General features: G+C 43.9%; 9 protein-coding genes across 13 annotated transcripts in view; all 9 read left to right on the top strand.

Moving 5' to 3' along the window:
- The first annotated feature begins 4,544 nt into the window (after nt 1-4,544).
- hoxa11a (homeobox A11a) lies at nt 4,545-7,232 on the top strand. Its single transcript, XM_037474503.2, has 2 exons — nt 4,545-5,303; nt 6,046-7,232. The coding sequence occupies exons 1-2, from the start codon at nt 4,628-4,630 to the stop codon at nt 6,276-6,278; spliced, it is 909 nt and encodes a 302-aa protein (XP_037330400.2). The 5' UTR covers nt 4,545-4,627; the 3' UTR covers nt 6,279-7,232.
- Nucleotides 7,233-11,286: 4,054 nt separating this feature from the next.
- LOC119219329 (homeobox protein Hox-A10) lies at nt 11,287-14,127 on the top strand. The gene is made up of 2 exons (XM_037474484.2): nt 11,287-12,462; nt 13,195-14,127. The coding sequence occupies exons 1-2, from the start codon at nt 11,604-11,606 to the stop codon at nt 13,467-13,469; spliced, it is 1,134 nt and encodes a 377-aa protein (XP_037330381.2). The 5' UTR covers nt 11,287-11,603; the 3' UTR covers nt 13,470-14,127.
- An 810-nt stretch (nt 14,128-14,937) lies between these two features.
- On the top strand, nt 14,938-20,130 carry hoxa9a (homeobox A9a). Its single transcript, XM_037474510.2, has 2 exons — nt 14,938-18,140; nt 18,515-20,130. Exons 1-2 carry the CDS (start codon nt 17,591-17,593, stop codon nt 18,757-18,759), a joined length of 795 nt encoding a protein of 264 aa, XP_037330407.1. The 5' UTR covers nt 14,938-17,590; the 3' UTR covers nt 18,760-20,130.
- A 2,268-nt stretch (nt 20,131-22,398) lies between these two features.
- On the top strand, nt 22,399-24,969 carry LOC119219352 (homeobox protein Hox-A7-like). Its single transcript, XM_037474520.2, has 2 exons — nt 22,399-22,866; nt 23,715-24,969. Exons 1-2 carry the CDS (start codon nt 22,503-22,505, stop codon nt 24,026-24,028), a joined length of 678 nt encoding a protein of 225 aa, XP_037330417.1. The 5' UTR covers nt 22,399-22,502; the 3' UTR covers nt 24,029-24,969.
- Nucleotides 24,970-25,482: 513 nt separating this feature from the next.
- On the top strand, nt 25,483-43,902 carry hoxa4a (homeobox A4a). 3 transcript variants are annotated; one of them, XM_062558389.1, is made up of 5 exons: nt 25,483-25,812; nt 31,802-31,897; nt 37,020-37,156; nt 38,609-38,957; nt 39,486-43,902. In XM_062558389.1, the coding sequence occupies exons 3-5, from the start codon at nt 37,142-37,144 to the stop codon at nt 39,812-39,814; spliced, it is 693 nt and encodes a 230-aa protein (XP_062414373.1). In that variant the 5' UTR covers nt 25,483-25,812; nt 31,802-31,897; nt 37,020-37,141; the 3' UTR covers nt 39,815-43,902. The 3 variants fall into 3 exon arrangements, with proteins under 3 accessions (XP_062414373.1, XP_062414374.1, XP_062414372.1); XM_062558390.1 differs by having other exon boundaries at nt 25,484-25,812; nt 38,612-38,957; XM_062558388.1 differs by having other exon boundaries at nt 25,485-25,812; nt 37,020-38,957.
- hoxa5a (homeobox A5a) lies at nt 28,796-31,274 on the top strand. The gene is made up of 2 exons (XM_037474508.2): nt 28,796-29,533; nt 30,104-31,274. The coding sequence occupies exons 1-2, from the start codon at nt 28,951-28,953 to the stop codon at nt 30,352-30,354; spliced, it is 834 nt and encodes a 277-aa protein (XP_037330405.2). The 5' UTR covers nt 28,796-28,950; the 3' UTR covers nt 30,355-31,274.
- Nucleotides 43,903-44,053: 151 nt separating the features above from the next.
- Nucleotides 44,054-56,298, top strand: hoxa3a (homeobox A3a). Of its 3 annotated transcripts, XM_037474478.2 has the most exons (4): nt 44,054-45,117; nt 46,428-46,488; nt 50,273-50,849; nt 53,017-56,298. In XM_037474478.2, exons 3-4 carry the CDS (start codon nt 50,390-50,392, stop codon nt 53,808-53,810), a joined length of 1,254 nt encoding a protein of 417 aa, XP_037330375.2. In that variant the 5' UTR covers nt 44,054-45,117; nt 46,428-46,488; nt 50,273-50,389; the 3' UTR covers nt 53,811-56,298. The 3 variants fall into 3 exon arrangements, with proteins under 3 accessions (XP_037330375.2, XP_037330377.2, XP_062414371.1); XM_037474480.2 differs by lacking the exons at nt 44,054-45,117; nt 46,428-46,488 and adding an exon at nt 48,197-48,306; XM_062558387.1 differs by lacking the exons at nt 44,054-45,117; nt 46,428-46,488 and having other exon boundaries at nt 49,957-50,849.
- A 142-nt stretch (nt 56,299-56,440) lies between these two features.
- On the top strand, nt 56,441-60,057 carry LOC119219331 (homeobox protein Hox-A2a). The gene is made up of 2 exons (XM_037474488.2): nt 56,441-58,418; nt 59,011-60,057. The coding sequence occupies exons 1-2, from the start codon at nt 58,052-58,054 to the stop codon at nt 59,733-59,735; spliced, it is 1,092 nt and encodes a 363-aa protein (XP_037330385.2). The 5' UTR covers nt 56,441-58,051; the 3' UTR covers nt 59,736-60,057.
- Nucleotides 60,058-63,534: 3,477 nt separating this feature from the next.
- The window catches only part of hoxa1a (homeobox A1a), a 1,331-nt gene continuing 652 nt past the window's right edge, over nt 63,535-64,213 (top strand). Inside the window, exon 1 of the mRNA XM_037474541.1 lies at nt 63,535-64,147. Within this exon, the coding sequence (XP_037330438.1) occupies nt 63,541-64,147 (607 nt within the window). The 5' untranslated portion in view covers nt 63,535-63,540. The remainder of the gene's footprint in view (nt 64,148-64,213) is intronic.

Below are 64,213 nucleotides of genomic sequence, written 5' to 3'. Positions count from 1 at the left end.
ATGGGTTCAACAAAAAACTACTTCAGCCACTGCAACAATTATATTTTTGATTGCATTTTTTTAAATAATTTTAAAAGATGAAAACCAAACAAACATCCTGAGAATACACGTTGTATTACATCTTCAAATAGTAAGGGAGACCTACACCATTCAAATAATGTTGTTCACCAGCGTCAGAATCTTGTTTTATTAGTATTATCATTTTTTTTATTCAACTCATTAAAATGTACTTTTACAGCATGTGCACGACATTCAAAAACTTGACCTGGACCTTCACTTAATAAAAAACAGAAACAGAAATGATGCTCTGAATGTGTGGTTTGTTCAGCTATCGACTAATGTGCAACCAAAATGAGGAATTACTTTCCATATTGCGACTTCCTATTTTCAAAATAAGATAAAACCCTATCAATGCACTGTCCTTTTATTCTGTGCACCCCCTCCCCCCCTTCACCCCCCCCCCCCCTCACCCTTCCCCCTTGTGTAAATTTCGTTTCGTATCCCCCACTGAAGTGCAGTTTTGTCCTTTTGTCCACGCAGGCCTATACTGGAGCCTGGTTTCCCAGGAGACCCTGTGCGGGCGAATCCAGCAGCGCGGAGTCTCCGGCGCGCAGTCAGAGGCGCTCTCGTTGACCGTGGAGTTGGTCTGTGTGGTCCGCCCGGATCCCCCCGTGCCGCCGCCATCCCATCGCCACGTCTTCGTCACCTGTGGATACGTCAGCAGTCGTTCGCCGAATCAGGTTGAATTTTTTTACAAATGCCTTATATACGTTTCCTCCTCGTTCACTTGTACGCAACCAAGTGCGGTGATTGTTTCATGCTTCAGTTTGATTGTTTTATCATCAGCCCCCCCCCCCCCTCCTCTACTCCTGAGTCATGTAGCTGAACCAAGAACAATTCAAGGTGGCAAACGACTCTAGAACAATCCCACGTTGTGGAAAAACTAAGATAGCTTGTAATAACATGTATTAATGAGTGTCTTGTTTCATTTGTGCCAGCATTGCTCCGCGTGCACGTCACCAACGGTGTGTTTAGGTCTAATTGCGATCGTTGGATGTTTTCGTCTGCTCCTCAAAACTTTAGTTTGTCCCACTGCGTCCTTTCCGTCTCCTGTTCAGCCCGACGGACTGTGCTCTCGTTTAGAATAAAGAATATATCCAAAACATGCTTCGAGGCGCAGGTGTACAGTGGCCCATTTTTTTCCGACCATAAAATGAAAACAAAAACGAGGCCTCTTTTAACTTCACTTCAAGGCTTAAACTACGGGAGGTTTCTTTGCAGGGTGCTCAGTGCGCCTATTGAGCCTGCTTTACAGCCCGAGGGCCTACCTGACGTGGCGTTAAACTGTACTTTCAGACCCCCCCCCCCCCTTGATTGTTTACTTGTTGTCTAACACGGTTTTATGGCACACGGCTCGCTCTGCGTGTTTCATTCTCTGCCTTAAACCCAATCAGTGCGCTTCTATTTTCTTAAGCATAGACGTCTCACTTCATTTAAAGTTGAATGCGTTGTAGTACAATCGGTGAAAATATATAACAAAGTTGTTTGATAGTGTTGTTAGTGTTTGATTTAATCCCAATGGCAAGCGTGTCTATTTATAAGGGCATGTGGGCCACCGTAGGAAAACAGCAGGGAACAGTGAAGGAGTGAAGCTCTTCTCTTGACTTAAATGTCTGTGAGTAAATACTGTTTTTTTTTTCTTTTTTCATATTCATTCAGTTCATTCATGTTTATCGTAGCCGGTGTGTTTGGTTTTTCCATCCAAATCCCAAACTCGGCGCAGGATCGCAGGTTCCTATTATCGAGTACTCTGCACTTAAAGCTTGCGTAAACAGAAGCAATTAAAGGAACTCCATCCAGGGCACAGTGGGCCCTTTGCTCTGTGTGAAGGACCCTCTCCCTCCCCCGAACTTGAAGTCGACCGTGCAGACAAAGCTTTGGCTTTGAGAGCTTTTACGCAGCGCCACAGTGCAGCTTTGATGACACAAAAAAAAAACAACGTCAAAGGAGATGGCCAGAGGGTCAACGCAAACACAACATACATTTAACATTCAATTAGCTTGTTTTTTTTTAATACTTGTCATTATTCTTGAACTAATTATTTCCCTTTGTTTATTCAGATGTTGTGAAATAGGAGCATTTATCGTCAGTGTGATTCTTACCTTTACACGTTTACAGACAGGATTTGTCGTTGAAAATCTTCAGCTGCTGACTTTGAGCCCGCGTTGGCGGCGACTTCCTATCACACTTGGACTGTTTTTTTGTGGTGTCTGTCTGGCCAGGGAGGAGGAGGAGGAGGAGGAGGAGGAGGAGGAGGAAGAGGAGGGGGGGAAGCGGTAGAATACTATAGCAGCTATAAAAACGCAGGTCTGTCCAGAGCTGGCTTTGGTTTTTCTGGGCATCCTGTGCTCAATTACAGCTTAAAAGCTTCAGCACAAGTCATAGAATTTGTCTGGGTTGACGGAGAGGCGGAGCGTGTGGTCGCAAAAAACACTCGAGTTGTTTGTGCCACAGCAATTTATCAAATGGCGTTGCTTGTAAACAGGACAGTGACTGCATGCTGGTTTCGGCCTATTTGGAATAGGCCGACGTCTTAGTTGGTGATATTTTAAGGTTGTGTTTCACATGCCACCATGGAACCCCCATCAGATGTGCACACCCGGGCTGTGGGGCCAGGCCAGCCGCGGCGGCCTTAATCCGAGCTCACGTCTCTCATTCACAGCACATTAGAGTCAAGTTGCAGCCTCCCCAAGAAAAGCTGCAGGGTGGCCTGAGAGCACACACACACACACACACACACACACACACACACACACACACACAGGGAATGTGCCATGGGACCAAAAACTGTTTACCAAATCAAATAGAATAGAGACATATTTATTTTAAAAAAAAGATACTGGGAAATTGTTATTTTAATTCGCTTTAGCTTCAGTGAAAAGAAGAACTTTAACACAGAATGATTTGCAGATGCTCTATGACAAGAATTCTAATGTGTCTGGACTGTTGGTCTATATGCACCAATGGTAAAATAAAAAACCATGAAGCTTTAACCTTATCAATAACAAACGTAATCACTATTTTTTTCAGTTTAATTAAATACATTTTGAGCTACAACTGTGAAATACTACTGCCGGTATTTAGAAATTCTGTAACATTATCCATTAAGAAACGTGTACTTCTTATATTTTGTGCGTGTGGTGAGCAAATGGGTTCTTCATGGCGAACAATAGCAAGAAATAAGGATGTGATATACCAATATAATATTATTATTGATCAAAATCAAAGTGTTTCGTATCATATGTCTGAATATGGTTACACAACACACGGTTGATAAAATATTAGCACAAAAACGTAAATAAATAGTTGTGCGTAAAAGTCGAGAGGGCTCGAGTTGCGACTTTCAGATCCGTTAAATATGAAACAAAACAGAGGACAAGAACAATTATGAAACTCGATTATATGTACTATTTTAGATTTTACGGTTAAAGCGGACTGTTTCAATGTTAAATCATGAACATCTTCCTCAGTGAAAACTTCACTTTACTGTTGATTTCCCCGCGTAAATACAAAATACAATTATTAACAGTACAATTTACGTATGACTCTAAACGCTACAATACCCAAATGTATTATTGGCATGTTGCTACTTAGAACCAATTCATTGACGGGGATAGCTGAAGTTTATATTCTGAGGTCCTCTCTATCCGTCCAAATATTATTATTATTATTCTGTCCCGTATTCGCTTTATTTATTCAACAATTCAGTTTGGTCTTATAGGCTAATGTTACTAACGCAAGGCTGTAGTCTGTTGAAACATTAGCCGCTACTTTGAACATGACCCTGATAACAAAATGCCCACTGGGCCAAATGCTACGTTGTAAAACCACCAAATGATGATGACTAAGAGGTTTCTAAAAGCAGATTTTACAGATAAGCTGGTTGTCTCCTTCCTCCAATTCAGGTCAATGTCGTCAATGGACAGTATTTCTGGTCCAGTCCTGTTATTGTAGGGTTATGACTTGTTGTCAGAATAATTGCATTGTTCCCGCGTTGTGTAATTCAGAAAATAAGGAAAGGGAGAAAAAATCAAATTACGCACAACATTTTTCAAAGGCACGTATAGTGTGGAAAGCACCGCACATCTGGGAAATTAATAATTACGTTTGGGTTAACTTCGAGCTTTTCAAATCCGCATTCAATTGTAGTTGTGTATTCCTCTATAACTTCGTTGCATGTTAAGGAATTCATCCTTAGGGCAACATTTTAATAAAAAAATGCCAAGTATTTAGGACTCATAATCAAATCCATTGCACACACTTTCCCTTCACACACGCAAACACACACACACACGCACACACGCGCACACACACACACACACACGCACACACGCATGCACGCACGTATACGCAGCCTGAAAATCTGTCAATTTCTGCCGTCTGGTCACGTGACCTCCTCCTCCGTAGAGTGGATGGAGATGGTTCTCCACGTCAGCCTACGTCTCCAAATGTCTGCTTAGCGAACCTGCTTCAAAGAGGCAAGAGGCACGGCACCTCAGAGCCATGTTCAGGGCGGTTTTAGAGGAATCCAACCACAACATAGAGTTATAGAAGAAGGTGAACTACGATGATGGATTTTGACGAAAGGGTCCCCGTCGGATCGAACATGTATTTGCCCAGCTGCACGTATTACGTGTCGGCGGGGGCAGATTTCTCCGGTCTTCCCTCGTTTCTGTCCCAGAGTCCGTCCACCCGTCCCATGACCTACTCTTACTCCTCTAACCTGCCGCAGGTCCAACCCGTCCGAGAGGTGACGTTCAGGGACTATGCGGCCATTGAGGCGTCCGGTAAATGGCCGCACCGGGGCAACTTGCCCCACGGCTACCCCGCCACGGAGGACATGGTGCACCGGGACTGTCTTTCGGCTCAAACGTCCGTCGTAGGGGACATGTTTGGTAAAAATAGCCCCACCGCCGCCGCCGCCGCGTACCACCACCACCACCACCATCACCACCACGCGAGCGCCGGCTCCTCTGCAAACACTTTCTACGGTAACGTGGGCAGGAACGGCGTGCTGCCACAAGTCTTCGACCAGTTTTACGATTCCGCGTACGGCAACGCCTCGGAGAGCCCCTCCGGGACGCACGGCGGCTACTCGGGGGACAAGGCGACGAGCAAGCAGCCCAGCTCCACGCCGGAGGACGGAGCGTCGTGCGGGGACACCGAGGCGAAGGAGCAGCGAGACGAGGCGGGCAGCCCGCGGTTATCTTCCGGCAACAATGAGGAGAAATCCAGCGGCAGCAGTACGTATTAAAGTCAGCGCCTCGGTTATGAGAGAAAGTTTGCAATCTTGCACGCTGCTGTTAACATTTTTATATGCTGTTTTATAAGCATATAAGGTTTATAGATGTGCCCCCCCCCCAACCCCCACCCCCAACACAACTTTGTTATAAACTGCAGGATCACGTGTTTGGAATTGAAATTGGCCGTGAAAGAGACGAGGTCGTTTTTTTTGTTTTTGTAACACTCCCTGGCATTTTTTACGTTATCTTTGTAAATTGTAATACAACCCTGCGTTATTCTCACGTATTTTGAACGTTCTTGTTTCACGGTTTCTTAGCATTAACAAAGCACATTGCGTGTAATGCGGGCTGTGCGTCTGGTTTAGAGGTTTAGCGACGTGGGCTCTTGTGTTAAAGCCATCGTGCATTCCCAATTGTAGATTTGACCCCCTGGGTGTTCTATAAAAAAATACTATATGAAATGTAGAATTAAAACGCAAACTGCCTAAGGCAAGTGTCTCCTTCACTGCATGCTCTTGACACTGTTTAAAAGCGAGCTAATGGTTCTCTTTTAATTGTAGAGGTCAACGTGTATCGTCTAGCGAACGGTTTGGACTTTCCAGTGCAAGTTAAAATATGTGAAATTTGAAATGTTGAAATAGGAAATAAAGTACACTTCATGTAGGAAATTTGATCATAATCGGTTTGTGACATAGTAAGGACTAATTTGAAATGTTTTTTTGTTTTGTTTTTTGCATTCCAGATGGACAGAGAACCCGTAAGAAAAGGTGCCCTTATTCCAAATATCAGATCAGAGAACTTGAAAGAGAATTCTTTTTCAGTGTGTACATTAACAAGGAGAAACGCCTGCAACTGTCTCGGATGCTCAACCTCACCGACCGACAGGTGAAGATTTGGTTTCAGAACCGTCGCATGAAGGAGAAGAAACTCAACAGGGACAGATTACATTATTATACGTCCAATCCTCTGCTCTAGGGGTCAACGACGCCCCGTCACAGCATCCACGGTCCTCCCCCCGTGGGACCGACTGCGTTTACAGACAGACCGACTCTCCTGCTGGGCCCCCCCCCCCGATGCACATCGTGCGCACGTCGGCCAGCGACGGAAGCTATACACACTCATCGGTTCGTTTCAAGTTCGAGGACAAACCTCGTCGGAATCACGAGAGAAGGCAGTCCGTGGACTAAGATGTTGAGACTTTTTTTTCGGGGTGGGGTGGGGTGGGGGGGGGGGGGTGTGAATATGGATTGCGAGGGCGCCTTGTATTAATTGTGACTCACCGACGCCTTCTTTATTTTATCTCCACGCGAGCGAAGCCACTAATTTGACTGACCCAGTGTTTTTTGTAATCAAAAGATTTGTTTAACTTTCTTTTCTATCAGAAAAAAAAGGATTGGATTGAGGCCGATGGTATGTAATTAAATAACTGAAATTATATTGGTGTGACCAAACAATGACTTCGGGTGAGAATGTAACGTGTTTATGTTGTGTGTGCTTATTTATGTTGTAGCACTCGTTTACTCCCCCTTTAATAAAGCCGAACCAAGTCCATTACTACAAGGAGACTATTGTGATCCCGCGTGGAGTCCGAACTGACCTTTTGTCGCCTTTCGTAAATAACCCACAGGGCCATATACGCATGTTATACGTCGCGTATCCACAACACCCGAATCCACGTTGTCCTTTGGGGTTTTTGGAGACTATCAGTTGAGTATTGATAATGCAGGCCAAAACCAGAGAGATAAGCTTGTCCACTGGATCCGCGTGGAGTTGCACTGAGGTTCACGCCCAACATATCCACACACACGCAGCGGGCCTGTTTGGCCTTATAGTGATACGCATAGCAGAATATTTTTTTCATTACTTGTGATACTTTGGTATTTGCTGTCTGAAGAAGATACAAATTCACGTTTGACCGCTGGTCAGGGTCACCGCATTGAATCTATTGCTTGGTATGCGAAATGATGTATTATACTATATTTCCAAATAAAAAACAAATGAAAGATCATTGACAAAAATAATTCGGGCTAGAAATAATTATGGGTTGTCATTGTTGTTTTTTTCTAACACGACCAAAACATTTAAAGCAATGAAAAATCCACACATTCAACATGTCAATTATGAAATAAATCTCCAAACTGAACAGATCACAAACAGTACAAACTGTACGCATCAGTTTATCTTAGGCCTTTTGGTTAATAAAGTAACATTAAGTCATGAGGCTGATCATCTTTATTTGCTTTTCAAAACCCTTGAATGTTAAAAGGGTTCGATAGATCAAACATTTGCGTAAACTAAAGAAAAGTATATCTGCTGCTGTCAAACATTGCCCCAAGCAATTATTTTAATCCTGATTGGTCTCTCGATATTTTGACACATTTTGCAGCTCTTGCATTCCATCTAAAGGAAATATCTGTGATTGAACCTTTGCAGATCCACCTTTATTCGCGTCCACTACACTTGCAACTGCAAAACGTTCTGTATTTCATCACTTTTTACACTTTATTTTCTATTCTTTTCTTCTTTTTTTAATCTATCCTTCTTGCTCTTTTTAATGTGTGCGTGAAAGCTATCTTTACGCCAATTGGCTCTGAAAACACTGTTCCAACGGCAGTCTCCTCTGACGGGGGGTCACCATATTTGCTGTTGTTATCACTGTGTTTATGGGGGCTAGCTGCAGCGCATTGGCGTTCATATATGACAGTCAAAAGGGCCATAAACGCGGGGAGAGAGGCTGAAGTTTATGGTTGCCTCTCGCTGCCATAGTCCGGCCTTGCCTTGCGCATCCTTTACTGCGCGCTGGAATTCCTTCCCTAATTACGGGACATCCTCCCCGTTGCCGCAGCAACGGTGCCATAAAAGCTGTCTGAGTCTGGGACATTTGTACAACTGGAGTGCAGTGCAATAAACCGTCTGAGACCCAAGGTTATTAACTGTTTCCAAGGAGGCCAGAGCCACGAAGGAGAGGGGACGGATAGGAACGGGACGGGCTCGCCTCGCTCGTGGCAGCGACTTCATTTGAGAGGCTTTTGCTTCTCGTTCGGTTCGTCCACATCAGCATGGCACAAGGCTGCCGGGGGGAGGGAAAGGGGGGGGGCGGTCTGACCTCTGCCACCGGGCGGCGCTATTGGGACCAATGTCATGGCCGTGGATGTTTTCGTCTCCCAGCTCACCTCGAATGCGAGCAGGTAAAAAGGTGTCAACACTCGCCGAAGCCCGGATAGTAGAATCTCCGGAACGTCCAAATCGGACTCATGCATGCAACTCTTGTTTAGTTCAAGATAGGGTCCGTTTTGTGCTCTCTACATTTCTCATGCACAAGTACTCCTGGGGGCCCTAATAAGGCAACACATCTGTGCCAAGCCTTCATGCTGCATGTGCTATTCATTTTGCTGAGCTTGAGCCTTTTAATGGTTAAAGTACAGCATGGCCGGCGTGTACCTGGAGAGATCCCGTCTCTCCAACCTTCCAGTTCAACCACAAATGTTTTGGATTTGGGGAAAAATCTGCCTTAGACATAGTTAGCATGCTAACGAGACAGTTTGGAGCGGGTGCTGGATATAAAATAATGGTTTTATTTCTTTAGATGGTTCACGTGCAAACACAGCTTCGACTTAAAACACAGCAGCTGGGTCGTATGCCCGTTCCTCTTCAAAGGGACAACATTTGACATCTTTCCCAAACACATTATTGTCCGTACGTGCCAAGTGGATACGAGCTGCTATTAGAAAAGTTGATCTGTTTGCGATAGGGCAGCAACCGCGTCTCCCTTTTCCTTCCTGTCACAGATACAGAGCGGCACTCTGAGGAGATTTGGTGTCAGTCCGAGTGGCGAGTTACTATTTCTGGAGCCCGGAACGTGTGGCGCGAGTCCCCCTTTCCCCTTTGTCTCTCGTGAAAAGAAAAAAAATGCTTCCGCTGGATGTAATAAAACGCCGCGTTATTGTTCATAACGGCACTCGAGACGAACACGATACGACTCAAACGGCCTCTTTCGGCTACGATTATATGGGCCTGATCAAAGCTAGTGGTCAGGGTGAGCTGTTTTGGGGATGTAATCGCCGAGCAGCTGTGAAAATGAAGATTTAATAGCAACGATTAATAACTGTAACGTAACGATATCGATAGGCCTTAGATGCCAGTTTCACACGACGAAGTGTGTAAGCCCCAAACAATTTAATACGCACAGATAATTAATTCATGTATTTAGTTTCTTCACTGGCTCATATGCCCCTTAAGGAACACGCCACTGTGGGGAAGAGTACACAAACCTTATTTAGTCGGTCGGCTCTGTGGTGAATTATTTATTGAATGTATATATATATATAAAATGTATTTAATATGCTTGGTGTAGGGCCTTGGCCCCTAAGCCTCTTGCGCTGTAGAAAGGTATTCGCTATTCATTTAAACAACATGTCATTTGGAATTCGAAATGTATTGCTATCGTGGATCCTTGGGCGTAATTAAAAAGACTTTCAGTCATTCAAGCTATTTGAAATATTTGCATTGTGAGCGGCAGTGATTGACAAACATCCACACCGTCGACGCGCAAAACAATCCAAGCTCGCGTAAATACATGAAAGGTCAATGACGCAGCGGTTTGGAATCGTTAATGGGCTCAATTTATGAATTTCTCCCGAATTTCCTCAGTTCCGTACAACAGGCGGCAAAAAAACCCGGGAGGGCTTGCGGCCACCTGGGCCTGCTAATGGCAAAGCTGGCCGAGATTAGCTCCAACCTGGAGAGAGCATTAGAGTGCACATGGCCAAGGACACTGGAAAGAGAGTTTTATTGTGGGCCTTATTGCCCAGAATTGGACCAACAGGATGACAACCTTTAAGTCTGCTTTGCTTTGGTACATTGAGCCTGCTCTTTGCACAATGCGGCGCCATGATAAATACTTAGAAGTTTGGATTTAAAAAAAAGTTTTTCTTCGTATACTGCAGCATTTATCAGCATTTTCATGAAAACTCAAAATTTTCCAATACAATGTTAAAAAATAAAAAAATACCTTTTTTAAATGCGTAAAGACACGTTGGGTACATACTAGCTCATTTCAAAATCTTAATTAATCAAAAATATCTGGAACACAACAATTATTCATATAAATCATAACGTAATATAGATCGATAAATTATTAATTATGAATATAAAATATTTACATAAAGGGCCAGATGTGGAATAACATCTTTATCATGTAATTCACAACGAAGAAGAAAACCCAGACCTAAAAGGCTCTAATACAGGAAATTATTAACAACTGCAGTTATATTTTGGGAACTGAATGTGTAAAAGTTGCTGTAACAATTTGAACAATATAAGACAGATATTTATATGAAGGCTGTTTTTGTTAAGTCATCTTTATTTGCTTTTATTCAGGGGTTTGGTTGGCTATTATTTACGCACGGGGATAGGTGTTAATCACACTGAATTGGCCTTAATCAAGTTTTAAGTTATCCGATATCTTTCTTATATTAAAACGGACTATGTTTAAAGTAATAGTGAATGAGTCCTTCACTGTGCAGCAAAAAAAATAAAAATCTGAATCAACTTCATAGTTCAGGTATGGCTACACGTACACATACGTACACATACGTTTTTCTAGTCCCGCTGTACTGGCACATGAAATAGACATACAGAAAAATAACGTAATAATAAGCTTAACAATAGTGAACATAAACATGAAGAGACAGAAATGTTTTGTGTGACCATACAGGCTATTCCTGTAAGTTCCTGTAAGTATATCTCTCCAGACAACACATCTTACACAGCTCAGTATTTCTTTCAGCTAATGGACGCCACAAAATCATTATTTATTTATTGGGCTGGCCTTGTGTTTGTGGTTACATTTGAAATGAGTTTCTATTATTCTTATTTGAGGTTTTTTTTTTTTTTACAAACCTGATTAATCTGATTTGCACCTATTTAAATTGGTGGTAACGTTCGCTTTGAATGTGGGAAAGAGACAATCGGATCAGACATAACTTGTGGACAATGTATTTCGAAGCTAGTTCGACGACTTAAATAAATGAAATGTTGCTTTTCAAACGTATCATGCTGGACCTCGCCCCTCCTAAGGGGTAATAGTGGTGCATTAAGGCAAGGTAAGGGAGCACACTGAGTGCTCTGCTGCCTTTTTCCCCTCCGTCTCAGCTCCATGATGGATATGGCTCCGGCTGCATGCTGCGTAGACACGGAATGGGAGGGACTGCCCACCTTCGAGCATTTCCATTGGTTTTACAGTCCGCGCGGCTGAGAAGGGGGTGCCTCTGATCACATCCAGCATGTTTTGCACAAGAAATGTCAGCCAGAAAGGGCTATCTTCTTCCTTCGCCAAAATACACCACAATAATGTCATGTTCGGACAGTCCGTCAGGAAATGCGTTTTTAGTGGATTCTCTGATCAACGGTGGTCGCAACGAGAGCGGCGGAGGGCACTACGCTGGGAGTGCGGTGTGCCTGCCTCACGGCGCCGCTACGGAAGTGCCTTACGGACCACACAACTATGGATACTTTCCAGGTATGGGGAAGCGCGCCGAGGTGGGTTCCCAAAACGTGGTGTCCGCCTCTGGCGCGTACATGTCTAGCATGGAGATGTGGATTGACGCGCAGAGGTCATGTCGTATGGACCAAGAGCACCCGGCGGGACCTCAGGTCGCGCCCTGCTCGTTCCCGCAGAGTATTAAGCAGGAGAGCACATACTGCCTGTATGAGCAGCCGAAGTGCCCCAAAGCCTCAAACGGCGAAGATCTTACGTATTCGAGGTTAACAGCAGCCGGGCTTGGCGCGAGCTCTTGTACAGTCACCGATGGCGGCGGCAGGGGTTCAGTCCCTGTGCCGGGCTACTTCCGCTTGTCTCAGACGCACGCACATTCTCATAAACTTTACAACACCAACAACATCCCCCAGCCGAACCCTTCCCATTCTCAGTTTGGCCTACACCCCACTGCTCCTGCTCGCTTCCACACGCCGCCGACCACCCCAGCCCCGGCGCTGGACGGGAGGACCAGAGAGGAGCCCTTGTCTTCGGGAAACACCGACCAGCAGGCTCACGCTGCGCCGGGGACCGAGGAGGCACGCGAGTCCTCGGATGCAGACGTCTCTTCAGCTGACGAGACGGAGGAGCATGTCAAAGAGAGACAGACGAAGACAGCTAAAGGTAATCGCGTTTTTTTTAGGCGTGGACCTGTGCTGTTGTTTTGGTTGCATGTAGGTGTAGTGAGACTTTTTTAATGGCACCTGTGAAGTTCTATTTTGGTTAGACTTACAATGTCACAAGTCAAGACACGGGTATGGAAACGTTGCAGTTACACGGCGTGGTGTCCAAGGTTGTTTCTAAGTTGGTGGTTAGCTGGTGAGTTATAATGTATATGTGCATGAACAAGCCCCAGAGGATTATGCGTAAACATGAAAGACGTTAGCTACTGGAGGGCATGGCTATAGGTTTGAACAAATGAATCAACTCTGGGGTTTTATTTCAGTTAAAACGAATGAACACGTGATTAAATAAACCTAAAATATAATATATAACACATTATAGCTACCGGTACTTGTAGGCAGTGTTTTTAAGAGCGCCGCGTAAAATGCTCAGGCAAATAGGCCTACCTGCATAGGCCTTTTATATTTTTCTTTGCTATAATAATATTTTTTCACGGCTTGTGACACAAAAACAAGGTTGGTTTAAAACTTCCATGTGATATTTTCTAACTATTACTGAAATTTCAACTCGGAGACAAGTGCAAAGCAGTCGTTTACGCATAACACACACACACACACACACACACACACACACACACAACCGCACATTCGTGTAAACACGAACGTAATACACAGCACAAGCACGCTCCCCATGTTCCAATGTATCAAACCACGTGTCTTCCATTTTCTATAGGAGAAACAAAAAGTGAAAACACGGCCAACTGGCTGACAGCTAAAAGCGGCCGGAAGAAACGCTGTCCATACAGCAAGCATCAGACACTGGAGCTGGAGAAGGAGTTCCTCTTCAACATGTACCTGACCCGAGAGCGCCGCCTAGAGATCAGTAAAAGCGTCCACCTGACCGACCGGCAAGTTAAGATTTGGTTCCAGAACCGCAGGATGAAACTGAAGAAAATGACGCGAGAAAACCGGATCCGGGAGCTCACTTCCAACTACGGATTTTCATGATGAATTAGGTGATCACGTTGAAAAAAAGAAGATCACTGGTAAAAGCAATGCTCCTACTTCACCACTCTGTCCACATATTGATTCATTTCATTGGCGGACTTATTTCCAGACGCGCTTACAGATCGTAGATTCAGACAAATGTGGAAGAAAAGGGGGAAAAAAGTTATGAGTTCAATATGTTCGTTTTCTGATGCTGTGTTTTCATATTGTCCAAATGTTTCAGTCACTTCTGTCGTACGGTTGGATGGTGTCGTCAGTGGGGTTAAATTAACGCAATAAAAAAAAAAAACTTGGAAGGTGTCTTAAAATGACCACTCCCTTCCCAAATGCTCAAAAATAAAATATCTTATAATTTGAACAAATATGAATTTATTTTCTCTGAATTGGAACTGCATGATATAAAAGTTCTCCTTTAGAAAACACGTTTCACCCACTGGGATCCAACGTATCACCAAGGGAGGAATAATTCACCTTTGATTAAATGTACTCTTACCACAATATAGGCCTTTTCAATGTATGAACTAAATGTGTGAGTTGAATCTTTAATCAAGTGGAGGACGTTTACACGAAAACGGTGTGTCGTAGGAACGTTTTTGTTGTATATTTCTGTGTACATGACATTGTGTTTTTGTGTAGTGCTTAATAAATTATCAGCTCACATTGAGAAGTAGCTGCTTGTATATTTGTACTATGGGATTATATTCTTAAAGTGTACAGAATGAAAAAAATGAATGTGTCCATCTACGGAGAATCAAGTTTTTTTTTTTTTTTTTTTTTTTTGTAAACCGGCTCACAAATGTTCTCTAGCCCAAGGTACTGGGAATCGGAAATGATTAAGATATTAAGGTCGAAGCCGTCTAGCTGCATGCCCAGGCGGCTATTGTAGAGTTTTATGACTGGCTGCTATATGATGTTTCTCCCTCTCCTCTAAGAGCAGCTTCAGTCGTAAGAGAGCCTTCCACACGGAGAGGAGAGGAGGCCTGGCTCTCTGCTAGAAATCTGAACCGCACAGATACACTGTGGATACATAAAACCTCACCTCCTGCTTTAGTTTTTGCAATACTAGGATTTATATTTCGAGGATCGGGTAAGTCCATGCACCGTTTCTCTTTTTTTGGGGGGGGGGGGGGGGTTGCGCCTTGTTGCACTAGCTTCGCGTGTACAACACAGTTGTACTTTCTCCATACAGACGGATATTGGACACTTGCTGACGGGACCCGGTGACAACGCTGCGTTACGAGTCGGCTCATTGTGTTTCACTCGAGGCCCGGATTGACTGCCCGGTGGATTAGGTAGTTTCATGTTGTTGGGGTCCGTTTCTAACTCTGCAACACGAAACTGTCTTAACTGCCCCAGTTCCACACATCAGAACACAAAAACGGAAGCAAATCAGTGACATACAGATGATGGGATTTGGAGAGAATTGTGAATATGCGTTTGGGGGGGGGGGGGGGGGCACGTCATTTATAAACATAGCATGGTTTCCTGGCTATTGTTTTAGGCTGTATTCTTAAACGGTCTCCCTTCGTCTTCTCTGCTGGGTTTTCCGTCGTTAAAATGAACCGACGCGGGGAATATGCGCCGAATCGATACGCGATCAAAGCAGAGCCGCAGTACGCGTCGCGGATCTGGGATTAAGGGTTAAGCCGCGAGTGTTTTCCGTCAGCATGTGACGCAGACACGCCAGACAAGGCCTCGGTTACGACCACTGCAGTGGAGGGGAAGGGGAAGGTGAGTTGGGCAACAGCGACCTCCGTGGGCAATGGGACCGGATGCTTCCGCTGCGCAATAGTGGCCCAGACAAAAGGAGGGGAAGGGCTTTATGGCGAAATTTAGATCCGCCAGACAGGCTGTTATCTGCAGAGGCAAAAGAAGTGAATAGCCCCTGCGGTAAAGTGGGTGAAAAAAACACCCTGATTTAGGTTTACAGCCTGAGAGCCATTGGCAAAGTGCCGTCTTTTCCTGCTCTGAAGGTGTTTGTCTATTCGAACTTTTAGTGCACACTTTACCCCCTCGGCTTGTTTGATCTCCACTGGCCAAATACAGTGCAACTACCATCGGGGTGATAGCTTGAAACTAGAAAAACGCATTAGGAACCTCTTCCCGTTTCCTTTGCTTCTCGATAGTAAGAACGCAGTGCCGAGTCCTGTGCATTGAATTGCCTGTGGCCTTGTGGGGTGTTGGCCAAGCCCTTCGTTTATATGCTGGTAATAAATAAAAGCCGCAGTGTGATGTGTGAGAACTCAAGGTTTCTGTTTCGTAGACATGGTCTGCGATGGGGGATTTAGTGCCTTGGTTTATAAACTAATACGCATAGTAAAACAATCTGCATCGATGGTATCCATTCATTTTTGTCAGTGTTTGGTTGATTGTGATGCACTATTTTCAGGTAGCTTCCTGTGCAGTTTGATATATGGCTTTTTTTAGAAATGCAAAGTTAATATGCATGCATGTTTTTAATTGTGTTATGTCGATTTTTCAACCGGGTGGTGTCCTCACTAATAATTTATTTCACTTAAAATGCGTGCGTGCGTTTTTCACTCAACATCCGTACTGTTTTGTAAATGTGCTGTTGTCCTTCATGGTTTTGCCACTGCTCGAGCTATTTCAGTTTAAAAGGGGTAAACCACAAGTACGATTTTTACCTCTTTTTGATTGTGACGTTACACCGAGGCACCGGCTGCAAGCCGGCATTGCAGTTAATTTGTTGAGGGCGGTGATGATGGCATGGTACAGGCCTGCACAAGTGATAACGGCTGTGTGAATAATAAACGCTTTAAACTGCGGGTGAAACAACATGTAACACATATTCATTAAATATAAGGTATCACTAGTGTCACAGTTTTGTTTAGTTATTTTGAATCGTAGTATTTTTTGTTATTCTTTGCCATTTTGTGACAATTCAGACTCCCAACCATTGTTTCAGAATTAATAATAATGCAGTCATATGTTATATCAGGAAATGTTATTTTATTTAATACGTCAGGTAATGTATTTGCACCGTAATTATAGCCAATGCAATATTTCTGATTTACAACTTCAACGCACAAGACGAATTGCATGATTTTCCTTCCATTTGATCGAGAATTTAAAAATAAAATATTCTAGATTAGAAAAAAAGAATTATGCTCATTGATTTTCTTTTCCAACTATGAAATATGTTCATAGCCCTGCTTTATCTTCGTTAAAACTGCACGCTAGTATGCTGTAATGTGTATTATTACGCGTTAGAGCGGATACGCGAACAAAGCAATCACCTAAAAGCCAAATCCGAGAAATACGCATATTGAAAAATCAGACCATAAGTGCATACGTGCAACATACCTTCATGTTTTCAACAGATTAGCCTCGCAAACATATTCACTTTGCTAGATATATTAAAAAGAACATTTTGGGCTCCTGATGTTAAATATCAGCCCGATGCCTTTCACTGTGTTAGTCAGCAAAATAGTGTGCCGCTAAAAATAGAAAATACACGGAAAATGGAAGTACTTAATAGCAAATAAAGAAAAATGTAATTCGTTTGGTGGTCATTTGATATCTAGGATTTTTTTTTCCAAATCCGAGCTGAACATTTATGTAATGTGGTGGTTACAATGCGTTTTGGTGATCAGCAATGGTACGGTGCTTACGTGCCCTATAAAGAATCTCGTAACATAGGGGCCTCCAAAAGACCACTGCATCGTTTATGATATCCAAAGGTAATTCCACCATCAGCAGTTGCCCACACTGAAAAACACATTTCTCATTCGGTTATTTACATTTTCAGTCTCGCAGATAACGTTTCAAAATAACATTCTAATAATTCTTAGCTTTAAAACTAAAGGTTGTTACAAGAAAACCGGTGAGTATAATGACCAAAGGGATTGATTTATCCTTTATTGTTCAGCCTTTATGATCACGTGTGTCTGCTATCCAATGGCACGGCAGCCTGTCTCCCCATTACTAGCCCACTGTAGTTCTCTGTGGGGCCAAGTTGCTACTTGATTTCTCCACATTGTTATTTTGTGAGGCTGGGTTTACTGCGTGTGTATGTGTGTGTGGTGTGTGTGCGCGCGCGTTTTACTTTTGCATGAATCTGTTGTATGTCTGTGTACATGTGAGCGTCTAAATTGTCTGCCATGTCGACATCCGGAACATTGACCAGCTACTACGTCGATTCGCTTATTTTGCCCGAGAGCGAGGAGCTCTCCGTGCCGCGGTACACCTCCGGTCCCGGGCTGCAGCACCCCAGGCAGCCCGCCTCCATTAGCGACCACGGCGAGCTCGGAACCTGCACCTTTCCGTCCAAGCCTCCGGTTTTCGGGCCGTCGTGGAGTCACGTCCCCGCTCAGTTCCCAGGCGGCGTTTCTTCTGTGTACCACCATTATGGGCATCCCCAAGGCCCGGTCGGCGCAGACACGGACGGCCGCTACCAGTCGTGGCTGCTGGAGCCCATGTCCGGTTCCCTGCCCATGGCCGGTTTACCGACGACCCACCACTACGGAATCAAACCGGAGGGTCCGGGGACGCGAGCTGACGGCGCGCTGCCCGGCTCCCACACGGCGCTGCTGCTTTCCGATTACGCCAACGGGACCGTAGCCACGGCGTCCCCGGTGGAAAAGGACGCGCTGTCCAGTCACGGAGGGGATACGAGCGGAGAAAGCGAAGAGAAACCGGCGCTCGATCCAAGTAAGTCGCGGCGGACCCCTCCATGTTTATAGTCTATTTACACCATATAAAGCAGAAAGGACTGAGGTGCCGATGGGGGGTGCGCTTCTGAACAGATGCCATTCTGAACGTGCCATTTCCTTATGGGGACTGTTAATGGCCGAGCTCCCATTGCTATATAATATAACCATTTGCTCTTTAAAGTGAGCGTGATGTAGAGGAGAAATAGTGGTAGATTTTATTTGGATGCAGGATTTTCTTTTGATTAGAGGGAAACCATTTTTTAGGGGGGTAGGGGGGGGGGGCATTATGAGTACCGTTTGTTTTGGGGGGGTTTTGCCTTTGGTCACCCGGCACAGGCCGCTCATACCAATGTCGCACCCCACTCTTTCCAGATAACCCGGTGGCCAACTGGCTCCACGCGAGTGCCACGAGAAAAAAGCGCTGTCCGTACACCAAGCACCAGATCCTGGAGCTGGAGAAAGAGTTCCTCTTTAACACCTACCTGACGAGGGACCGTAGGTACGAGGTGGCGAGGCTGTTAAACCTCACCGAGAGACAGGTTAAAATCTGGTTCCAGAACCGCAGGATGAAGATGAAGAAGTTTAATAAAGACGGCGCACCGAAAGAGAGCGACTGAACCGCAGATTGACAGTACTTATAGCGAGCTGTGAGTGTGGAAGCTCTTAACCCTGCTGGACCTTGTTTTTAAACTCATTGTCTTATTGTTCTGTATAACAGAAGCTGTTAGGCTTGTTTGTCCTGTTAAAAAAAAAGAAGAAGAAGAAGAAAAAAAGCATGGGCTTCAGTTTGCACAATTTGAACGGTGCACACTCATTTTGTGTTTGTTATTTTCTCATGACTATTTTATTAATACCTCGTTAAAATGTATTAGTTGGCCTGGTCCCTGTGCTTGTTTGTGTAAGGATGTTTCTAGCTGTGTGTGCTCTTGTTTGTAGTTATACTTGTTGTCTATTTCAGAGTCCCCTCGGCGTATAGTTCGTAAAATGTATTCATTTTGCTGTTGTTTCTCCCTTACTGCTTAGAACTATGACTGATGACCATGAGTTTGAATCTAACGTTGGACCCGTATAGAGAACTGACTGATGGCATGTTGAAGTAGGTTCATAGACCTCATAAACCTCTTGGAAATGCTACAACACTAAATTAAAATATGTAATAGAAGCTATATAACACGACACGATTGACTACCTATGTCTTTCAACTACCTACCATAATAATGACGTTTTTTTTTCTTCGATTGCGGATTGGAGTAGATTTGCTTGCATTAGATGCTGAACTATGAATTTCAGGGAGTAACATTTTCAAAGTAATATTAGTTGTTGAGAGGGAAATAAAATAAAACACTGTAGGCTACATATTAAATACCTCACGGTCTGTCGGCCGTCTGACTTTTGGTTGATTAATGTAATTTGTACTTTATTTATTAAATAAAACAAATTATAGGCCTGTCTGTGAATGCATGCACATTCTTATTACATTTTGGCCTCTCGTCGAGATGATATTTTTATGCTACACTATAATCTCAATTTGCAAATTTACGCTACACAACAAAAAAGAATTGAAGCTGCTTCGTGCACTGCAAAATTATATGAAGGTTACTGCTGTCAAGTAGATGTCAACATAGCCCACCCCCTACCCCCACACGCGGAAACGCACATTCAAAAAAACAGACTAAACTATTACGAACACAAAATTAGTGGAAATTATCCACATTTAGCAGATTTTTGTAATTAACATCAAGCATTTTGATTAGAAGAAAACACCCAAATATACACCTAGACGAATATCTGTATATGTGTGTGTGTGTGTGTGTGTGTGTGTGTGTGTGTACGTGTGTATGTTTCGGTTTGGGGAAAGAGCTATGTCTTGGCAGAGGATGTTGTTAGCATGCAGCCATAAAAGACAATTACCGCTATAACCTTTTATGGGGTGCGAAGCGCTGCGAGGCGAGAGGACACACAACAACTAAAAAAAAAAAAAAAAGGACATCGAGGGCTTCAACAGCTGAAGCCCAAAATAATGCAACCGATGTATGGCTGCTCAGCTCAGATATGCAGAGAAGGCTCGACCGAAAGCTTCACCATTAGCGCCATTCCTTATCACTAAGATTAGGAGGGGGTTTTGCAGGGTTTTTTTTAATTTTGTTTTAATGTGCAAAATTACCCGAGTTATTCACCCACGAAGGTTTAAGAGAAGAGATCTGATTTTTAAGTAAGAGGTCTGCATTTGTGAGGTTTCTCAAAGCCGGCATGTGTAGGTGAAAGTATAAGGCACAAGAGCACAGCAAATCCACGAATACGTTTAAGATAAAACACGCCTTTGTCAGCAACACCCGGTTAAGTTTTGATTAATACCTTCAAATACACTGATGATCGTAGTTAGAGAGTAAGTCGGACTTTAGTCCAGCTGGAGTGCTGTTGTGACGCGTTAAGGGACCCAGATGGACCCAAACTTCAAAGACTCAACCAGAGACAGTGCAATAAAACGCCTGGTCTGCTATACTGTCTGGCATTCCAGTTTTAATGGCTTTATTGCCGTCCAGACACAATTAGGCCGTTTCCAGAATGGCACCCATTTGTTTTTCCTTCTCTTTCTGTGGGACTGCACCCTGGACAAAAGGCCGAGCGGAAATGATCAGCTTTATTGGACTTTCCCCAACGGGGACGCGCAGGACTCACGGTCATTTTGGAGCGATCCTTTGTGTTTCTACCTGGGAACCTTCCGCCCTCTGCTCCTTCGCCGGGCCCATCCTAAAGGAGAAAGAGCAATAAAGCCAGCGGCTAGCTTCAAACACAGTGGTTGGCCTGAAGGAGATGGGTTTTATTTTTTAATGCATCTGGACATATCTGTTAAAGTTCCAGAAAAAACGACGAATCCATTTTCAGCATGTTTTCCTTTAGTTTTGTGTTGCACTACATCCTGGATTGCAGCAGAAAGAGAAAAGGCGCCTGCGCACTTTGGTCTTTCCACCCTGCAGTGCTCATTAGTGACCAGAGGATGGCGACACTGTTCCACAATGTTCCCGGTGCTATTTCTGTTGCTCCTCAGTGAACCTGCACTAGGGAACACGCAGTCGTTACATGTTTTTTAATAGTCTAACAAAAATAATTTCACACCTTTTTTACAGTCTCGGTGCAGACATCGCTTTTTCCAGCCCGCGGCTCTGCATGAATGAAGGAGTTGGCACACTGTGACTGCTGGATTGAGTCTTCACAAAGTCGCGTTTATCTTTTTTTCTTTAATAGGGTACAGCTTTATAGACACAAGTTATTAATAGTTTAGTTGTAATGCTATAAACGATGATATAATTATTGACACTAGCATATGAGCAGATTCCTCATTGCATTTCTAACTGAATTTGAATTTCCTAACAAAAAAATGAATTTCCACCTTTAGGTTACGCAAAACATAATAAGATGCCATATTATAGTTTTCAATGTTCACAAAAATTCCAACGAATTTAAGGTGTAATGCTATTATTGTTTCTGCTATTGTTTTTTTCTTCAGTGTCATTGTGACTGAACGTGTTATTTTAAATGTTGGTGTTTATGGTAGCTAATTATTTAAGTAACAGTCTAATAACAGCAACACATCTTCATGGTGGATTGAGCAGTATTATAATTTCATACTTACAATAACAGTTGTGATGTTTGCACCACAAACATCCAGTGTCAATGCCCAAATTCAAAGCTATCGTGTTCCAATTTACTAGAAAATGGAATGTTTGTGTACATCATGGATTGTTTGCACTTGACATTTTAATCAATATGTTATATTTGACCCTTATATATTTTATATCAAACGTCTAACAAATGTTTTACATATACAACATCCTATTGTGTCGGAATAGTTCTTTGGCAGTTATACTATTTTAGCTAATGCTGTACTGTATATTAGTGTAGTTTATGAGAGTATGTAGATTATTTTTGTTACAAATAAGCAGGTTCCTTGTATGAAGGTATGAAATAAAAAACATACAAATAAAACATTTTTTTTAACCAGATTATTCATTTAGATTTAGTTAGTTATACTCAAATACATTATAAAACATGCCCTTATACAACCTAATTTCCCCCTATAACACTATTGCCAGAAATGATCTTTTATGTGTTTACACGTGTGCATGTAATTGTGTGTGAAGCGTTAATCCTGCTCTGCAGTCCTGCACCATAATGATATCCATGTCTACTTGCTGATTGGCTGAGAGCTGCCAGGCCCAAGTCACGTGTGTGAGTTCTTTGGTCCAGAGTGAAAATGGGGTTTGGTGTAAATCTAGGGTGTATTGCTGTCATATATCACGCAACCTCGTAAAAACGACACTGAGGATTCTGGGCCAACAAATCAGGGAGAAAAAAAAATATGAGTTCTTATTATGTGGATGGTCTTCTTAGCAAATATACGGCGGGTAGTTCCCTCTTCCCAAACGCACAGCGGGCGTCTTGCAGTGTTGGACCCAGTGGAGAGGACTATCCCTCGGCTCGGACCGCCGCGGCCATTGCGTTCTCGCCATCTCCAACTGCAGTGTACGGCGTCAATAATGCCGTGTACCAGAGCCGCCCCGCGTTCGCGGCATACGGCCCCGGGCAGGACGCGCGTCCACTTCGCTGCAGCCTGTTTGACCAGAGCCGCTTGTTCAGCGACAGCTGCTGCCATCCGGAGCCGGGACCCCTCACCTTGCCGCCGGACAAAGAATACCGGATGTACCCCTGGATGAGGGCATCAGGTATGGTACCGTCGCGTATGTTCTATTTTAAAGCCTGCGGGTCAATGCTTTTAAAAAATATTGGGATACTTACATTGGCCGTTAGTGGTTCAATTAATTTCGAGTAGCCATTGGTGTTGCAGGGAAAGAATCGTAAAACTTTTATTGCGCAACTAATGAGTTCTGCAGCCATAAATTCATTTGGCCGGCGCTTCTGTGTGTTCAGTACGTGGAGACCTTGCCGCTGGGGGGTTTCTCTGCACTCATATTACTCCTACAGCCTCTTCTCCCATTTGTGGTTGTAAAAAAAAAGACCTGTCTGTTGTGTAAATCAGTTCTCTTGCACTCTGCAGCTCCTTTCTTAATTGGGTCTGCACTGCAGAGGCTCTGGAATTTTCTGAAACTCGCTCTTATACAATGTTAGATCAATATGCACCAGCATTGTGGGCTACATAAAGAAGTCAAGTGGATTTAGAACGCAAGTCATTCGAAACATTGTCATTTGTTATCGTTTTGAAGGGAGGCGGTGATGTTTTGGGCTGTAACGGCTCCTTTGGTGCGGTGGGTATCACATTTAATAGGAAAGGCATGCAGCATCAAAGTAGGACTGCTATAAATAGATGCAGATAACTTTACAAACAAGTATTTCCCCTGTACTGTGAGGCGGTACGTGTGTTGAAAGGAGTGATGCAAAAAACATGTGCCAGAATGAGTTGCGCAATCACAAATAGATCAAACACTTTCAAAACGATGTAATCCTTTTTATTGCCAGAATACATTTCAACAGCATATTATTAGCTTATTTATGCTGTATCACCTTCCATCAGTGCAGGAAGAAGAAAAAAAGTAGCTCATCTTATCCTCCGCAGATCCAAACCGAAAGCGGGGGCGGCAGACCTACTCCCGGTACCAGACCCTGGAGCTGGAGAAGGAGTTCCACTTCAACCGGTACCTGACCCGACGGAGGAGGATCGAGATAGCCCATGCCCTCTGCCTCACAGAGAGACAGATCAAAATCTGGTTTCAGAATCGCAGGATGAAGTGGAAAAAAGATCAGAAGGAGGAATCGGCGTCCGCGGCCGGGGGAGAGCGTGGTGGTACCAGGGCGGTACCGGAGCCCAGAGGGCACGAGGAGGAAGACACCCGCAGCTCCGGCGTGGAGTCAGAAACTGCTGCAAAGTAACAAATGGAACGGAGAGAGCAACACATGGAAAACCGTTACATCTTGTATGTTTCTCTCATGTCTATAGTCCGTTTATGTCATTCATAAACTAAACGCTTTTTTGGGCTAATTAATACAATGCAACTGACCACAATAATGATTTTTTTTTGGTTAGTATTCAAATCCGAAACAGATTCAAAGTCTGTAAAAAAGAGCATTTAAATGTCCCATGTATTCTTATACATTTCCGTGTAATTTAGCTGATCAAAATCCTTATGATAGAACATTCCTTAACGAAAAACTACCTAATATTTGTATGCACATGCTAGTATTAAACGCTGACACCAATGAATTAATGTATAAATTGACTGTGAGTGCTATTGTACCTATTCGAGTGATCCTTCTCCACAGTTTTTCTAAAGGGAGCAAATCTGCTGAAAGGTGCCTTAGGCCAAAGGGAATATTTCGTTAAACGCCTCCAACTGTGATTTAGATGCTTCGTTTGATTTCCGTTAGTTAAAACAAAAAACACAACTGCGTAGAATGCTTATGTACCCCCTTTTTTTGCTGCATATTTACCCCATTCATAGCAGGATCAAAGGACACATTTCGTCGAGTGGTGACCTACCTCGTCACATTGCTTACAAACAGGAAAACGTAAATGCTCGGATATATTAGCCGTCTACTGTGAAGTGCTCTTGCCCTTTCTACCACGCATTTGTTACTTTCAACAATACGCCCACGCGTATTTATTTTTAACAGCATTATATTTTAAGCATAAAGTCATTCATTTTTGTTGTTGTAAAATGACTAGTCTATTCTAACCTAATTTGGACACATACTGTGATATATTTAGGTCAAGTGGCTACTTTTCCAATGTTACCTATAAGTAACATGTGACTAAATAAATAACCTCTGGGAATGTCTCAAGTCTGTGAATGAAAATATAATTAAATAAAAAATAGCTTGTTCTTGTCTATTCGTTTGTATGGAATATTTGGGAATTAAATCTTTTGTAACCACCTCGACAGCCACAGTGGAAATACGCACCGCTTGCGTCTTAACGTAACGCCTCCAGTACGCGGTGTCCTACGTAAACAACGTCACGTTGCACGAAAGGAAACGTGTTGCAGTTGTGTTAAGAGTGTTGGGTAAACACTTAAGTTGGGGAATGTGAGCTATGAGGATGCGAGATGGGGCAAGAAGGAAACTACTGTTGAACTCTGCATTCCCTCTGTCCTCGGTAAGATGGCGCCTGACGGTGACCTGCCCCCTTCCTTCTCTGTCTCCCCCCCCCCCCCCCTCCCCTTTCTCCCAATCTCTCTCTCTCTCCAGCGCCGGGTCATAAATCCTTTGTTGTTTATGAAAATTTACAACACAGCAATACAATTTAACGACCCGGCTCGTCTTCCTATTGGCCGCGTCTTGTCACGTGGCAGGGAGCCGTGAACATGAACTTTTTTTTTTATATAAAATTTCCAATAGCGGTATGGAGCAGCCTTTCATTTAACGGTCTTGAGCTTCCACGGGGCTGGTTTTCACCAGCGACCTTCCACGTCCTGACCTATCTTTTTATTTGGAGCTTTCTCTCCGTCAGGCAGGCTCTGTGAGAAGGAGCTCTCCCCGGGACATGACGGGATCGGTCGGGTCCCCTGCCGTCGGACTCGTGGCACGTTTGGAACGAGATGAGTGGATGGAGCCCCGGTGCGTCACTGACTCCCGGGAGCCCTACGGTGTGTTTTCCTGGGTGTCAACTATACTTCAATCCGTCAGTGCCAGTTGGCACCTGCAAGCACCTTCACGAGGTAAGACGACTGAAACGTGTCATTTTTACTTGTCTCTGTTCAATTTGCAATGCAAAGCTACCTAAGAAATAATAATAATTGGTGCTTAATTGAAATACTTAATCTCCCTTGTTTTCTATCGAAATATCTCGAGGAACTGGTTTAATGTTGCAATTATGTTAATCATGAATTGCAGATGCTCAGATGTACGTGTAAGAGATAGGGAACTAGTGTTGCTATAACGTTTATTTGAGGGCTTGCTTGATGTCAAGGTGGTGTTTGTTTGTTGTTAGATTTGAATGCGAATGGGTTTTCTGCTGCACAATTCATTGGGTGGAAGGTGGCCAAAGGATGCGCTCTTTACCGCCCTCCTGTGGAGGTACTGTGCCTGCAGTTCGGCCAGTTTCTGCTTTTGAAGGTCATGTGGTGCAGGATGTGGTGCAGGCTGGACTGAAAGAATTCTCCCCGTGTGCTTATATAATACGTTTATGTTGTTATAAATACTTCTGCGTGCAGTCCCGGACTCACAAAAAGAAACAACAGAACATTTGAAATTGTAAAGAACATATATTTATTTGTCATTTTTTTAATGACCTGTAACTGACATACACAATGTGCCTGCTTAAAGCCTTTGGAAAGGGAAAATATTTTTCAAATTTCTAAAAGACGATTTTCTAGTTAGCACAACGTGCACTTGACGAGCCCGGTTTTTAAGACGATTCGCTATTTCTAAAAAATATTCAATCAATCCCCTTTAAAAGATTAAAATGCATAAACGAAAGATGAGTTTGCACGATATCAAATGTGAATATATACCTAACTGCATGAGATGTAATGTCCATCTCCCTCCGCCTAAAAATACACATTTTATTTGGTCGAATCGCATGTGTGTGTGTGTGTGTGTGTGTGTGTGTGTGTGTGTGTGTGTTGATAAAGGTTGCTCTCGATCTCCACATGTTTCTTTTGGAAAATATGTCTTTGTTTGATTGTGATTTTGTTCTATTCTTAATTCTGCGGCAGTAATTTATCCAGAACAGGAGTACATAGGTCCGCTGGTGTGTGAGGGGGCCTGCAGAGTGCACTGCCCTCCTGTTTTTCTGCAGCTCCTCGCTCCCGGCCCGACATTGTTTAACACCGGTGCGAACTCCCTCTTTTCATCTCCTTTCTTCTGGACCTTATTTAGTTCATGGGTGTGTCCCTGGCTCGGCTTGGTGAAATCGTTGTCGTGGGAACTTTGTTGCTATTGGTCAGCCATAAATCAGCTGTTGGGAGCAGCACTGTCCAGCAAACACACACTCGCACTCTGACGTGTGAGTCCATTGGATGCGGGAGCCCGGGCATTCACATGGTGCCTTCTGAGGGTCCGTAGCCGCAAAGGGCGCATGTACCTGGAGCCTAATTCATAATCTATATTACACTGTTTTGTCAGTGACACATGATTGGGCTTGTGCAGGGTGAAGGGGCTGCTCTGGGGGTGGGGGGTGGGGGGGGGTATATATCTTTCGCGGGGAAGCAAAGGACAAGTCACTGCCTTCGGAGAGACGAAGGTACCATAAAAATTCCACAAGGAGAAAACCAAACGGAGAGCGCGGGGCGAGGCGCCTCTGGTCAGGCTTTGTGTCTGAGTCGGGCTCCGTGCGGGTCTGCTGTTGTGTATTCCTGCTCAGACGTAACAAAGACAACAGTAGACACATAAGAGCTACAATAATAGCCCGGGAGGGTTAAAGAGGGTTCTACCTAAATACCAAAAAAGGTTTATATAGATTTCAATCATGTTGATAATTGTACTCCCAGGTTACTACAGAGTGGGTCATCAGACGATTGCTTGAAAAAGATACTTCGATAATACATAGATATACTATAGTTTATATTTTGGGTAATTTAATTAACTGAAATTCATATATTCTATTTCTAGTGTGCAATACCAACCGTTTACAGTATGAAAAACGAATTAACATATATTTATTTATTTTTTACATTTGATACATTTATACTCTTCTTTCTTCTTTCCATAATCTTTTCGACTATTTCCGTTTTTAATTCATATTAAGTGTTTCTTTAAATTTACCAGTGACTACTGAATTGCTGCTTGTAGAGAAAATATTTAAAAAATAGAAAACGTGCACAATCTAAAAAACGCAATTTGATTAAATGTTGAGTGTTTACAGCTCGATATGAACAAAAGTTTTCCTGTAAACGACCACGCAATGAAGGCCGTGCAGTTCTCATAATACAATTCCAATGCGTGTTGTTCCGAATTTTCAACCAACCTAAAACAAACAGTAACGTGGTTTCACGTGTTCATATATAGCCGATATTTAAAGTAATTTATTCTTCAATGTGGCAGAAACACATAAAGGACGGCGCATGATTGGCGATCTCTGTGTTAATATCCAACAATGTAATGTTTGCTTTTTTCTTTTGCCAAAACATTTGTTCATTAGTTCCCCTCCACACACACATTAGTGGCTGTTCCTTTGTTTTACGGTTGTTGGGAAAAGTGTGAAAAAAGCGGCCCTGTTTTGAATGGGCTTTTATTCTATTAACTGCACAAATTGTAGCACTCATCGCCTATCATAACATGCAAAAGACATTGTGATCGAATTATTTCCGTACCCTATCTTCGCAGAGATTGCACTCTCAGCATGTCACTTGTTGTATTGTCTTGGTTTTTTGCCGCAATGGTCGTTAACCTCCGAATGACCCCATGTGGTGCCCACGCCTCAAAAAACGGCCGCAGACAGGCAGTGGCGCGGTCGAGCCAGAGGATGGCGCACCACGACAATGCAAAAACCCCGAGCTGAGGCTGAGAGTTTTTCCTTGCCACGAGCGCATAAAGGCGCGCCCCCTTCACTTCCCAACCAGTATTTCCTTCGTGCACGAGTCTACCTCTAGAGGTCACCAAGCAGGATTTACGACTGGTCAACAAAAGCACGTGATACTCCGCCGTACCCCATATTTGGGTGCCTACGTAAGAGAGAATCAAGTCCATGTCCCACTCATTTCCATAATTCATCATAAATTGTGCAAGGGTGCTATAGGACGCGCTAAACCATAAGAGCCACAAATCAAGCATACAGGTTTCTGCTATTTTATCTCTAAAACAATAAAAAGCAACAACAAATACCTACAACAAGCAAACGGTGGAATTGTCAACAAATGAGCTCCTATTTTGTGAACTCATTCTGCGGTCGCTATCCCAATGGCGCGGACTTCCAGTTACATAATTATGGGGACCATAATACGGAAAACGAGCAATACAGAGACTCAACCGCCGTGCATTCCAGCAGGTATGGCTATGGCTACAACGGGATGGACCTAACGGTCGGGCGGACCGGTACCGGACACTTTGTGGGCAGCGAGCGGACACAGGGCTACTCCCCGAGTCACTCAGCGGCGACAACCCCCTCGGTGGAGCCGGTCAGGTACACTCAGTCCGCGAACAGCACCGGGACGTCGTCTCTTTCACCGCCACCTGACCCGCTGGCGTGCTCCGCGGTCGCCACTTCGTCCCCGGTCACCGACACTCAATCTCAACACCGAGCTGGGAAAAACTCTCTCACGGCCCCGTGCTCGAACTCCAACGGAGGAAGTCTGCTCCTCGGCCGGGAGTGTGTGTCCAAAGCTTCGCCCCTCGAGGAGGAGAAGGCTGCCGGGAGCGCACCGACAACTCCTCAAAATGTCACCGACTCGACGCAGCCTCAGATATATCCATGGATGAGAAAACTGCACATAAACCATGGTAAACTATTTGCATTTTTAATGATCTTACATTGGCGTTTGATTCTCGGGGTCGCGTTGGTCTTTGGTAAAGGTGTAACTATGTTTAGATCTTATTTCAGACTTTTAAAGAGTAACAGGACCCTTTTAGCACGAAATGTGTGAGCACAGGCGCCTCTTACATGTTTGGTAAATGATGCTTTTCAGTACTACCAACTTAGACCAGATACGGATATTTTATTGAACTCCATGTATGTTTAAAGTGGGTTAAAATATATATTGGAGTACTAATGTCTGTTATGGGCGGTTTTATTTTTAAAGGTGAAATAGCCCATGTTGCATCCTTGTTACTATGTTTATTCCTTCCCGCAGAGGCTCTCTTACATATCGGTTGTCTTCTCAGAAATGTGGGGCTCTATTAAACCTAAAACCTAGTGAACTTTTCAGATATTCCTGGTGAAACAAAAGAATGTCAATATTAAAAATAAGCGAGAAACGCGGTGAAAATAAGTTTTTGTACTGTTTAGTTTTAACAGCCAACGTGACTCTCATGTCTCCCCCCTCCACTGCCCCCCCCCCCCCCCCCCCATAGATCTGTCAGGACCAGAGGGTAAGAGAGCCAGGACTGCTTACACCCGCTACCAGACCCTGGAGCTGGAGAAGGAGTTCCACTTCAACCGGTACCTGACCCGCAGGAGGAGGATCGAGATAGCCCATGCCCTCTGCCTCTCGGAGAGACAGATCAAAATCTGGTTTCAGAACCGCAGGATGAAGTGGAAGAAAGACAACAAGCTGAAGAGCATGAACATGGCGGCTGCAGGCGGGGGAGGCTTCAGGCCTTGATTTCCCCTTCTCTGCCCCCCCTGATAGCGAGCACTATGAAAATAAAACAAAGATTGTCATATCAACATACTCCTACTATTTGAAAAAAAAAAAGTGCAGAGACTTGTGAACGGGGCTTTGTGCGGGACAGGGGACACCCCACTTAAGTCCATTCTTTGTTCCACAACCGTCCCATTATATTCCTTAATATTATTTACTTTTTATTTCCACCATGGTAATGCTTATGTGATAAAAAAAAATAAAAGAATTATGTACAGTTATGTCTAGATTTAGTAGAAAAAGCAACGAAATAAATGTTTGTTTAAATTATTTCTTGTTCAGACGAAAAAAAAAAATTAAAAAACGTCAAAGCTTGAAATGCTACATATACCGCAAAATAAATAAAAGTTGTGTAATGCACTCAGAACAATACCAGCCTAATAAATAGAGGGTTGAGGTGGAGCTGTCTTTGTGTTTAGCCTTCGTTTGGATGTATGTACTGTATATGTATGTATTTATTTGTTTGATGTATTGTAACAACTTATCAGATAACTTGCTTCCAAAAGTAGAGCCAGCAGAGTACGTAAGCATCGTGTGGTTATTGTGTGCGTTGTGAACACGTGGGTGGAGAGAGGTGGGCGACAGTCTTGTATGTACAGTAGCCTTGCGTCCTATTTTCTATTTTTATTTTGCGGCTGTTTGCGTTGTTCACCTGGGCATCTTAGTAAAGTCGTGTTGTCTTCGTTTCATAGTTGTTTTTATGTGGAACGGTCCCACAGTAAATCCCATTACCTATTTGTATAACTCCATCGTGACTAGCTTTTTGTAAATGTTTTTTCCAAGACTGGAAGTCAAGAATATACTATAATATGAATAATGATGCTGATGACGACAATGATAATGGTCATTATAATAAAATTTCTACTGGAACGGCAACAATACATTGCGTGAATGTTTTTTTAATTTTTTTAATTGTTGAACATTTTTTTAGAATTCAATTTCTCAGAATTTGTTGTGTCTAAAATCTAAAAAAGTGTGTACGACCTCTCCGGAATTGTTTTCTAAAATCCTTGAATTCAACAGGTCCCCTTAAATGAAAGCTGCATGTTTTACTCACCTTCCAGGGCAGCGGGGAGCTTTATGGTCCTTGGCCACTAACCGGTGGCCGGGCTTCCCTTTACGCACAGACTCCTGGGCTATTCCCTGAGACACAGCTCGACTTTTCAAGCTTTAAACTTTATTAGGGCCGTTTCGGTCTCTGACATTTGGGTGCTAAATGAATGGGGGGTTTTGTCTATGAATTAGATCGTAAAAATCATCCGGAGCGCGGCCAGATAGGCTCACTGGCCATAAACGGTCACGTGGTGGCCATTAAAGTAAGTTTTATGGTTTTGGGGAGTTGACAGTATATTGCACATAACATATAATCGCACTGACGGCGAGGCTTCGTCTGACTCTCTCTTTGCAGGCTGTAAGTGTTACTTGACCGGTGCAGACCGTCACTATTGCTCTGTCTGCCTCAGTATGGACCGGACGTTTTCCAGGACAAGGACCGCGTCTCGTGGTAAGTTTCTGCAGACTATCCGGTAGCCCGAGAAAAGCCAGCATGTGTTGAACAGCCTTATTATTATATTTGCTTCCCTCAATCCGTCCCTATTAGTCCATTACACTAATTTGTCAGTTGTGCAGTGCTGAATACTGGTCTCGGCAGATGTTGCGCAGGGTTGGGTCCGGCTCATGGCTATTTAATTGCTTCCTTCCCCGTGTAACTTGTTTCCCTCCATCTGTGGCGCAACTCATAATCCATTTTTACATGTTGGATAATTATCTCTTTGTCCATTTCCGCCCCCACACACTTCTAGTTGTTGTCGTTTTATTACATTGGAGAGTTCACAGACCGTCAAGCAGAAAGTTTCCAAAGGATGTGTGGAGATTTCCTTGATAGAGTTAACTGCTAATGCAGGCCTGCATATTTACAAATAGCACCGTTTGTTCGGATTCTGCATGGGCTGATGACTCTTGGAAGTGCTCTGTCCGTCCTTGGAAAGCAAAAAAAAAAAAAACAGAAAGTTGCATTAGTTGTTTGGCTGAGCGCTGCATGCGCTCCACGTGTTGGCCCCTATGTGGCTTTAGGACAGGCTGTAAACCGTGTCGAGTAAACACAACATGGGAAACAAACAGCAGTGGGCAGACGTTTGAAAGGGAATTCCGTTTTGTGTCAGCCACGTCGTTTAGTGCTTGGGGTTGAAAAGTTCAGATGACCTCTTTAAAGTTACTCTCGCTTTGCGTTGACCTCTTGTCCGATCAGTGGCCCGGCCGAAAACACCCACCAGCGGGGCCCTTTTCATTAGCTATGGATGGATTTTTTTTTTAAATATAGCATTAAATTACGAATATTGTTTTAAAGGTTTTTCTGGAGGCTTTGGCCTTTTATTAACCTCGATGCGCTTCTTTATGATGTTAAACATCCAGGCTGAATATGAAAAGATGTATTGGATATTACTATTGAAATCTTTCGTTTTTGGAGGGAAAAAAAACTTGAAAATAACTTGCAAACATTACCTTCGTGGATTTGTGAAAGGTAACGTGGTCCCCCTGCCATCAAACCCCAAATACTAATTTCTGGGGCGCAGAGGCCTTCTACTCTTTACTGGTTGTTTCTGAATCTTCAAAGAAACAAATAAATAGATTTCACTACTTCGGGTGACTTAATCGATCCAAACTCGGTCCAGCCGACAGACGTTTTGGACCGACGAGGTGCAATTCTCCCAAAATTGATGTAAATGTTCTCTTTGTCAAACAAAAATCAAGAGTTGCACCAATCTTCAAATTATGAGAACATTTCCAAGCTGCTAATATTACCTTGATTTGTTGCTTAACAAATTTCTTGTTACGTAAATAATACACATTTCTAGCAAATTTACACTATTTGTAGTTTCAATAGACGCCGAAAAAAACAACAGGACGTGGAGTGTGGCTATGTGGAAGTTAAAACCCTTGCCAATATTTCAAAAGGGGAAATTTCGACAGGGCCCCATGTGCTGCATGCAGACAGGCGAAGAGAAAGAGGCGCGCTGTGGGTTCATCTGGAGGTCAGCCACAGCAAAAAGATGAATCTGCATCCTCTCAGAACCACCAGCAGAGCTCGCTTTAGGCCAAGTTCACTGTCACCCTGCTGTATAGAGAGAGAGGGGGGGGGGGGGCTACTCACACATCCTCGGTTACCACGCGCGTCTCCACATCCACGTTAATGGCACGTTGGCTTGGCGTTGCCTTTAAGCCTAATCAGTATAAATTAATTTATTGAGGGACACAGAGCTTGTGGTAACTTCCCGCACCGGAGGAGAAGTCTCTCTGAAGTGAGATGGGGAGGATGGGGGGGGGGGGGGGGAGACTCTAACTTTAAGTGTTGCCTCCAACAAAGACTTTTGGCTGCTTTGGTTGCTGAATAACGCTAATGAATGATTTGCATATTTTACGGCCCTATTAGTCTTGAGTGGAAGCCTACTGGATTTATCATTAAACTCCCTTGTTGGTGACATCACGCCGCCGCAATCGCATATTAGGTCTTCTGATGGCGTCGTCACTAATTAATACATTTGTGAAAATGGTCACCGTGATGGCAAGAGATACACACATTGCTCAAATCAAGTCTTTTTTTTGTTTTGTTTCGAGAGGGGCCGATATCTCGGTCGGCTGGGACAGATGAGAGTGAGATAGCTGCAGAAGAAGAGGAAAAATAGGGGTCAAAAGTTGAGGCGTTGAACAAGTCTACGCGTCATCTGTTCACTCCGAGCTTGATGCCAGCTTTATAATGGCGATCTTGACTCTCCACACAAAGGACAGAATAGCTTTGAATTACATATGTTGCACGGTGCACTCCAGGTGAACCCTGAAAGCTCAGTGACCTCGCGTTTGGGACCGGGGGAGGGGACCCCCCACCCGTCCCCAGCAACAAGATTGAGTGGCTGGCGTTTTATTAGGGCGGTTGATTGGTGAATTTCCTTTGAATAAATTGCATTTGATATGTTTAGGGACGAGGGCAAAATTAGCATTTTGAGGATTGATACTCTCGACCCGGTCACAGGGTAATGGAAAGGCCCACAGCCCCCAAATTGAGCCCCCGGTCCCCTTAAAAAGCATTTAGCCCCTCTCTCTCTTAAGCCCTTTAAAGCCTTTAAAAAACAGAAATGGCACATAGGTTTTTGTTATTTATATATAGAATTCTGCTTATTTACATATATACATATATATATATTGATTGTATTTGAACTATGCGTGTTCAACTACTTTTGAAAAGGAATGCTCCTTTGTATTTGGAACCAAATTGATATAAAAAAAACATTATTAGCTATGTTTTTTTCCAGATACGGTTGAATCACATGCTTTTTCATGTGCAACCGGCCACGCAAACCACAGGTAAACCTTATTAAGAAATTCATTTGAACCAGAGAAGAGAGACTTTCATAAAAAAAGCACAATCGGAATATATTGACACTTTACCGTTTAGAAATGGGGTTAAAATTAAATCAAATCAAAAACCCTTTCTTAATATAATTATACAAAAACTAATGAATTTGTATTGTTTTAACACATTTTCAAGACCGTAAATTCGTCGCAAATGCGTCACAAATATTGCACTTTGTGCATTTTGTTGAAATGTATATAATGTTCAATGAATTAAGAAAAAAAGTTCACAGACATTAAGAGAAGATTAGTGATTTGCTTTATTCAAAAGAAAAACCTTGATAATGAAGAACGGAATTATCCCGACAAGCTGCAAGCGATTTCACCTGAAAGTCAATGCGCAACTTCACTCCGGTTAGTTCATCATTTTTAATAAAACAAACCATAATTTCATATATTCTAATGAAAAGATTGGCTGTGTGATCTCTAATTACTTTAAAGTGCACAATCCAATATGTCTATACCTTAATTAATTCGGGCGCTTTCGTTCCTTGAAACATCGGTTTCGCCATGTCTCGGAAATATTCTGTCTCAATATTGGTTATAAGAGCTCTTAGCTGAGCTGCTTTTCTTCTTTTCTTTCACCACCAGTGAAGGTCATTACGTCTCTGCTTAATCAAAATTTGCAGCTGTAGACTGTATTAAATCTGTAACCAACGCCAGATTTAAAGTGAAGGGTAGTGATGTTGTCAATCCTAGTCTTTTAAAGAAAAATATTACATTACTAGTGTTTACCTGTATACAAAAATATTTCCACGAAGGCTTGGAAGGGGGGTTTCTGGCCCGAAACCTGGGCACGCCTTGAATTGAGAGAGGATTTTGAACCCGCCGTCAGGCCTCGGTAAAGACAAGAGACCTTGTGAGAGCCATCTGCAATCTGTCACTAGCGTTAGACCACTTCTCTGATAATCTAAATTTACAGTAAACTGTCAGCTTGATGTATGTTGGCTAAATAGTCCTTCACCTCATAGTATATGTTCAGAAAGGGAACACCGTGATCTGGATGTTATAATTTATTCCTGATATAAAAATCTGTTAGAACAAAGATGTAACGGTTCTTGTTCGCTTTAAAGGGCAAAAGGAGGCATTCAAATTCAGTGGGAAATGACAAATAGCGTGAGCTTTTTTTTTTTAACATAGTATCCAACTGCTTCACTTTACTCCAATGCTCAATTGATGATTACTGCTGATATATTTTGTGCACGCTCCATTGTTCAGGAGATTTTCAGATGCTTTATTGCATTGAAATATACAGCAGCCCCTCGGAGGCCTGGAGAGAACGGAGGCATTAGCACCGCCGTCCTCCAAAAGCCTTTTTTTAAGTAGCAACGAACCTGATTCTTGAATCGTAAAGTAATTTCTTACCGCAACAAGTGGACTGCCGTGTAAATTCCGACTAAATAGATAATAGCCAATCGGAATCAGACCATATTTTTAACAGTCAGTTTTACGTGTACTAGAATGGCCGCTAGAATGTAAAGTTAGCAATGAGGGTGAAGCCGTCTTACCGCTGACATTCTGTTGACATATTCCATCTCAGGTGGTCTCTGGATGGATGTATCAGCTGCTATTAAAAATTAGTTAGGTGCGAGTGATCTTGTGTTAGAGATAGTGTGCGACAATATACATGTGTATATAGAGAGAGAGAAAGAGATAGAGGCTGGAGAATTGAGGCCTGTCCCTGGTTGTTCTGGTTGTTAAATCATCTGCTTCAAAAATAAAAAACTAGAGTTTTTTTTTTTTTTTTACTTTCCCATCTGCAGCGGTCTCCTTTGCAAGAACCACGACAACACGTTTTCTAGAGCATATAGTTTTAGTTTATAGTTTAAGGTCTTTTGCACATTTAAAAAAATAAAGTATTTGGGAACATCCTGAGCCACTCAAAGTGATCCTCCAACTCCCCCCAAGCCTGAACAGATCCTGCAAAAAACTGAAGTCCAAGTCCGGGGTGAACCCCAGGTCACCGCGTCTAACAGATATGAAAATGTCGCCTCTTTGGGAAAAAAAGGGCACGCCTTGTTGTTTAACAAAGAGTGTCAATGGGAAAGATTAATCAGAAACAAAATGGAAACGGTGTCACTCAGGGGTCAGGCAGAAGTTATCTCTGTTTAGAGAAGCGAAAAGAATTGGGGGAGTGGGTGAGGAAGGGGGGGGGGGAAAGGAGAGAAAAGAAAGCTTTCAATATTTCCGAAGTTTGGCCCCCTTGTTTCTCCATACAGGGGCCTTGTTGGCGTGGACAGTGTGGATCTGCTTTGTGAAGAGCTGCCGCATCTTCAGGGGACACTTATACAGTGTTGCACTTCGGACATGGGGAGAAAACGGGACCTGGACTTGATAGCTGATGGCGAGGAGCACGGTCAGATAGTTTTATATTCATTTGCTGTTTAAAAATGTACACGGATCATTTTAAATGAACACCATTCATTTTCATGCATATTCTACATTTACTGATATTATAATGATTGCTTTTATTGTTTAAACCTGACATTTTCGCCCCTCTTAAACTGTAATATCGCCACCCTTCAAAACCTATTTTAGTTAACACAGGGCAATGTGTTAACTACTTGGTCAGGCCTGGTTGTTTGCAGCAAAGTAGTGCTGCAGTGGACACCGGAAAATCATTTTAATACATTGCATATTTGTTTTGAAATGTTGGGAAATTGTTCATTGGGAGGGTTTTGATATTTTTCCAAATTCGATCAGATTTGGACAATTGTATTGGATAACAGGTTATCTTAGCTGTAGAGATATGTGATATACATACATGGTTATGCTGCTTAAAAATACCACACCTTTGATATGTGCACTATAAAGGGCGGTACTTCTACTTTCATTATTTGTGTGGCTTTCCTTTGAATGGCAGTTAACACAGCAGAACTGATGGTGCGTGATATCCGTGTGGTCAGAGCCAGATAACTTTCATGTGGTAGGAACAGATTGCAACGATAGCTGGAAATCATTGCAATGTCCTGGCTAAAAAAAAAACTGCGCAAAATAGCCGTGTAAACATGGAGCGAAGAAAAGGGGATTTGTGTGCATTTACCGTGGTGTGTAAAATCAGAGAATGTTTTCTCTTGTTTTTAAAGCGTGTCATGACAGGGTATCACCACGAATCACTGATGCACAAGTCAGATGCTTTAAATGCAGGTCTGTATGTCCGCAGCGGGCTCGTCATCGTTTGTGCACTGCTTTATATTTCGATTTCTCGCACACGCTAATGTTCTACATTGCATTGTTGTTTGGTTCCTTAATTTTGTTTCCCCTTCTCTGCATTATAACTCAACACGTTTCAAATCCCAAAGATCCATATTCACTACACTAGCTATTTGGGGGGGGGGGAAGCCCTTTGTTTGTGTTAACCTTAATTTTCTCTCGGCTTGGATTTCAAATCCACTTTCTGTTCCACGGGAGGTGGATTTTTCAACATGCAGCAAAGCCTCACCCACATTAGTTTGGCTCCATGCAGTAAACAAGTAAGTTGATTGGTTTTGCTTTATATACTGTGATTTAATAAGGAAAACATCAACGTAAGCCAGGACCAAGTGGTGTTGGTGGTACCAATGCCATGCTTTCCATTGGTTCCTGTTTACATGATGCCCACAGGATGCGCGGTGATTGGTGGCGCTTCACACGTGACCAGGCAACTTTGTACATTTGACAGGGAGTAGGAGGGTTTTGTGGAGATCAGAAAAACGACAGCGCGATAAAAATTAGTATTGTTGCACTTCACAAATTAATGACCATGAGTTCCTACTTGATAAACTCCAACTATATCGAGCCTTCCTTTCCTCCATGCGACGAATACCAGCAGAGCGGATACATCCCCAACCCCGGTGATTACTACGAGCGGTCCAAAGATACGGGCTTCCCCCATCACGACGAGCAATCCTATCCGAGGTCAAACTATACAGAAACGGGATACGATTACGGCAACGTTCCCGCCACGGGACTCGATGATTTCGGCGAGGGACACCACGCACAGCCGCAGCCGGTTCCACAGAGCCACGGCGGTCCTCGCCTCGCCGCGGCCCCGGACGGTGGCGCAGGGGCAAACGCCGGCAAAGACTGCAGCCTCGCCGGCGAGGTTTTTCCCGGTGCGGCGAAGGGCAAGGAGCCGGTGGTCTATCCGTGGATGAAAAAGGTCCACGTTAGCAACGGTGAGTTATCGTCACGGTTAAATGGCAGAACCAGTGCGAAACAAGCCGCTGGAACACACGCGAGCCCATTGAGGCAGCACTAGTAGCAGCCCTTACAACAGCAATTTACGACCATCGAGCAGCAGGGTCGGTAATTAAGGACCCTCGTAAATTTTATTGCCTGTGTTCGTCTGTCGGGGCCATGTGCTTTTGTTGCTTTTTAACCCAAACTACCTCCACCATTGGAGCTGAGCCAAACTGTAATATCCAACCCCGCTGTTTGTTAATCATTTCAAAGCTTGATATGTCCCTGGATGCGAGTGCTCGCACACTCGGCTTCGCCCCATTATAATGTCACGTCCGTAAGCGGAAAACAAGGCAGAGTGTAAAACAAACGGCGTGGCTCTGATTTAAAACCAAACCCGAGAAAATGTTACAGAATTTCAACCATTGTAATGTGTCCATTGGAGGAACCTCACTGGTTGGGAATTTACGCCTGCATGTAACACCTGCTTGCATGCCTGTGTATGGCTTTTTTCCCCCCTTCAGTCAATCCCAATTACACTGGAGGAGTGCCCAAGAGGTCCCGCACTGCCTACACCCGCCAGCAGGCTCTGGAGCTGGAGAAAGAGTTCCATTTCAACCGGTACTTGACCCGGCGCAGGCGGGTGGAGATTGCCCACACCATGTGTCTGTCAGAGCGCCAGGTCAAGATCTGGTTTCAGAACCGCAGAATGAAGTGGAAGAAAGAGCACAAGCTTCCCAACACCAAGATCCGCTCCTCCAGCTCGGCTTCGTCCTCAGCCTCGGGGTCCCAGCAGCATCAGATCAAAACAGGCCAACAGCTTGTCCCCACGCCGTGCACTGCGGGTCTATAGTGCCCGAATGAACCTCATCCAACAAAAACCCAATCCAGACTGAGATGGCAAATATCACAAGTGGAATTTGATGGACCGATTCTCAGTATTTTACACGTGGTGTTGTCTCTTTCACCTTTGCCTCTGCCATTGGGCCCCTGTCACGTCCTCTCTACCCTTTCTCCTCTCCGGTCGTCTTCGCCCTCTTCATATAAGCTTGAAATTCACCTTTAATTGCCACGGTGGCAACTGAAGTGTTATAGATTTGTTTATTATTATGAAAGAAGGATAACGCACATCACGTATGACTATGATAAAAATGTATCATTACAGTTAAAATTGAGAGAGTTAAAAGAAAGTTTGAACTCATTTTTTTATGTTATCTTCTATTATTTTTTTCTCCTGTTTTTTTATTATTATTTCTCATGGGAAGCTCTAATATACTTGAAAGATATTTAGCGAGACTCTAGATGGCTGTTTAGAGGTATGGCATCAGTCCGAGTAACAGTGTAGTTTGTGTGTTTGAGTCGGTTGGTTTACTGTTGAATGTAGTCCATGGTGACTTTCACATTTTATGTACATAGGCAAATCATAATGAAGGCACAATAAGAGAAGCATTTCGTCACGTAGAAATCTGTGTGTTGGTATTGTACGTTCTATAGGTTTATTTGTGCTACGGTCTATTCCCTGTTGTGCTGTGTTCTAAACTGTGAATATGTGTATGTGATGTCTCGGTAATGACCTTTGTGATGTAGGCTAGTGTAGGGCCAGTCTGTCCTTGTGAAATAAATATGAACTTCACTTGTAAGATTGACTTTGTTTCGGATAAAATGCCATTTTGCTAAATATTTATTTTTGCAGCTGCGCGTAGCAACAAAATTCACGCATTGACCTCGTGTTTTAAAAATACATTCGAAACATGGAGATTTCACTTTCAAACTTGAGCATTTGACTTCCACTGTTGCTTTCAATACAGTATATGGCCTGAGCATTTATTTTATATTATATTCGTATAGCATTTGAATCAGTTATTCAGAGTTTGGAGATATGCGTATAATTAAAATAGTGTGCGATACAATTGAATGCTTACAATTGAAACTGAGAATTGGACGATTTAATGCATCACGATTTAATAATACGTAAAACGTTCAACTTTATTAACTTAAACAGAATCAAATTGTATTTTTTGTATTATTTTTATTGACGATGCACGTTAATCGGTGCGTAAAGCGGTGCACTTTCTCTTTACAGAAAGGGTCACAGATTCAACATTCAAAGTGTTTAATATCTGTAACCTACGTGAATTGTCTCCGACAAAATACCAAAACATTGCGTATTAAATAGTTTTGTCTAATTCATGTCTTCTAATCCTCAACTTTCATGCGTAAATTCCTGGATGAATATGAGCTGTTGCTGAAGTTTAGGACGCCGGTTTATAGCTGCCCACGAGTTGCGGACTTTGCTACCGGTACAGGAATCTAACTAACCCCAGATTGTTAAATTATCCGGCTTCACAAATTGTCCTCTTGCCATTATAAGGAGATCTCGCCAACGTCAGAGCACCAGTGTGAGTGTTGGTCACTACCTGGTACGTCCAAACAATAGAGAGTTCAACCCGGGGACACGGGCGGGTCTGGCCAATCACCAGCTTAGAGCACTTATTCTGACCCCTGACCTTTCAACACACACAATGTTCAGACCATACATCAGTGCTGAGACCTCCACGGGCTTCTTCGCCCCGTATGCGATTTGCCGAGAGAAAGCGCTGAAACAAAAACGGTGTTAGGTGTGAAACTGAGCCATGAATTTCCCCCCAAATTATTCCTAGAAGACCGCTCTTCTGCAATAAATCACAGCAACACCCCTGCCAGCTCAATGAGGGCACCATGTCAACTCAAACATGCTGGCATTGTGCAACATTTTCAATATGTTTTGGTGCATTTTCCGTTCAATATACACGTATAGCAATAGCACCACAACGGGTGGCTCAGCAGTGATTTTAATAGTAAATTAGAACACTAACACTCTCCAAACAGAGTAGCAGAATCATAGTCCAACTTCCCCCTCCAAAAAATGTTCATGTTACGATTTTTATTGCATCATTCGGCCAACATTTTTGTCTGCAGACCCTCTCCGCGTGAAATGCCCTTTCCTCCGTGCAGCACTTGCTGCAGACATGAGGGCTGTGCAGAAGATGGCGTTGAGTGGCACCGATTTTGCGCAGACTAAAAAGTCCGATGGTTAAATTATAAGGATTCAAGTCATTTGATTCGCGAATAGAGGTCACTTCCAATGCACTGAAATTTTAATGCACTCCTTCACGTGACTTGTTGAATAATGAATGCCCCGGGGTCAGAAATAGATCAGAAAGTCTGCCTTATTTTCATTTGAAGTGATCCTCTGCAGGATGAAAGTCAGATCTCTTCTCATCTGACAGTCACAGAACCCTGTCCGCTGGAAACTGACCGTCATGACTTGTGAGTAAAACCATTTTTGTAGGTGTTAAAATATGGTATAAATGTCCCAGAAGTGGAGATTTTGCGAAAGTATATATAAATATATTGTAATATTATCTTATTATTTCCAGCTTTAACTTAGTTTAGTTGGCTCGTTTGACAATTACGCGTTACACTCAACCAACTGTGTTTCTCCACTTGAATGCAAAAGCTTTTTATTGACCCAAATACATTCTTAATATTATGTATATGTGTTCGCGCTTAAACGAAATATAATACAAAAAATAATACAAAACTGCAAGTGTAAGTTTATGAAACGTAATGATCACTTTGGAAACCCATCTTTTATGAAACCAAACGGTTTTGCATATTTGTTTGAAATGAATTGATTCTACACATGGCAGAGGAGGGTGAAGTGGGAACTTTATTGTGCAGAAGTAATACAAACACTTAAAATTGCACATTATGGAAGGCAATTTTGTGGTCTGCCTTTGTTATTATTTTTTATGGTTGAAATTATTTAATTAATTTTACTATCCAATTTAATGATTTGGGACAGTAACAATGCGAAGGACTTCTCAATTTGAGACTGTATTGCAACATTTCCCGTCACCTATAGCTAAGTTCAACGCTAAAACGATTCTATTACACCCAGATTTACGTAAACAGTGACGTCCCCCCTGGTTCGTCTGCGTCGCACGAGCGACGTCCCCGAGTCGGCCCTATAAAGTGTTGAATTGGATATCAGCTCTAACGTTTGGCCGGTGTGATCCCTGCAGAAAGAGTTATCTTCGGCTGAGTGTAGGTAACCCAAGCCCGGCTGTTAAGAGCTCCGAGTGTCAACATTGTGGGGAGATATGGACCGCCGTCTGGCCAGCATCCAGAGCTCTGCGCTCCCGACTCCTCTTTGCGGACGGCGATAAGGAGCCATGATTTGTGTAAATAACTCTGAAACATTTGTTTTTTATGCGAAAACAGTATGGGATGTGTGCCATGATTCATCATCGATCTGGGGGGGAAAAAAAGTGGGGGAGAAAAAATAGAAAGGAAAAAAAGTATAGCTTCTTAATTGGTTCCCTTCTTCTCCTTGTTTTTTTTTTAACCAAAAAGTAGCTTCGCACTCGACTCTCGGTGCCGCTGTCCGGGTCAGGGAAAGGTTCAGGTGTCATGGCGAAAGCCAAAGTGGGATTAGTTTCCACATCACGGTCATGTCCGGCCATGACAGCTCCACATCTGTATTTGAAAGAATAGAGAGGCAACACATTTACAGATAAACCATGTAACAAATAAAAAAAAGGTGCGTTTGAGAACTTATTTTCTAGCCCTGGTCATTGTTTATTCTCCTCTGTTCTTCGGCTTTTGAAGTGTTGACGCTTAATAATGAGAGCTGGTCTTCTTCCGTTCTTGTCTTTAAAAGTTTACCGCTCAACTTGTAGTTTGAGAGGACAAAGGCTGGTGGGAGTGGGACGCTGTCTATGTCCGCCCCCAATGATTAATTGTTGTGGTGGGATTTTTCCACGCCCGCTGCTCGGCGATGACGGAAAACAAGCGCCAAACGGTGCCGTAATAAGAGAATCTCTTCCGGGATAGGGTTTTTTTTTGGCAACTCACGGGGTTTAAATACTCACCCCATGTCATGCTATGTCGTTTGGAATCTTTTTTTCTTGGTAATCAACAGGATTATTTCTTAATTTTAAGCAGCCCGTCTCCTCCCCCCCCCCCTCCCCCACACACACTAAGGACTTGAACGCATCCTTCGCAAAATCTCTAATTTCTAACACCACTCCGTTGCTCAGAGGAAACGGGAAAGCGCATTTAGGTCAAATGGGGGTCCATGTTCTGATCAGCGGGGTCGAGCACCCTCTCTTTGCCTGCCTCACCCCCAGTTTCCTCCCACCGCTGACAGACACGCACTTCTCAAGACCACCGGGGGGAGAAAAAAAAAACCCTCCTTTGCTTCAGGACAGGTAAATGTATGACACATTCCCGTTCGGCCAACGGCATGCAGCCTTCTGCTGATGGAGCACCAAATGCCGGATAAGTGGTACTACAAGTAAGCCGTGCGACGCTGGACCAGGGGGCGACATTGAGCAAAGCGCCCTGCAGCACTGGCTGTGTTGTGAAAGAGAAATGAGTGGTCATTATGCCACTCTTACGTGGTATTTTCGTAGGGGGAAAACCCCTCTCTTCATCTCACATAGTGCAAATTGTCACGCGGCAGTGCAAAACCGTTTTTTTGTTGTTGTTGTTGTTGTTTTTTAAGCCCGGCTCAGAGCACAGCTGACTGCAGTTGGAACTCTGCATTTATACAGACAACAGTAGCTCTTTCAGCCGCTAACAGGCACCAAATATATAGCACTTTAGAACTGACAGAATGGTCTTTCCCTCTGAATGGGCGACACGCGGAAAAGCTGTTTCTCTGCGAGGGACTTGCTCCTGTGCCAAATGCGCTGCAGTGTCACATACCCCTCTCTTCTCCTTTTTTTTTCTCTCTCTCCCTACGAACTGATCCGTTTCTCCTCAGGGGCAATGACTGCCTCCATTAATGATTCACGGGCTCAAATAAAAGGGATTTAAGTTGACGTTGCGTCACGTGAGTGGGGCGCATAATACTGCGCGATGTTATGGCGCGGGGGAGAAAACCGGAGCCCGGGTCTGGCCATATGATGCTGGTTATATGCAGGTTACCCCCACTTTCCGTAAAGGGGTGTCCGTGCGTTATAGTTTGTTTTTTCTAGCTAAGAAAAAGAAAAGCGAAAGAGAGGGGAGCCCGGCTCTGTGGATGTATTATACTGCTGTCACGGACGGATATGTTTTTCCACGCGGAGAGAGTCAGAGACTGAGCTAGAGGATGGATTTTATTTTGAGGTATTTCCGCCGATTGTTCATTACCGTCGTGAGTTATTGCTGCGCGAGGCAGAGGTCAGTAGAATAGGGATCCAGGGTTTCTGCAGGGCGAGAAAATATAGACAGGTACATGAAAGGTGAATGAATTTATCTGCTAATATCACCGATTCATCACAGCTAATCAAATGAAACATAAACAACCCTTCACAATATATATATATATATATATGTGGCGATTTAAGGATTCGTGTGGGCAATATAAATATAAACATTGTTCCACCTTATGCTGTTTAAACATTATACTGAAGCCATTATTAATTAGATGTAAACTTCTGGTTTGACAGACGTAATTATTCCGGTTCGATTTACGTGTTTGATAGCAAAATCAGCCATTTGGATGAAGGGGCCTGAACAAACCCTTTAGTAAATAAAGCGGCCATTTAAATGTCGAAGAATAGAACCAAAGCAACGCAGGGCGCCGCTCCGAGTTGCAACCGGTCCCATAAAACCAAACATATTGTCTACGTGGGGTTGTGTGCTTAAATGGTACATCAAGAAGATTTACATAAAAAAAAGGTAGGGGGACAGCGGTGAGGTTGTGTCGCTCCGCCGGGGAAACGAGGAAATAATGGTAGACGGAGTGCCTTCCAGGATCAGCGCGGCCGTGCTGAGGTCACGGCGCTCCCTCTTGATTTATGGGCGCGGGGACTTGGGGAAGATGGTGCTCCAGAGATAATGACTATTCGATCCGCTTGTGGAGAAAATGCTTACCGGTCAGCAGGGAAACTATACGAACACGTTATTTGCATTGACCGATTTTATGTTATTAGTGATATTACGCTAATAGGGAGCAATACTTTGTAGTAATCGTGTTTTTGTCTGATGCGTATTTTTTCATTCAGACTTTTATCTAAGCATTTTGTCCATTGTATTTTATGTTATTCATTATTCATATTTTTTTTTTACAAATATATACATGTATTGGTTTACATTTTGGTTAAAATAGTGAAGATTTGAATGACCCCCCGCCCCCTCCCCTAGCTATTAAGGATAACACAAAGACTGCTGCTAAATCCAAAAATAAGTTAATTTAATTCTTGAAAATGCTTGCATCGATTTTTAGCCTTTTTCAGAATGTTTGATTCTGCGCCTGCTTAAAAGGAATAAGGCCTAAGCAATTCATTATTAGCAAACGAAGCTGTTTGCATTCAAATAACCAAATTGTCATTGCATCAACAAAATTACACATTATATAAATTATACATTCTCCAGAACATGTTTTAAAGATATACATTAACTTCTAAAAAAATAAATAAATGTGCTCTTTGCAGAAGTCCAGCCAAGTAAATTCAGGCCATCGCACGGTCTACGGGAGACCTTGAACTGCTTACGGTAAGTCCATGTATCTTTATTGATTTGTGTTATGAATGCTTGATTGTAATATCCTTATTCAATTTCTAATAAGTACCACAGGCGCCCACCAAAAGCAGCCTATGGCTTGTACATTTCCTTGTAGCAGCAATATGACCAGCCCGAAAGCAATAATTCCTTCTCTTCCACTTGTCTTTGTGGTGTAATTTGTCACTATAAAAGTGACGAGGGGAATGGCGGCTCTTGGAGCGTTGCCTTACTCCTTTCCAAAACTACTTCCAGTGAAAGCCATCTGCTTGTAGCTGCTGCGCTGCACTCACGTTTTTTTTTTTTTTAAAAAAAGATGCATTTAATCTACATTTCAGTTGTTTAATGCCATATTGTGCACGGCACTATAGGCCCACTGCCTCGTGACATTTAACCCTCAGCTCAGGGCTAAACTAAAGAGAGAGACGAATCAGCATTTTCATCAAAGAAGTAAATTATTATACAATGTGACTACTATGTGGCTTTTGAAAAGAAAACGCGGAGTTGGCTAAAAAAAAAAATCCTCACGCGTGAATTTTTGTCCCACTCAAGTCTCCCACGCCGCCCGTGTGTTCTAACCTCATTTAAATTGTCATTGAATTTGGTCCGAGAGCGAAAGAAGTGGCGCGGCTCTGAGCGCGTTGGCCGCCCGAGGTGGCGGAGAAGCGCACACGTTTATTTATCACCTACCATTCTTCCTTTGGCTGCAAAAGAGAAGCGTTCCCATTGCAGAGGGATTCCCCCCGCTGCCGACTGTCCTCTCTCCCCCCCCCCCTGTATTCCACGCAGCGTGTCCTCCCGCTCTGCCTTTTGGTGATGAACCGTCCTCCTCATTTTTCACAACCTGCTCCCGGTGGGGTTTTCCTCGCGACGTGCTTTGATCTGCGGTCGTGATGCTTTTCGTTCTTTCCGTAATACTGTTACCGACTTCTACATGCACGAGGCCGTGGAGCTGGAAGGAATAACAAAATGCGCGTCCACCCCCCCCCCCCCTGTTTCAAAAGACTGAAGACTATATGCAGAAAATGCGGGTTAATGATCAAGCCGCGGATAGAAGCCCTTTATGTCCCGTGGAAATGGAAATGCAGCGTGGTCAGCGGCTGATTATTCCTTTGTATACTCGCCTCTCCCCAACATCTCCTTCAAAGGGCTAATAATTCCACCACATGGCGTTGGGGAAATACAAATACACAAATATTGAAATCACTTAGGGATTCACTTATATTTATATATTTAAAAGTATTTTTTTTTCTTCTTCTAAATGCACTACCTCATTTTCATTGGGGGAGGAGGAGAAACAGCCTCTTCATTTGAACTGGCTTTCCAAGGCACTACTTATTTGCATAATTTTTTTTTTGTCTATGGTGACGCTCTGGTTCGGGGCAGTTCACTGGTGATGGTACTGGTGAAGGATCACATCGTCTACCATAGTCTTGGCCGAGTTTAATATTACTATGAAGCCCTGGTCATTGCTCCAACGCATGACGATACATTCAATCTAGGGGCCAGATAACTCTTATCTCGCTGACCCGACTGCTCGCGCCTGCTTTCGTAATCTCGGTTTACCCATCCACGTCGAGTAGGGGGGGGGGGAGAAAAAAAGGGGGTAAGGAAAGGGGGTTCTGTCGGCTCTTCCCTTTTTTTGTTGTGGCTGCTAATGCCTGCTGCATGGCAGGGCGCACTCTGCTGCTGCTGCTGCTTCACTCAGCCCACCTTGCCTTTTAACTTTTCTCTGGATTACGGCTTTGATCGATTTCGTCGCTGAATGAGAAAATATCGTTTGGTGCTGTGCATTCGTCGTCAGAGGATAAGGTAAGCAGGCCAGAAATATAGGCTCCCTCGGTTGTAAATGGCGGAGTTTGTGTGTCGCGCAGTGATTTATCACCGTTTGACTTAGATCTCGGTTCAGGAAGAGTTCACACACAGCCAGGCAGCCGGGTTTCTCTAACGTGGAGCAGAGGGCTGCGCAGAAAGTCTGTCATTTGTCTCTCTTTCTCTCTTTAATGACTATCGCAATCGCTCGCCTGAAGATAGAAGACAACGCTCTCGGATATCTTTTGCACATACAGCGAGGACACCTTCTTTCGCTCTGCGGGTTCGCTGTGCTGAGTGCAAGCTCGGAGTAGATTTGATAGTAATTCGCTTTGCATTGCGTAATAAAACTCAGAGTTTGCAGATATTTCCCCTTCCACTTCTTTGCTTGTATTTTTCATTATATTTTTGCTCCGGAACTATGCTATGGGCTTTACCTTGGGACTTTAAAAACCTAAAAAGTTTATATTAGAGTCTACAGTATTGTCGTTGGTGCAGCATTTACAACCATAACCATAGAACAAACCTCCATAGAACTAATCCTTCCAGCAGTGAACATGTAAGAGTTGCAATCAATTTGTTGTGATTATATTGTTTTCTTATTAGTTAAAATTAGTGTCGAAATGATCTGCTTTCTTGATCGGATCCTATTGCATCGGAGTGCAATAAGTGAATCTAGACCACAGACAAAGGAAGCGCCTCATTTCAAAACCAAATACTATATGAGTAGAGCGGGTTTCGATTTATATTTGTGGGCCTTTTTAAAAAAAAACTATTCCCTTTAATCTAAAAGTAATGCAGCACATTATTATATCGTTAATCATCATCATTAACCCTCATGAATCATTATTATTAAGATATTAGTATAATTTGAATTATTCTGAATATTATTATCATCGTCGCACTTATATTCTATTCTATTCTATTTAAAATGACAATGGATAAAACATCGCCAATCCACAATCAATATTTCCCTTTTTCATGAGCAATGTGACATTATAAAATATTTCCCCCCTGATCACCCATGGATCTAGTCTATTCTGGTATATCGTTTCCCAAATAACATTCCAGAGGCCGATCTCCCCTGGTTACGTGCGTGGATTGTGGTGGTTGAGCAGCAGGCTCGGTACCGAGCCGGGTTCCTTTAACCCGAGGACCGGGCTTGGCTGCTCACCGTGCCACTCACTCTAAGCAGGCCGTCCCGGCCCACTGACCCCCATATATCACCGCGATGGGCCACCGTGTAGACAGCACCGACAGTGGCCATTATTATGGGCCTGCAAGGAAAAGTTTACACCGCGGTCAGAGATACGCGGGTGTTCACCTCGTTTTTCAGGTTTCCTCGTGTCCCTTCCTTCTTTCCAGCAGCTTGCAAGAAAAGAAAACGAATGGGGTTGTTTTCGTCAGGGGGGGAAAAGGCAAGCGAATTGCAATGAGATCTATCCTGTTTTCTGAATTTCTTCAATTATAGTGAAGAACATAAATGAGTTAAGAGTTTCGCTTCATATAAAATGCATTTATTTTCTACATGAGGAATTATATACAGTGTTGACAACCGACAACTGTTAGCAAAAAAATACAACAAAGATATTATTTTCCTGTCTGGTTACCCGCAAATATGATTTCCCGACAGTACACTTTTAACCTATTTTATTCCCTCTCTAAATGGTGGTCAGTAACTCGGTATTTTGTTACATTGTTGATAAACTGAAATTTAAAAAGGCATGAATTGATTTGGCAATCTGAAATGATTTTGATGATGTTTGTTTTGATGTGGTTTGACACAGATGGTAATGCAAGGTTAGTGTGTGCCTTTGTGCCCTGTGTAAGCCATAAGGTAAACGGTAATAGTCTACAGAACTGTTGGCCCTATCTTGGTTCCATAGTCTCCAGTGTCAGGCCTGTATTGAAAAGTAAGATGGATCGCTACCATTTCTTCTCCTCACAGTGCGTCTTGTAACCCTAGGTTCACCCGAGGAGGCCATTGGCGGAGAGGCGTCACGTGACCACGGGGTGCCAATGTTATTCTACAAGGGTGTCAAGACCCTGTCAGTTTCTGAAATAAATATTGGGAAACGGCGAGATGCAAAAGGCAACCTACTACGACAGCTCCGCAATTTACAGTGGCTACCCATATCAAAGCGCAAATGGCTTCGGTTATGATGCCAATCAGGTCCAATATCCCCGGGGCTCTCATGTGGAAAGTGAGTACCATCGACCTGCCTGCTCTCTGCAGTCTCCTGACGGCTCCGCGGCTCTGCAGAAACCGGGGGAGATGGCGGAGAGCTGCGACAGGACCACAGCTATTCAGGCGGCGCAGTCCAAGGTTCATCCCGAAAGCAATCAACCACAGGTGCCCGTGTCAGGCCCACCCCCTCCCTCAATATCCCCCGGTGCTATCATCCAAAACACAAGCAACGGGTCCAACCAGCCCAGTGCCAAGAGCGGCTCCCCGACCTCTGCTACCCGTAAACAGATCTTCCCCTGGATGAAGGAGTCCCGTCAGAACACGAAGCAGAAACCCACCAGTAGCTCCAGCTCAGGTACTTTCAACCTAAAAACACTGCACTCGCATAACTCCATAACCATTGACCGGAAAGTTACCTACGTTTTGTTTAATGGCGGGGGGAGGGGGGGGGGGGGAAGAGGGGAGGCAACGAGCAACTGAACAGTGTCCTTGCGAGGGGTGACATGTTCAGTGATTTATGCACGTACGTTTTACGCCATCGTTTTCAAGTCGGTTGTTTATATTGAATTAGGTATGTACTGTATATATTGTGTTCCCTCTATAAGAAACTACCAAATATGACCACACGCAGAGATTAAAATCCACGCATTTTCAGCAGTCCGTGTATATCTTGTATCCTGTAAACTATAAGTTAATTCTCAAAAATGACCTCTCCAAACATGATATACTACAAATACATACAATACATAGACTGCTGAAGAGATCTCCCTCGGTATTGGGACAAGAGTCCACCATGTGTTGCCCCTGTGCCCTGCAGCTGACCTGTCGTTACTGTAAACACCATCCACTGATCACATAACGTTCCTGCAGAGACAACAAACAAACACGCAAAACAGTTGTTTCGGTTTGTCGTGCTGTTTAGATGAGAGGGAAACTTGGTCAGAGTGGGGGGTTTTGTTGGGGGGGGGGGCTTATTTACACAGAGCCAAACTAGAAATCCTTGTTATTATGTTAAGGCTGTGCATTTCGAATAAGTTGGAACAGGGAAAAGTAGTTTGTTTATTTGCCTAATTTTGTGTAAAGCATTTAGGCCGTTTATTACATGTAGCAAGATCCTGCTGCTTTGATGACAGAAATACATGGTGAGTTTGAATGGTTTGGGGGGGCTCTTTTTAGAAAATCTAAAGCAGGATAACGCCTTAATTCATTAAAATAAAATGTTTGTGGTTTTTGGAGAGTTTTCTATTAGTCTTAACAGCATGTTGACGTATCTACATGAATGGAAACCAATTTATGCACGTAGACGGTCAGGCCCTGCTGTTTAATTGGAGGAGACCTTGGTGGGTCACAGTGGGGAATTTGTGTTTAACATGATTGCTTGCTTAAAAAAGTCATGGAATCCCATGGTCCTTATGACTATGATGTTGGTAGAGGTAAAAGTTCTAATAGTTATTAAAAGTATTTTAGACATGTTCCCTCATGGGCGGAGGCCAGATTCTGCTTCTGAATTAGTTTAAAACTCGGTAAATCAGGGGAAGTATTTGTGTATACTTAATGCCAATCAGCACCCTCAATCTAAAAATCTTCGCCTTCGCCATTTGTGTCATTTTCCAACTAATTGGTGTGTTTTCCTGCAGCGTGGTTGGTGAGGGATACTTTAACAACACATTGAGCTGTGCTGACATTTATGAAAAGTCTCTCACACGCGCCACAGGGATCGCATTAATCCTGCGTTTTAACACAACGAGTTAACTGCGCTTCAAACATGAAGTAAAGCATCTCAGCCGCCATCGCGTTGAATAAGTATCACCCTACACACAGTGTCCCCTGAGTTAACACTGCTTTGTAACCGGTTATGTCATGCTACATTCCTCTGGCTCCGCGTTTAGACGATGGATAGTGAAATTTATTAAGTGTTGGCCGCGCGCCACAGCAGCAAGTACCGACACCTCGCTATTCTGCAGCCAGAGCTGCAGCTTCTGAGCGGAGGGCGGTGCGTCGTGCACCCTCGGGAGTATACGATGCTGTGTTTGCATTACGCTGGTGCTATTCCGTGACCGCGGGGGAAAAGAAGGGTCAAAATGTTTAAAAGGTCCGAGGTTACCTGATTTCATTTCAAATATTTACCCACTGGTGCATTCCTTTCTTCGTGGTTATCGCAGAGTGTACAGTGTACACAGACCTGTGCGCGCACGCTGATTGTTAATTGTCTTATCGAAAGGCCTCCTGATAACCCCCGTGAGATTATCAAAACGTGCCATATGCTCACAATTAAGGAAGGAGAAAGTCAATCGTGGCACCACTGTTTAAGTTGTGGAGCATGGCTTTTTTTTTCATCTCGTGAACCAGCCCCACTCAATGGTTGAAAGTTATGTTTTCAACTGTGCCTGTGTTGTTAGACCATTTTACCCCCCCCCCCTCCCCCTTTCCTCCCTCTCTCTATCTAGTTCTCTCTCTCACACCACATTTCTCTCTCTTTAATGGATTACTGACTGACAGCCTCCTCTCCTTCTTCCTGACAGTGGAGAGTTGCCCAGGGGACAAGAGTCCGCCGGGGTCAGCGGCTTCGAAGAGGGCCCGGACAGCTTACACCAGCGCCCAGCTGGTGGAGCTGGAGAAGGAGTTCCACTTTAACCGGTACCTCTGCAGACCCCGCAGGGTGGAGATGGCAAACCTGCTCAACCTCACCGAGAGACAGATCAAAATCTGGTTCCAGAACCGTCGAATGAAATACAAGAAGGATCAGAAAGGCGTCGGAATGATGCCTTCCCCTGGCGGACAGTCCCCTCGGAGTCCCGTGGGCCCCGTCTCCGGCGGGGGTGGTGGTGGTGGAGGATACCTCAACTCTATGCATTCTATAGTCAACAGTGTACCTTATGAATCCCAGTCGCCGACGTCTTACAATAAACCTCATCAAAACGCATACGTTATGGCCACGTCATACCCCCCTCCATTGAACAGCTCCCTCAACAACTGCCCGCCCTCCCAGAAGAGGTATCCCGGGAACGACTCGGCCACGCCCGAGTATGACGCACATCCTCTCCAAGGCAATGGCAACTACGGAGCTCACATGCAGGGCAGCCCCGTTTATGTCGGCGGAGGTTACATCGACTCTATGCCCAATTCTGGGACCTCCGTTTTCGGTCTAACCCACCTCCAGCACCCGCCGTCCGCCAACATGGACTACAATGGAGCAATCACAATGGGCAACAGTCAGCATCACGGAGTGTGTGATCCGACACCGACGTACACAGACCTAACGTCGCACTACTCTCAGGGAAGAATCCAGGAAGCGCCCAAACTGACGCATCTGTAGCGGTGGCGCAGCCCGGATCACTCCGCCCATTGTCTTATTCGCCTGCAGACACATTACTGCTTTGTTTCCGTGCCTCCTCGCGGCGTCCACCTTCTCTCGGCGTTTGTTTATGTTCTCTATAGTTTGATGTGTGAAGTAGCGTAGGATAAATAATCACGATTGGCTTGAATTTGTCTCTATTTGCTCATGTCATTGTGTTACAACGACCTTTCTCTTGGCTGTAGGACGTCTACAGTGGGAGGGAGGAGGGTACAATATAAGCAGAGCCCTATTTAATCTTTCTTTCTTTCTTTTTTTGTTGTTTTAAAATCGAAACTTAAACAGGGTATTATGAACATATGTTATTCATTTGAATGTGAATGTGTCCGTCTTTTATTTATCCGCAGTTGAAGAATTGTGTTTTGCATTGTGTTGCACTTGTGAAAGGATCCTTCAAGAGCCGCGAGTTGGGATTATGAGGAAAATACATTTTTCAATCTTTTTGATTTTTTTTAATGTTATTTATTTTGTTTAGTATTATGATAAAGGAGTCCTTTTAGTATTATTTGACACCTCTGCCATATTTGTTTTGGGATAAGGTGGGTGGGAATTTAGCGCCTTGGCCCGTTACCAGCCCAAACATGTATTCAGAAGCACCCATGCAGCAGCATACCATGTTGCTATTAGGCTTTACGTTTCAGTTTTTTTCTTCTTCAAGGAGTTGGGTTTTTTTTCTCAGCGAATGTCAAATCAATCAGTAATGCAATAAGGATGAAAAGGACAAACATTTCCATTTTCTCTTCTTGAAGAAAAAAAAGAAAAAGACATCATCAATTTTCTCTTCGATGTCATACATTCCTCGCTGCTCCAGTTCGAAAAAAATCAATAAAATAATTGAAATATAATTGTAGCAATCCTTGTAGTTTTAATTTAGACACAACGGAAGCATTTCACGTGATCACCAAATCAAAAACACGACAGTTTCAAAACATGTCAAATATTTTTCGAATTACTACATTTAGTTCTGGCTGTTTCAAGACAACGTTTTATTGTAAAAGTGATAACAAAAAACAGACAGACATTTCCATCAAATTGGCAACATAAGACACAATGCAATGATAATAATGAACCATAGAAACTAATTTGTACGTTCTATATTTTTGTATAATATCTATCGAAAATGACGTAATAAACAGTGGTTAATATTAAATAACAGAAATGCAAATATTCCCAGATAAGGTAAAACATTGAACTAAAGCTACTTCTTTCTCTCTCCCCTCTTCTTGATTCGACGTGAAGTGGCCTTTCCACCTCCCCTCATCTGCGTGGGCACATCCTTAATAGTACAAATGTCACACGGGCCCTTCTGGAGATTCTGCAAGAAGACAACAAGCTAAATGAGAAATCGTTTGAAAAATACTTCCTCGGTAATTCAGTCAGTCAAACGCAGTCAGAGGGGATGGATGATGACGCAGAGCTGTAACGGGGTGTATGTCGCGTGATATCACACATTAAATCATGAAACCAGTTCAAAAGAAGAAAGAAAAATACTCGTTCCCATGGATGGTTACTGCAAAGCAAGTAACGAATCTGGGAAAAAGGGCTTTGAATTCCTTTTCGTACATAAGGGGCCCACATGGAATGAATACACCTCATTTTGTATCTTTTAATATCCCAATTCATTTAGATTGTTTGCAGTAATTCATAGCATTGGCAAACAATACATCAAGCTAAAATATCTGTTTTGTAAATCTGTCATTTCCCCCCCCCGGAATAGGCTAACAATAATAATAATTATCATGCATTTTTATTTCTCTTGTAAATTTAACCAACATCTTTTCGTACCATGTGTAATGTTTGTGCTTAAGCCTCTGCGTAACGGCAGAATAATTTGGTCTTACTGAAACATTTTCTATCTGATTGATATAAGAGGGCATGGACATTAGTAACCCTGACATATGGTTAGCAGGGAAGACTAGAACAATTGAACCATGGTGTGTCACAGTTAAAAAAAAAAAAAACTGATGCACTATTCCTGCATCCAACAGACACGCGCACACATGCACGTGCACAGCAAGACGCTGATTTGACCCATATGCGCATGCAGGTAGCACATAAATAACGTTTAAAATGAGGTACGATTTGTATTTCTTTCATTGCATTTGCATCCGTGGGAAAGTGGTCTTAAATCAATCCTGATGCAAAGACAAGTGTGTAGGACAGACCGGGGTCCACTAAATGCCGCCACCCACTCCTTTCCTTGCACACAAAGCCTGTGCGTAATTCCAAAAAAAGCCATCCATCTCTTCCCCCCTGGCAACTCTGTCCTACATCACACGGTGTCCGCTCACAAACCTGCACGTCTACCGAAACGACAAAAATACTTGTCTTTGCGTAAATGCGTTTACAATCCCAAGATAAAAGCCAGGTGGAGAATCTGCTTCGCCCTACTCACCGTTGGCGCATTACCGCCTCCACAAAAAAAAAAAAAAAAACAGAAAGAAAAGAAACGGTTGCAGCTTGTGTAGATGGATTCACATGTATCTTATAAAAGATCCCTCCAGCGACATCTCGGCTACAACTGCAAGCAGAAACTGGTTCTAATGTGAGTGGCCAGTGTTTCTCGCCACTTCCTGGCTGCATTTGATCCGGGGGAGAGTTAGAAGCCTTAAATGTGTTGTGAGGGCACCGAGCTGTCAGACCTTTTGGCGAGTAAGATTGATCGCGCACAGGCTTCCAGGACTCTTTGTTTGGTATATAAGCAACAAACTGAGAGAGGCCTACCACTTCTCTTCTTCCCCTCTCTCACTCGCCAAGCCATATATTTTAAAAATGGAATTACAGAGACTGCTTAACGAAAAAATTCCCAATTGAGGCTTCCCCGGATCATTGGAGGTTATAGTCCCATCCCATAACGAAAACTATTTACATAGTATAATGATGCAAATTGATTCATTGTAAATGGACGATTTTAAAGGTGATGTTTTTTTTTTAAATTACAATTTCACGCAGAATAGATAATGGAAATATGGGAGATGTTTTTCTCAGCATTGCAGCTACTGTCCTCCCTGTAAACCAGGCAAGCAATATTACTCACTAGGATAGTATTCAAAAGCTCACAATTATTGAACCTTTTTAATCGAAAAATGAAGTTATTAACAATCCATAAAGAAAGACATCTTGTTTGTTTAGCATAGTGTGTTTATTGTGCACATCCATCAGCGCTCATGCCCTCGTTGTTAAATCTGTACCTTTTTGTGTAACAAACGAAAGACGCATGTGCGTTAATACATCTAAAGAGGCCAGATTAATACCACATAAAAGAATTTCTATGACTGCGCATGCATTGAGTACATGTGTGTGGTGGGTCTTTTCTTCTTTCTTTTTTTTTTTTTTTGTACAAGTTTCTGGGCCTGAGCTGTAAATGTTTAACAGCTGTTATAGGATGAAAAGGTCTGGACGTGTCATACTCGTCAGTATTAACTTAATGGATGGGCTTTTTATTGCTACACATGTCGATGGGTGCAGTGCATATTTCATTATTATGCATCTTTGAAGAATCACTTTTATTATTGAGTCCACATTCAGGGCACATATACTGGATCATTGGGGGTTGTCTCTGTCGAGTTCAGGCTCAATATCAGTTTTTGGCTTATATATATATATATATTTTACCTCTGTAGCCTGACTCTTGCCTATATGAATAGCCACTGACGTGAAATGTGTGTGTGTGTCAGTGTGTGTCGGTGTGTATGTGGTGGGGGCGTTCTCGACTGACATGCTCAAACAATACGAGAAAGAGGAGTGCACGAATCCGCGCACCCTGAGCTGGTCTCCTTCGCCGTAATAGTGAGCGTCAGCCATTCTTAAAAAACACATTTTGTAGCTTAGTGGACTGGACTAGAAGGGCGAGGGGAGGATAAACTGAGCGGATAAAGATGTAAATAAAAACAGTCGTCCCCCCCAGCTGATCGAGGCGTTTTTGGATCAATCAGGCAGACAGTGGCTCCTTTTGATTAAACCCCAAATTGTCATTGGGCAGGGGTAATCATGTGACAGGCAATTCGGTCCAATTTCAACCTTGTCTCCATGAATTCAATAGTTTAATACTAGCTCGGTCCCCACGCGGCCGTAATCAGTGATATAGCATGCAAACACCACCAGGATATTTTTTTTAATGACTTTTTCTTTTTCGTCCTCGCTGAGCCGCAACAATTCTAAAAATACGCGTGCAAACTTTCCAAGGCTCTCAGGGAGCGGAGATGAATTACGAATTCGAGCGAGAGAGCGGTTTTATCAATAGTCAGCCATCGCTTGCTGAGTGCCTGACATCTTTCCCCCCTGTCGCTGATTCATTTCAAAGTTCATCAATCAAGAGCTCGACGCTTTCACGCCCGACACTGATTCCTCCTCCCTTTGAGCAGACCATTCCTAGCTTGAATCCGGGCGGCCATCCGCGGCACGGCCGGCCAAGGCACAGCCCCGACGGATGCAGCCCGCTGCCCACCGCCTCCTTACCCCCGGAGTACCCCTGGATGCGGGAGAAGAAAGCCTCCAAGAGGAACCACCTGCCGACCTCCAGCGCCACCACCCTTTCCAATGGGCCCGAGTGCTCGTTTTCTCCAAAAGGTTGGTGATTTCCAAAGACTTTTACAGTGGAAGTGTTTACTATCTGTTGCTTACTCGGAGCTATACGTAAAAAGGCCTTTCTCTAAATAAGAACCCGCAGCATATAGGTTGTCTATTGGGATAGATAGTGTTTGTCTAGAATAAACCAAAAAAAAACAGTTTTGGTAAAAGTTTGGTGAGATGATTTATTCCCCTAGCCGGAGTTTTGATGTGTGACAGTAATGAAGAGTGATGGAGTGCCGTTGCCGAGGAGGGCAGCTGGAGCCTTCATTAGTATCCCACACCAGCGTGGACCTCGCTGCATTTAGTGCACCGTGTTTGCTCCAGCTCAGCTCTGGACATTATTTCCCCGTGTATAACAATTCAGAGTATCTCTGTCTCTCCCCGATGATTTGTGGACAAACGGGATGCGCACACCATGCACGCTCAGGCTCGGTAGCTCCAGCGGCCATTTTGCTGCAGCGTAGTCGCCGAGCCCCTCTCTGGTGGTTTGTGGAAGCCATAACGTTAGATTCAGGGGGGCCGCGGGGTTACGTAACTGTTGTGTCCTGCTTTTCTTTAATCCCATGCTGCCGTGATGCTTGTTTCGCAGGCTCGCCCGAGATCGTGGAGAGCAGCGGGGGAGGTGGGGGCTCCCGTCGGCTGAGGACGGCGTACACCAACACGCAGCTGCTGGAGCTGGAGAAGGAGTTCCACTTCAACAAGTATCTGTGCCGGCCGAGGCGGGTGGAAATAGCGGCCCTGCTGGACCTGACCGAGAGGCAGGTCAAAGTGTGGTTCCAAAACCGGCGCATGAAGCACAAGCGCCAGACGCAGACCAAGGAGAACCACAACGGGGAGGAGAAGGGCCAGGGCGCCGAGGATGGAATCCACAGCGACGAGGAGGACGAGGGGCCCCTGTACGAGCGGAGCGGGGCCCTGCTGGAGAGAGATACCTGCTCCTTTCAGAACAACTCTCTAAGCTCTATACAGCAGCTCCACAATGGCGAGTCCATGATCTTTGCTGCTGCGCCGCTGAACAGCAATGACAAAAATCTGAAACATTTCCCCAACCCGTCACCCACTGTTCCGGGCTGCATGTCAACAATGGGCCCAGGCTCGGCATCTGGCCCGGACAATGGAGACAGTCCCCCGGCCCTGGAGGTTTCTATACACGATTTTCAACCTTTCTCCTCGGATTCCTGCCTACAGCTCTCCGATGCAGCCTCGCCGAGTTTATCGGAGTCCCTGGACAGCCCCGTGGACATTTCTGCGGACAACTTCTATTTTTTCTCGGAGTCCCTAACTACAATCGACCTGCAGCATCTAAACTATTAACTGAAATCAATCAAGTTCTTATCTTTCCTTTGGACACTAAACATCAGGTTGCGATGGTATTAACTGTGTTGTTATTTGTACATTCGGAACATGTATTCTGTTGGTATTTGATTTGACGATTAATACAAGGTAAGGATGACAGGAAATCACTGAAAAAGCTCTACTCACATATGGCTTGTAATTTACAGCAAATTGTTCTCTTGGAATGAAAATTATTGAGTGTTTGTGAATAGTTTCACAATATTAGACCTATGAGACCTGGTCTTTTTATTTTTGTATAGCTTCCAATGTCTTGGATATTTTGTTAGAATACAATTAACTTGCTACAATACCTTTTTCTGGTGTTTTGAGTCGTTTCTTATTCTATATACAGACATACAATTTAAGCTTGAATTATTTATGTGGAAATTATGCAAAGTAAAAAAAAACGAGGGCAAAACGAATTTGCAAAACGACACACACGTTATGCAAATTCAACAACAAGTTGGTAATGAATTAAAAAAAGTCCAGATCGCGATGAGTTGTAAAAACACATATAATTTACTTTTAATTTAGAATTTAATTTCAACATAGTCGATTTGTTTTAAATAGTTTAGTAAAACGTAAGTTGGCTGTCTTTTTATGAAATAATGTAAGGGCAGATCTTTTTCAAATGTAGAACTTTGGGAATACAACTTTTTTGAATTCAGTAAAATACTAAAATCTCAGCTAATTAGCAGTTAATCAACTGGTGAAAAGTAGCTTTTGTTTTGTCAAAATGACTGTATCTTTTATTTTTCTCAAATTTAAACAATCACGTTGCCACTACATTTCAAGATGCGATAAACCCTAACGCAGATTATTTTTATTTTCACCCCCAAACTTCATTCGTTGGAGAGTAAAAGCAAACAAGCGGATCTTAACATGACAGGGCTCTTAACATTGTGTGCATGTTGGAGGCGAATACCCGAGCCATGTTTGCCTTCAGGAGCTCATAAATCACTCCGTGGCATGAATGAGACGGACATTAAGGAGACCAATTGTGGCGTAATGTGCACAAATAATACCTCGCTTACATTTTCATACGGAACTTCCCAATTCCTGTGAAAGGGACCGAGTCCCCGCATGCGTTGGGCAATAATTCATTTTTATAGCTTCTTTAAATAGGGCTGTGGCTCGGGGACAGCGGCGGCATGCAGCAGGAGGCTGCTGAGGTTACGATGTGCACGTGTAGCTCAAACTCCAAACCGACTACTGTTCCCCTCGATGTTAGTCTTCGGAAACACATTTATTAAAATGTAGCTGCAGAGTAAGTGTCGTTAAGGAATATTTGGGCCTCTTCTGTCAGCAGTAAGTTTGTGCATTTCTAAGGGGGATTCGCTTTTTAAGTCTTTTAAGTGTTCTGTTTGAATCGGAAGTCTGGAGTTCATTATAGGAGTTTTGAATGGTCTTTCTATTTTAGTACTTTATGTTGCACTTGAGTTTGCTTATATGGGAATCAGTTATTAGCTTATGCACCGCCTGATTCAAGTGGTTTTTCACCACTTGAAACGCTTTATGTGTAAGAGTAGCAAAGACACAACAACCACCGGTTGCAACGCTGGCCTGCACGGATCGATTCAGAAACTCATGCACAAACTACAGGTTCAAAGGCGGTTAATCGAACAATCTGGACGCCATAAAAAGCCAATCGAATGGTTTAGCAGACGTCTAATCGGTAACTTGAGTGCGTTTGGTTATGTGTGTTTAAGGGGGGGTTGGGGGGGGGGGGGGGGCTGGTCCACACTCCTGCACTCAAGCAACCAGTGACTAACCACCACGGGGCCGGCCGTAACCAAATCATTCCGAGACAGCGCGCCCTTTTCTGCTCACACATGTGTTCACACAAAGAGCCAAGGAAGCTCCGAGGCCCGGCGAAGTGTTCCCAGGCGCACAAGGCAGGATCCCCTGCGCCCACTCACTACTGTTGCAGAAGCAGCTGGAAACACAGAGAGGAAGAAGGAGGGGGGTAGTATTGACCCTGCTGCGCTTTTTGTCACTGGTGGGAAGTTTGCAGCCCTCTTCACTTAAGCAAACAAAAAAGTTGTGCTTGTATTAAACCAGATTTACAACTACATTGAAAATCAGAGTTGGAATAAATTCTCCTTCCTTTGCTGGAAAGCAACATTATAGTAACACTCCAAAGCAAGGGGGAAAAAAACATACATCGTACCTATAAGTACACACCTATTAGCACGTTTTCATTTTGCAGTGCCCCGTTGCAGTGTTTCCGTATCACATGATGTACAGTATATAAACAGTTTTTCGTTAGTGATATTGTGTTGGTACTGCAGCTAGTTAAAGTGGTTCTCGGTGCCATCCTCAAAAGTGATTCTATATCTGTTGATCTCTCTGGTTCTGTCGGGGCTGAATTGGCTGTGTATCCATCCACCCTGTCAAACCATTGACGACCACTAAGGGCGCTCACGCGATCATCTCCACCCCCTTCCTTCCTCCCCCTCCCTCCTTCTTCCCTCCCCTTTCTTTTCCTTCCTCAGTGAGAGGTTGTCTCTGCCATTGCTACGCCGCAGCTCTCCCACGCACGCTCCCCCCACCACTTCAATGCAGCGTTTCGCCATTAATCCCGAGCAATAAAGCAACAGCTTCATTTGATGAACTTAACAGGATAATCAGCCCACAGTCGGTCCTCGGGTTGTGTGCGCGCATTAGGCTCTGCGACCGGCTTCGCATTATCAGATCATTTGATCACTATACATGCATAATGAATATGTGTGGGAGTGAAGTGAGAGAAGACGGAAGACCCTGTGACCCCGGGAGATGAACAATTAATACTAAATCATCTTAACGTTTAATAGGTTTCCTCGTCGTTACATCACCTGTGACCTCCCAGCAAGTACTGAAAAGCCGCCTAACATTTCTAATGCGACCTTAATGGAAACAAAGTTATTACCAAGCTCTCTTCGACTGAACTCGGGTGCTTTTTTGCCTATCAGGAGAGAGGCGTTCCCGCCTCTCGCTCACTGTCAAAGTGTGAACATATTTGCCGAGCAAATCCCTCACGGGGTTAAAGCGTGAAACACAGTTCGCATTGGAATGGGACACTGGTGGCAAATATAGCCTGTGGCAGGCACACACTGAGCAATCCATCCGTCCAGGCGAGAATGACAGCATTATACATGTTACATCACGGCTATTAGGCACGGGCGGATACAGATAATGGTACAAGCACCACCACGTGTGCTCACACACATCAACACGCACACATATCAATATGTATACATGCATGCATGCACCTATTGCCCTCTCCGTTCCAAAAATACCGTACCTGAGGTTAGAGGGTCGTCCTCGTGGAGGGGTTGCAGAGGCTGAAACGCTAATCTTTCTCCCCGGCCAGGAGAGCAGGGGTTAGAGGACCCGGTGTTTTTGCCGTGCACCGCTCTCCATGCGACCCCCGGAGCTGCCCACCGCCGTCTGCCTCCCGGCGCATTGTTTGCTCGGCCAATACATTAGTGGCGAAGCGCGTCACCTTGATCGACGAGCGCGTGGAATTTAAATAGACACTCAAACACCAATCTGTCACGGACTGAGGGGGATAAGGACAAGTGCCTCACTGGCTGACCCAGACACACGTGACAGCAGCCATTCATTGATATCGGCCCCGTGCGCCCCCCCCCCCCCCTTCTCCCTCCCCACCTTCCTCCTCTGATGAAGCACACGGTATAGGTAAAGGTTGGCACGGTCACTTGGGGTAAGAAGGGAGAGAGGAAGAGATGAGAGGGTGTCTGTAGAGCGGACGGTCCCTCGGTCCCCGTAGAACGATGCTACGATGAGCAGCTTTCTAGACTACTCGGTGATGAGCGGTGAAGGTGGCTCGTGTTCTGTCAGGGCTTTTCACTCGGACCACGGGATTACAACTTTCCAGTCCTGTGCAGTCACTGTCAACAACTGCGGGACTGATGATCGTTTCATGGGGAGCCGGTCTTCTCCCGAAGGCATCCTTAATCAGCCGGGGTCGTACCAATCTAATGCAAACTCTCTGGGTCTCGCCTACGGGGCCCATCCGGCCTGCGGCTCCAGCTATGGACCCCAAAGTTTTTGTGCCACGTATAACCATTACGCACTCAACCAGGAAGTGGACTCCCCAGCGGGATTCCCCCAGTGCGGTCCACTGATGTACTCGGGTAACATTTCCTCCTCCGTGGCCTCTCAGCATCGCCAGGGTTACAGTGCCGCCCCCTTGGGTCAACTACAATATGCCCACGCTGCCTACGGCGGCGGGCACGAGCAAGCAGCCCCCTTCCCTGTGTGCTCAAACCCGCTGTCACCACTGCACGCCGCTCAACTTGACACTTGCTGTTCACCTCTGGCTGAGGGCGCGTCGTCCGCACAGACCTTCGACTGGATGAAGGTCAAGAGGAACCCTCCAAAAACAGGTGCGTTATATACGAAGGCTTAGAATGAACCAAACTCTTCAAATGAATGTGGTGTCAGACAGGTTT

The sequence above is a fragment of the Pungitius pungitius genome, chromosome 17 (genome assembly GCF_949316345.1).
Source record: "Pungitius pungitius chromosome 17, fPunPun2.1, whole genome shotgun sequence".
NCBI lineage: Eukaryota > Metazoa > Chordata > Actinopteri > Perciformes > Gasterosteidae > Pungitius > Pungitius pungitius.
Note: the sequence above shows the minus strand (reverse complement) of the source record. Positions and strands in the feature narration are given on the sequence as shown.

What these genes read in the sequence shown, in the direction of transcription:
- hoxa3a (XM_037474478.2), top strand. Translation starts at nt 50,390, where the DNA reads ATGCAAAAGGCAACCTACTACGACAGCTCCGCAATTTACAGTGGCTAC. An exon ending in CACCAGTAGCTCCAGCTCAG is followed by an intron (nt 50,850 to 53,016) that starts GTACTTTCAACC and finishes TCTTCCTGACAG; the next exon opens with TGGAGAGTTGCCCAGGGGAC.
- hoxa11a (XM_037474503.2), top strand. Translation starts at nt 4,628, where the DNA reads ATGATGGATTTTGACGAAAGGGTCCCCGTCGGATCGAACATGTATTTG. An exon ending in GGAGAAATCCAGCGGCAGCA is followed by an intron (nt 5,304 to 6,045) that starts GTACGTATTAAA and finishes TTTGCATTCCAG; the next exon opens with ATGGACAGAGAACCCGTAAG.
- LOC119219352 (XM_037474520.2), top strand. Translation starts at nt 22,503, where the DNA reads ATGAGTTCTTATTATGTGGATGGTCTTCTTAGCAAATATACGGCGGGT. An exon ending in CCCCTGGATGAGGGCATCAG is followed by an intron (nt 22,867 to 23,714) that starts GTATGGTACCGT and finishes TATCCTCCGCAG; the next exon opens with ATCCAAACCGAAAGCGGGGG.
- LOC119219329 (XM_037474484.2), top strand. Translation starts at nt 11,604, where the DNA reads ATGTCAGCCAGAAAGGGCTATCTTCTTCCTTCGCCAAAATACACCACA. An exon ending in ACAGACGAAGACAGCTAAAG is followed by an intron (nt 12,463 to 13,194) that starts GTAATCGCGTTT and finishes CATTTTCTATAG; the next exon opens with GAGAAACAAAAAGTGAAAAC.
- LOC119219331 (XM_037474488.2), top strand. Translation starts at nt 58,052, where the DNA reads ATGAATTACGAATTCGAGCGAGAGAGCGGTTTTATCAATAGTCAGCCA. An exon ending in GTGCTCGTTTTCTCCAAAAG is followed by an intron (nt 58,419 to 59,010) that starts GTTGGTGATTTC and finishes CTTGTTTCGCAG; the next exon opens with GCTCGCCCGAGATCGTGGAG.
- hoxa5a (XM_037474508.2), top strand. Translation starts at nt 28,951, where the DNA reads ATGAGCTCCTATTTTGTGAACTCATTCTGCGGTCGCTATCCCAATGGC. An exon ending in AAAACTGCACATAAACCATG is followed by an intron (nt 29,534 to 30,103) that starts GTAAACTATTTG and finishes CCCCCCCCATAG; the next exon opens with ATCTGTCAGGACCAGAGGGT.
- hoxa4a (XM_062558388.1), top strand. Translation starts at nt 38,537, where the DNA reads ATGACCATGAGTTCCTACTTGATAAACTCCAACTATATCGAGCCTTCC. An exon ending in AAAGGTCCACGTTAGCAACG is followed by an intron (nt 38,958 to 39,485) that starts GTGAGTTATCGT and finishes TCCCCCCTTCAG; the next exon opens with TCAATCCCAATTACACTGGA.
- hoxa9a (XM_037474510.2), top strand. Translation starts at nt 17,591, where the DNA reads ATGTCGACATCCGGAACATTGACCAGCTACTACGTCGATTCGCTTATT. An exon ending in GAAACCGGCGCTCGATCCAA is followed by an intron (nt 18,141 to 18,514) that starts GTAAGTCGCGGC and finishes CACTCTTTCCAG; the next exon opens with ATAACCCGGTGGCCAACTGG.